Source organism: Coccinella septempunctata, chromosome 1 (genome assembly GCF_907165205.1).
Source record: "Coccinella septempunctata chromosome 1, icCocSept1.1, whole genome shotgun sequence".
NCBI lineage: Eukaryota > Metazoa > Arthropoda > Insecta > Coleoptera > Coccinellidae > Coccinella > Coccinella septempunctata.
Window position 1 is genome coordinate 20,984,599 of NC_058189.1, and position 68,667 is coordinate 21,053,265.

The 68,667-nt window shown below is 35.9% G+C and overlaps 1 protein-coding gene, 1 long non-coding RNA gene and 1 pseudogene across 2 annotated transcripts; 1 reads left to right on the plus strand and 2 right to left on the minus strand.

Annotated features, from left to right (window-relative positions):
- Nucleotides 1–21,713: 21,713 nt before the first annotated feature.
- LOC123315105 lies at nt 21,714–56,067 on the plus strand. Its single transcript, XM_044900681.1, has 10 exons — nt 21,714–22,109; nt 26,010–26,248; nt 29,491–29,680; nt 31,415–31,601; nt 38,460–38,605; nt 42,147–42,350; nt 46,022–46,175; nt 50,676–51,048; nt 52,474–52,722; nt 55,240–56,067. The coding sequence occupies exons 1-10, from the start codon at nt 21,834–21,836 to the stop codon at nt 55,991–55,993; spliced, it is 2,772 nt and encodes a 923-aa protein (XP_044756616.1). The 5' UTR covers nt 21,714–21,833; the 3' UTR covers nt 55,994–56,067.
- A 3,726-nt stretch (nt 56,068–59,793) lies between these two features.
- LOC123319822 lies at nt 59,794–60,710 on the minus strand. Its single transcript, XR_006538654.1, has 3 exons — nt 60,583–60,710; nt 60,229–60,513; nt 59,794–60,179 (listed from the first exon to the last, which is right to left on the minus strand). It is a non-coding gene; the product is annotated as an uncharacterized LOC123319822 (long non-coding RNA).
- A 6,538-nt stretch (nt 60,711–67,248) lies between these two features.
- On the minus strand, nt 67,249–68,157 carry LOC123311528 (annotated as a pseudogene).
- Between the last annotated feature and the right edge of the window lie 510 nt (nt 68,158–68,667).

The following is a 68,667-nucleotide window of genomic DNA, read 5'->3' on the forward strand; positions in this document are numbered from 1 at the left end:
TGCAAGATTTCAAAATATCATAGCACCACTGTGAAACCACTTTGTGTATTTCGCAATAAAACAACAGAAACAATCAATATTTTCACGTGTTGACAACCAAGTTGAACGTGTGTGGGCCGGTTGGTGGTTGATATTCCTTCAACCTCGTATATTCTTTACAACCTCGTTGACAACCTCTTTGGTTAACAACAGAGTTGTCAACTAAGTTGGTCGTCTGTGGGTCGCTTAATGCACAGATTTAACAAAAAACATCACAAGCTGAAAAGACCGAATGGCATCGGGTTCGAGAGACCCATAAATTAGCGTTCGAAGATGTATGCAGTGCACCATTACTGACAATATTGTAAAAAAGAAAAATTCTTACTTTTTAACCCTCTATATGAATACACATCCCATGTAACTTTCAGTTCACATTTTAATCAATCAAGATTTGATTTTACCAAATAATTATAGCTTTTTTCATGAGAATGCGCATAAACCTCAATTCTATAACGTTTTCAACGCAACCAATATAATACATATTTATACCTGTGTTAAGATAGCCGGTAAAGTTGGCCGGTAAAAGTTCACCAGGCTGTGCTCACCAACCTGCAATATCAAAGTAAATTCTGTACAAACTGTCCCGCAGTGAGCAAAATCATTTGATCGAATTGATATTATAGTCTAAGATCCCACTGCAGAATTACTACGTTCATTACGTACAGAGACAAACACACATTTTTACATTCGTTTATGGATAGGAGAATACACTGATAACACCGCAGCCTGTCAAAAGTGGCCGCAAGTAATTTTAATTAAATAAATGTTGATCAATATTCCAAGAGAAATTTCGTTCACTCCGTTTTGAAATAAGATATCATCCACATCATAGCAATGCATGTAAAGAATACTAAAATCCATAGCTGCTGTAGCACACTCGGCCGCAACTACCTGGCAGCCAGGTGTAAACAGGTAACATTTCGATGTATTTCTACGTTCATGACGTACACGGATGTTTTTGATATCAAATTAAAGCTAATTTTTTTTTGAATAGGATGATGTATGTGATGCCTGTGAAAAAATGGCCTCAAATTAGGTCTGCCATCTGTTAAAATAGCGAGATATCCGAAATAAAGTAAGAGAGAGTTAGACTCATTTCGCACCATCGGGTTCTTACCCGATGTTCCGAATTATATCTACTGATATTATGGGATCTTTCACACATGTTCCGGTTTAGTTTCGCACTGGAAAACAACCAGATTGCACTTTCGGTGGCGCTTACCGCCAAGAGATTCGAGAGCTTGATGTGCCCACCGTACGGATAAAACCCGATGAATAATTTTTCATTCGGTTGTTTTCCGGTAAAAACCCGACGGTAAAAACCCGTGGTGTGAAAGGAATCTTAGGGTTCTCAACAGTGCGTCTGAATTATTCGTATATTATAACCACGTGTTGGAGCTCGTTGTACACAACGCTGTTGATATTATATATAATAGATTCTAATAAGAAAAAGGTCCAAATAAATTAATATCGAAACATAAGAAGAATTTTTTAAAAAGATGATAAGTCTCACCAAATTTCATTCCAAAGACACTGGACGATTTATCATCATAGACATAGAGACATGGACTGAGCAATGCCAGCATGAAATTGGCTATTTATTAGAAAGAGAGAAAAGCTCGTCGGGACATTTTTTTTTTTTTGGTGTAGCAGGGGGAAAATCTGCAAACAGACGAACACACCCTCTCCTGAGGGGGAACAGTGTGGGGATTCTCACTCTCTGAGCTCGAGACCCACTAAAAACCCTTATCTGCTTCTTCATAGGTTCCGGGCATTTTGCCTATTAACCAGTTGACTCTTATGGTTTCTGGACTCTCACACGATCATAGTCGTGTTGATATTTGTATGCTGCCTATAGCTTTTATAGGTTAAGCTCTTCTTTGGTTACATTTAAATCCTTAACTGATCTCTGGGTCTTCGGTGGTAGGTTCTTGACCTTCTAGCTTCTTCCGTTGGATCGTAGTCGACTAATCTTCGTAGTTCCTCATTTGTATGTTGTTTGGCTTTGTCGAATATCCTTTCCGCCTTTCTCTTCATAAATTCTGTAACTGGTTCCCATTCCAAATCCTTGTAGATTTGTTTGTTCCTAACAAACCAGGGTACGTCCATCGCCATTCTAAGGAGTTTATTCTCAGTGGCCTGTATTTTCTTGATGTGGGTTGTGGCTGCGAAGCCCCATGCCGCCGATCCATATGTGAGTTGTGGTCGCGCAATTGTTTTGATCATCGTCAACTTGATGTTCTTATTCATATGACTTCTTCTGCCTATGAGTGGATAAAGTTTACTCATTGCGGCTTTTGTTTTATCAACTGCACATTTGATGTGGTTTTTCCATGTAAGTCCTCTGTCAAGCGTCACTCCTAGGTATGTTGCTTCATTTTTCCATTCAACCTCTTCTTCATCAACTTCAAGGTTTTCTTCCATCCTCAATCTTCTCTTTTGCAGTAATATTGCTTGAGTCTTTCTTCCATTGATTTGTATTTTCCATTTGATGCACCATTTGAGTAATTCATCTATGGCTTCCTGCAGTCTCCGGTGTATGATCTCTGGGCGTCGATGTCTGAACGCTATTCCTGTGTCATCTGCGTACAAGGTGAGCATATTTCTAGCATTCTTCGGGATATCATAGACGTATATTACGTAAAGCAGAGGTCCAAGTACCGATCCTTGAGGCACTCCTGCTTCCAATTGTCTGGTTTGAGAGGTTGCTCCATCTATTTTCACATAAAAGTTTCTATTCCTCAGATAGTTCCTTATAATCTTGCATAGCTTGGTCGAATATCCTGCTTTTTTCATCTTGTAGATTAGGCCTTCGTGCCATACTCTATCAAAAGCTCTCTCGATATCCATCAGAACTAATCCTGTGGCCTGTTTGGTCTGCATTCCGTATTCTATGAGCCGTAGTAATTGGAGTTCAGTCGAATGTTCTCGTCGAAATCCAAATTGTTCGGGTGGAATTCTCTTCAACATTTCTGTTTCCTCATTCAGCCTTTTAGCGATAACCCTCTCGACGATTTTTCCTAGTGCTGATAGTAGGCTGATTGGTCTATAATTTTGAGGAAATTTCCGTTCCTTTCCAGGCTTGTTGAAAACTATCATTTCTGCAGTTTTCCATCTTTTTGGGTAGTATTCGGTCCTCATTACTCCGTTTGTTATATTCGTCAAGGCTGCTATTCCTTTTCTAGGCAATTTCTTCAACATATAATTCGTTATCCTATCTTCTCCCGGCGCTTTCCTGTTTTTCAATTTCATTATGATCTCTTCGATTTCTGTTGGTGAAGCCGGTTTTGGAATGATTTCGGTTTCCGGTGGTTCCATCATCAGTTCTTCGTTTGCCTCCACTTCTTCTTCTAGATCTTCATTGTCATCATCATTTCGGTAATTTATTCTGGCTTCTCTCTCAATTGAGTCGGCCAGTGCTTCGGCTTTCTCAAGTCTCGTATATACCATTCCGTTTGCTCCATGCAGTGGAGGTATAACTGTCCGTTATCGTCGTAAGCGTTTTTGCATTTTCCAAGCCGAGTGATCTATTGTATTCAGTTCCCTTAATCTCTGGTGCCATCTGTTATTACGCAGTTCTGTTAAAGCATTTTTCAATATCTGGCTATGCTTATTCAGTTTCTTCTTGTCTTCTTCTCTTTTTGTTGTTCTGTAGATTTTTCTGAGTCTTCTGTTCTTTTTTATAAGTTCCTTTATATCCCTTGGCGTATCTCCGTGTGAATGTTTCGGAATTGGTTTCCTTATTCTCTTGGTGCTTTCTTCATAGGCTTCTTTTATTTGATTTTCCAATTTTTCAACTGCTTCATCTAATTCATCCTGGGTGTTTATTTGGGGAATTTCCGTGATTTTCTCCTGAAGTAAATTCTTATATTTCTCCCAGTCTGTGCGATCCTTGGTTTGTGTCTCTTCCTCGTTTCTTGGGCCATGTCCCACTATGAATTCTATGGGATTGTGGTCTGGAGTTCCGTCTTCTATTGTATCAATGCTGATTTCTTCAGTGATATCTTTCATTACGACAATGTCCAGTACATCGGGTAGTCCATTTACTCTTGGTATGTAGGTCGGTATATCAGGTCCTATTACAACTGCATTGAGTTTTTCAGCATAAATCTTCAGTCTTCTCCCGTTGGTATTTTCCACTCTACTATTCCATTCCTGCGATTTGCAGTTGATCACCAATTATGATTTTAGGGTGTCTTCCTTCTAGTAGCATTTTTAGATCCTCTTCCAGCATGTCCTTATCCGGTGATTTATAAGTTGAAATAATCTTCACTTGTCATCGATTAGTATTCACAATAATCGATATTGCTTCTACTCCTTGTCCATTGAATAATTGGTCGAAATGGTGATCCATATTCCTTCTAGCCAGTATAGCAACGCCACCTGTGCTGTTAGGTCTATCATTTCTGTAGATATCGTAATTGGGAAATGCTATCCGAACGTTGGGGTTAAGTCTCGTTTCTTGGAGAGCTATGACATCCGGTCTCTTCTCTTCAATCAGTTCTTCGAATTCTGATCTGCGGGCTCTCAATCATTCGACGTTCCAAGAGACGATTATGAGATTGTTCTTTATCGTCGTGTCAGCCATTAAATATTCTTAATAATTTGCTGCATCTTCTTCTCAATCTCTTTCTCCAGATTCTGCATCATCGTGCTGAGGAGGTTTTTCGTGAACTTATCCAGTTCCTCAGTGATTCCAGAAATTCCTTTTCTGGTTTCGGCTTTTTTGACGGTTTTTGCCTTTTCCGTCTTTTTCTCTGGTTTCTTCGTCTCTTTGACTGCTTTGGTTGCAGTTTCCTGGGGTTTCTTCACTTCTGAAGAGTTTTGGGATGGCCTCGGTGTTTTTTGTGTTGGCCTCGAGCTGGTCTGGTTCGATCTTGGCGATCTCTTGGTCTTTTTAGTGACCAATTTCCATTCGCTACATACCTTGTAGCTGGCTGGATGTCCTTGCTCTCCACAGAGAACACAAGAAGCATTTCGCTCCTCGTTCTCCCTGGTAAGCGTACACTCCTTGGAGCTGTGATTACCGGAGCATTTCACGCACCTCCATGGAAAAGTGCACTTACTTTGGGCATGTCCATATCGCTGACAGCGATAACATTGTCCAGGCCCGGTCGTCCTTCTCTTAGGTTCAACAACACAGTTCATGTTGTAGAGCCTTCTCACCTCGAAGATACCCTTATGGTTTTAACCAGCAATAAGGGCATCGGCTTTTTTGTTATATTTGAGGTCATCCTTATGACCTCATCATCGACGATCCCTTGATCCTTGAGGTCGTCAAGGATCGTCGGGATATCTGCATCCAGCGGTAGGTATCTCACTACCGCGTAAATTTTCTTTTCCTCCTCCCGTTGGAGAGTGTAAAACTCTCTGTTGATTTTGTGGAGGAATTCAGTCATCCTTCGATGATCATCGGCGGTTTGTGGGACGATTCTTATACCGTCCTTCACTGTCGTCGCTCTTTGGTATTTAATACCGTTCCGCATCAAGGCGTTTGAAATTGACGTCCATTCGGACGTACCTCTCAGGGTAACTGGGGGGATTTTTCTTTTCTCTCCACTGGAGTGGTTTTCTCTTGGGCTGGGGTTTCCAAGACTCTTTTCTTGTTTGAGTCTTCATTGGACGAGGAGCTATCTTTTCTCACTCTTTTGGCGGGTGGGGAAATTTTGGTTTGAGGGGTTTTGACCACCTCCATCTTTTGTTTTTGAACCGGTAAGTTCACTTCTTGGACATTTTTCAAAATAATGTTCTTTTTGAGTGCTTTGGAGTAAGGACTTTCCTTATTTCCCGAGCCTCTCCCTGAGATTTTTAATCTCAGCAACTAAGCTAGATACGCATCTATCTAACTCATTCAGCCTCGCTTTCAAACTTGCGTTCTCCTCTCTCAAAATATCGTGTTCGGACACGACATTACCGATTTCTGGCGCGTCTTCTTCCATTACGGAATCGCATTCCGAATGGTCAGACATTTTAAAATCTAATTAATAATTACTTTGCTACTCAAAGAAATTGGAAATAAAATTTTTCAAGACAAAAAGAAAAATGTATCTCATGCATAAAAACAAAACGACTCATCAAAAATTCTCTACGCTATGAGAAAAATCAGAAATAAAGATACGAAAAATAAGCTCACCTGATGTTTTCTGCAGTACCAACGAGAAAAAAATCCTCTGGACACTTAGGATGAACACCAACTTTGAAAATTTTAACGAATTAAAATTCCGATAGCAAATATAGAACCTACACAAACTTCACAGACGGAATCAAATATTCCGTAGCTTTGTTAGTGGGCACTTTCACCTCCGCTTTCACTTTTACGGCACTGTGACACTTCGACTTTCTCGTCCGCTTTCTCTTTTATAGCACTAGGAGCACTGTAGCACGTCTTCTCTTGTCAGGGGACATTACCTTTCTCTTTTTTGTTCACATAGAGGTGAGTGTAGACCAATCAAAATTCTAGAAAAAGACAACTGCATTCCCGACGTGTTTTTCTCTCTGTCACTTTTTTTGACCGTATTTCATGCATAGATATAAAGGGAAGGCACAGTCCATGTCTCTATGTCTATGTTTATCATGTTCAACAAGATGTATGCGGCAAAAGGAATGATGAAAAATTCATTAAAAAAATCAAAGGGTTTGTTTCAACCCACATTTTATCGTTTTGGAAGTCATTAAAACAAAAGGTGCTACGGACGATTTTCGTCAATTCGATATTGCTCAATGCTACTAAGTACCACTGTTTAAAGTTTAGTGCGGAGAATAAATGGTTGGCTTCTTGTGGATGGTGCACTGAAACCAACATGGTTTCGGGGAAGTTCGACTCCGATACTAGTAGAAAATGTATTATGTAATTGAGCTAACACATTTTCAGATGATGAAAAAAACTCTGATTGCGACGACGATAGTGACAACTGCGATTGTGAAAGCAGCGAGGAATCGGACTTGGACTAGAAAATGTAATACACTGATATAAAATGTAACTTGATTCAAGAGACTGATTTTGAAGAAACACGAAAAAAAATTCTTCAGATTTAATTACATTTGTACTTGATGAATAAATTATTTTTTATTATAAAATAAATCTCTTAATACTTCAAGTTTTTTTCATAATATTCATTACGTAATTATAATTTTGTAAATGTTAAGTCGGCTGGCATCCACCATTCTCATCTAACAAGTGGCGTTGCGCGCCTTCTCTTTCACTTTATTTCAGATATCTCGCTATTTTAACAGATGGCAGACCTAACTTGCGGCCATTTTTTCACAGGCAGCCATACATCATCCTATTCGAAAAAAAATAGCATTAATTTTATATCAAAAACATCCGTGTACGTCATGAACGTAGAAATACATCGAAATGTTACCTGTTTACACCTAGCTGCCAGGTAGTTGCGGCCGAGTGTGCTACAGCAGCTATGGATTTTAGTATTCTTTACATGCATTGCTATGATGTGGATGATATTTTATTTCAAAACGGAGTGAACGAAATTTCTCTTGGAAAATTGATTAATATTAATTTAATTAAAATTACTTGTGGCCAGTTTTGACAGGCTGCGGTGTTATCAGTGTATTCTCCTATCCATAAACGTATGTGAAAATGTGTGTTTGTCTCTGTACGTAATGAACGTAGTAATTCTGCAGCGGGATCTCGTACTATTATTGGCGCTTCTGTCAGTAATTAAGAAACTAAAAAAATGCACATAATAGCTCTGAGTTCGTATATCAAAACAATCTATTTATTTGCATTTCAATTTTCAATCTGGTACTGTTTTATGAGGCGCCGTTTGGGCCAAAAGTGTTTCAACGAATTATTTATTTTTTTAGTCCAAATATACATATATCCTCACCCAGAATAGTAAATATCACCTACATTGACAAATATATCAACTAAAATAATTTATATATTTTAAGGCATACTTTTGACCCAAACGGCGTGAAATCCAAATATATTATAATTTGAACTATTTTATGTCGCCAGGAGATGGCGCAGCCTATGCGAGTTTCAAGAAAATAGATCATTCGGCAACCCTGTCAGACGAGGTCAGTAGTAAGCAAAGTGGCTTATAGATAGCACTAGCAGCGGTACTGTTATCGTTATGCATTGAACTCTATGGGAACATAGAGTTCAATGTCGTTATGCAGATAGCTAATAGCTCTTCTACAACAAAGATTACAGAGTAATCTGTGTTCTACAAAGAGTAACAGTTGGGGTGAACCCCAAACGGTGATGAAAGCACTTATTTAAAAGGCCGAAAGCGTAGCGTACTGGAAACGGGAGGTTTCCCTTTTTAGTAGACTATTTTGGAATTTCGGTACGAGTACTTTGCTATTTCAGTTTCCGTAAAGCAAGCTCAAATACAAAACAAATTCAAAATTCATGTTTTTTGTGATGTTAACAATGATTTTGGCGGGGTAATCATTATTTTTCAGGATGCATCTTATTTTATTCAAGTTAGTTGTTTAAAATTCATCTGATGACAACAACAAACTTGAATGAAATAAGATGCATCTTGAAAAATAGGTCGGCATTGTTTTAAGAAGTGGTTTTTGTTCTATAAACTTGACCTTTTTCCTGTCAAACAACTGAAAAATATCAATTTCCTCATCACTGATTGTTTTTCGAGCTTCAGGAGTGCACATCAATTGTCTATGACGGTATAGTGTTCTCCTAGATACACTAAAAATACTATAAAAGTCCTGAACCTCTCGAAAACATATTTTTTCTTGATTTATATCCTACCTAGGACAAAACCATTTCTTTGCACATAACGTACATATAAATTGTGATCTGATTCATTTAATTTCGATTCTATGTGTTGGTAAAGATTCCATAATTCCTGATAAATAGGGATCGAAATATCTTTCAGGACATTATCTGTAGCTGCCCCGATAAAAATGTTGAAAATTCGACAATAATTTTCAATTTTTTGGTGCTGCAAATTCAATATATCTATTTCTCCGCTATAGATGCGAGATTTGACAAATATTGATAGCAATCAATCACTTCCCTAAGAAAATCATCCATCGATACAATATTAGACATTATTATTATTATTATCTGAAAATGATCTCAGGAACAGAGATAACTTCTTGCCTTGAGTTTGTCTATGCTTTAGAGGGTGCGAAACAGGCGGTGGCAACTCATTCAGATAATTTTGGACCACGAGTTGCAAGCGTACGCTGTTAGAGCGCTAGTGTCGCTTTCCTTGGCAACACAGAAATACCCAATTGGCAACCACGCAACCGGCAAATCCTTAACCATAAAATTCGAAATGTAAACAAACTTCGACGTTTGTCAGTACTCTTTTCGAAATTATACGGCCTTACAGAGTTTTTCTAGTAAATCGGAAGTGAATTGACCGATTTAGTTTCATAAAGAAAGATAAAAATACTTTGGAAATACTTCATTAAAAGGGATGAATTGTGGAGCGATGATATTGGTGATCCATTGTACCTAGACACAAATTCCTATTATTTCACAGATTCTTTCTTGAAGTAAACCTGGGTAATAATGTTGAGGTAGCATATACTAACTTTGTGAAGGAGGTAGAAGCTAAACATCTTGATAAGTAAAGCGTTTAAGTGGAAGTTTTAAAGTTTCTATTTAAAATATTTCAATTCCATGTTATGATATAGGTATTCCTCAAACTGAAATCTCAAGAGACATAAATATGTTTCAGCTTATGGAACAAGTTCTTCAGATGAAAAGAAGCATTCATTTGGAATTATGAAAATTATGAAATTGTATTTCTAAATCGTCAATTGAACTTAGCAGAAAACTTTCGCAAAGAAAAATCGTTTTTTCGGAATCAATATTTCTATTCAGAAACCCAGACAATAATCCCAATATAACTTCTCCAAATAATAATTATAATACTTTGTTGGACAACGTGAGATAAGAGAAAACATAAGAAACAAAACTTGTTTTGACTTGCAATACTAGCATTAGCCATTTTTTCACCCGTGCAAAATAACTCGAGGTGCTGTTTCAAATTGACGGGCACGCATTGAAGGATAGCCGAATTAGAGAAATAATGAAAAATTCTAGAAAATTTTAAGTTGAATAGGGAGAATAAAAGAAGAAAAACATTCCTGTTCATAATTTCATTACTTTTTCCGAGTACCATCAGAAAAAGAAATACAAGAAATCATAAAAGTTTATTTTCATCCTTTATTTTCCTATATAAAACTCAAAATTTTTCTCGAATTTTTCATTATTTCTCTGATTCGGCGCTCTTTCAATGCGTCCTCGTCGATTTGAATCTCCCGCCTGCTGCTAGTAAGGTCCGGACGAGAGGAAGCGGAAGCCGCACGGGCAAAAAGAACGTAGTTCCACAATACGCTGTTTCAGCGCTAGTATCGCAGACAAAAAACACGGTCAAGAAGATTAGCACGGGAGTTACCATTCTCTTGATGTTTATGTTCTGTGGTGCGAAATAAACAACGCGTCTAGAATTTACGCGCGTGAATATGTTTTGTATTCGAGCTATTGAAAGTATAGTTTGCTTTACGGAAATTGAAATAGTAAAGTACTCGTTTCGAAATTCCAAATATAACATAAAATAGTTCAAATTATAATATATTTGGATTTCACGCCGTTTGGGTCAAAAGTATGTCTTAAAATATATAAATTATTCTAGTTGATATATTTGTCGGTGTAGGTGATATTTACTATTCTAGGTGAGGATATATGTATATTTGGATTAAAAAAATGAATAATTCGTTGAAACAGTTTTGGCCCAAACGGCGCCTCATACTGTTTTTTTATGATACAGATTTATAACTTTGAGGTCACGGTGGGCTATTATGACAGATTTCGGTACGTTTTAGAATAAAGCTTCTACAAGACAAGACGCTACTGCCCATAGAGAAAGGGAAAGAGGAGAGCATAGACAAAGGAGGAGAGTAGTCAATTCAGTGTTATTTATGGGCGACACGTTTAGTGGCGCCCCCCTTGGCTACTGGAGAAACTAATCCGAAAAAATTTGCGCGGGAAATTCAAATAACGGCCTCGTTTTTGAAATAATAATTACCAAGTTCGAAAAATACACACCGTTGCCTCTCTCTACTCCTATTGTTCTTTTTATCGAGTTTAGTGGAAAAGATTCGATTAAAAGAACGATAGGAGTAGAGAGAGTCGATGGAGTGTATTTTTCCAACTTGGTAATTATAGATTTTTAGACGAATCATGAAATAGTGTAATAAAATAGAAAATCAACTGAAATGAATATATATTCATGAAAATATTAGAAAATTACATTTGTATAGAAAAAATATACAGAAAATTAACCGAAATGAATATATAATAGAAATACTTGACAATAACAACTATAATTACAATATTGTACAGGATACATTATATAAAGGAACTGATCTTGTAAAGGGTTGAATGGATAAATAATAGGTATGGGCCAAACTAAACACAAAAACTGAACTTTGATATTGATATACATCAAAGATTATAGAGTAGAAAGATAGGAAACGCTCTCATATCGCTAGTACTAAAAACCGACTACATTTTGGCCAGTGAAAACACGCGTGACAATGAGATGGCGCTAAAAACGCACTGTCAATACAGGAAAACTTTTTGATAACAGTTTTCTTTTTTAATTGAGGGGCGCGAAATTCGAATTCTATTTCTCGTATTGCATTCCAATATTGACTTTGTTTCTATCAGAAAACAAACATCCTGAGCGACAAAACAAAAGTATGGTTTTGTTTTGTGATCAGGATGTTAGTTTTCATCTAAACATTGTTTGGAATCAATTGATATCAACGAAAAACGCTGTTGGATGTTTATTTGCAATTCATAAAAAATTTACAAAAATTAAAATAGTGGGCAATAAATGAAGCTTTAACTAGGACACTAAAGTATATGGTGATCTGCTATACGTCGAAGGTGTTGTTTCTGTACAAAAGGTTGTTCTGAATTAATGAAGTTGAATTTGTAAAATATACATATATCAGAAACTAATATGAACCAATATTCAACATACCATCATAGCATACCTATTCCAGTAACTTACATATGTAGGTATTATTTAAAGAATTTTCAGAACCACACTGAAAAAAACCTTACAGACATATGCAAGACCTGTATGTCAGTATAGTTTCTTGGTGCTTTTTTTATGATTTCCTTATGATATGGTCTCTTCATGACACAATATACAAATTGATTAATGAATGAACAAAACACTCACAGCAGGTTTCATAAAACTTTGATTTTCTAAACAATAATTTGACAGTCACTCGGTTCCCAAATGGAAATCAATAAAACCTCTGCATTTCTGAATATATTGAAAGAGTAGCAATTGAGAATCATTGAATGGACCTATAAAGATCATAATTTCCCCTTAATAGGCCGTTCATGCAAGGGATGCTTTCTGCATACAACAATTTACGTCTATGAACAGTTCTCAATTGACCTGCAGTAAAATGTTCATTGCACATGGTGTAGTTAGTAGTGTTTGCTGAAGTAATTGTCTTCAAGACCTGAGAATTTTATCCACTTCGGAGCACTGAAAATTAGAATCAATGAATGACCGATTCACATGTTACGACTTTTAATACTTACACTTCCATTTTCCTTAGTTGAGTGAAAAACTTAATCACGTAAAATACATTTTATTATTTGATCCACCGTTCTTCACCATTCAATACTTTTCGAACAATATTTTGATGTTTTCACCAAGAAATAAGACAAAAAACTCCAAAAATCAGCGACTAGAACGAGCCAGATAAACAAAAAGCGGAATGAGAATCAAAACATTCAAAACCTCTTCGATCAAAATTGACTTCTGAAATCTTAAAAAATGTCATATATTTCTGCAAATGGCACTCAAATTAATATTTTAACCAGTCCTAGCGTCTTAAAAACACGCGTGACACACAGATGTCGCTCAAATCGCTTTAGTCGCCTCGTTTCCCATCTTTCTACTCTATAATCTTTGCTTTGGATATACATGATTAACTGAATTTGATGGATTCAGGCTTTATTTCTATGTGGTCATATCATATTGTATATTATCGTAATACTTTCTTACAATTATTAGAGAAATACATACCATACTCCAATTAATCATGAACAACCAAGTCCACATGTTCTTCACATGTAAACCAGAAAAATGTTACATGCGACTTTAAAAATAATGGCGGTACAATATGCCATTCTCATCATTTTCATAACTCTTGTTAGATTTAGAAATGGTCAAATATCAAATTATTGCAGTTTTATATGATGGAATAATAATAGTTCGAAAAGCAGCAAACATATTTCCCGGAGGATCCCCTAGATTGAGACTTCTAGTTCTCAAAAACTTGAATCCCTGGCCCCTACAACTTTTGTGTGGCATTTATTGTTTGAAGCCATTCAGACTTGAAAGCCATTTGAGTCATTCTTGTTTCTTCTGGGCGTGAGATCTGAAAAAATATTCTATATTTTGGTATCCAAAAAATGAATAACATTTCGCAATTTTGTAAAATCAAGCAATACATAATTTTAATTGATTATAGAAATAGAAATATATACAAAAACTCACCATGTGTTCAAAAGCAAACAATTTCTTTTTCGGGGAATAAGCAAAAATATCGAAATACTCTAACTTTTTGCATTAAACAAAACAAACTAAGACGGAATGACGGAAATCAGCTGACTTGAGTTCTGTCATAGATTACAGATTTCTTTCATCCACATCCACTAGTTCTTGAGCTGGCCACCAAACACTAGCGCCATTTCCGACGGGATTCCAAAAATTCTCAATCTAATTCTAAAAACGTGTCCCCCGTGTTGCCTATCTATTCGGCAGTCTCTCTTTTTCCAGAGACAACCTGTCTCTGCTCTTTTCTCTTGTCTCTGCTACTGCCCTAGTCTTCATCGATACCCTTTTTTACTGATACTCAAGTCTACCCGGGCTCTCTAACTCTAATTCTTTGGAGATTCTGTGAGAGACGTAGGGTTTCACTGATTGTCCCACTGGCGCCCGAGCAAAGGTAAGGAGCGGCCAGAGTACGAAAAGTTTGTCACAATTAGCAAGGATAGTTTGGAAATAGCCAACCATTTCAATGAATTTTTCAGCACTGTTATTTTAAATCTTAATTCTAATGCTGTTTCGCCTAAACCTCATATTGAGATTCTACATGTTCCTTTCATTTCTCAAAACTTTGGAATAATTTAGGGTGCAGAAGTTTCATTAACAAACAAATCGAGATCGGTAATGATTGAAATTCAAAACCATCAATCTACCGCAGTAGAATTTATTGAAACATTTCACATCTGACATTACGAATATTACGTTCAAATTTCAAATTATGGGAACATAATAAATTGTAATTTGTAATTTATACAGGGTGTTCCTGAATTGAACGTACAAACGAAAAGGGGAGATTCCTTAAGTGAGTTTAAGAAAAAAAAGTCCCATAAATATGGGGTCGCAAACGTTTCGTTTTCGAGATACAGAGTGTTGAAGTTTCATTTTTTTTCAAGTTTTTTTCTCATAGTATCTACACAAGATATTCAAGTGAAATTTGGCATAGATATTACATTTTAGAGTTCTCACCACGTGACATGGCAATTTCGGAGGAAGATCTACAGGGTGATATTTTTTCTGGAACACTGCCACCTGTTCTTCTGCAGAACTTTTTTTTGTTGAGCAACTGTTAATTTGAAAAAATGTAAAGAGAAGCTTTGTTCTTATATACTAAACTTTTTGGTCTCTTGTAGTTTTGTCGTATCTACCAACGATTTCGAGAAAAAAAATTTTGAACGATTCTCTCGAAATCCTCGTGAAAATCCAAATTATGATGGAAAGGCCACTTTGTAAGCTGTGGTGAATGAATTCAGTGTCAGATTTTATGTAAATTTTCCTGATCTGTAGCGATGATTCATAAAGAATATCTCGTGAAGTGTAGATATTATGAGAAAAAAACTTGAAAAAAATTCAAACTTCAACACTTTGTATCTCGAAAACGAAACGTTTGCGACCCCATGTTTATGGGACTTTTTTTTCTTAAACTCACTTGAGGAATCTCCCCTTTTAGTTTGTACGTTCAATTCAGGAACAGCCTGTATAAATGATAGATATTGATCTTCTCACATCCTTGGCTTTTTCTTTCTCATCATTCTTGATTATGGAAAATGAGCTCGATATAAACTATATTTACCCCAAAAGGAAATAATCCTTATCGCTCGAGTTCGAGGCTCATTCTGGTCGAAAATTTTCCCCTTTCAGTTCTCAAGTTCTGATTTGAAATAGTGAGATATTTATTCCTCATTTTTTGTGAGGAGACCGGATATCCCTAATACATGTTATACAAAATAATTCGCAATTCGCCGAGTTTCTTATTCATATCATCAATTTTTCCTATTTTTTTCCATGCAAGACGAAAAAAATTGTTGTATAATAAATTTTATCAGAATTCAGAATGAGGAGGGCAAAAGTTCTTCATTTCATTGCAATAAACATCCGCACTCTTATTGTTTAAAACTTTCAGGGTAATGTAAAACACGACACGAGACGGTGGTCTTTGCTATATTTTTTCATAAATATAAAATATTCCGTTCATTTCTGCTTTCACTCTGAAAAACTGAATAGATCGTAAAGTGATGCAGCTGGTGCCCGTTCTGCAGCAAAACCCTCTGTCGGCCCTCAATAAATTGGTATAATATTACGGTATGCAAAGATTATAGTATAATCTTTGACGGTATGGGTTATTTAACTTGATTGTGGAGTTTTGCAGACTTCGATAACTTGAAACTTTGTCAATTTGAACCTTAGACAAAAGAAGATCTAAGATTTGAACACAACTAATGAAAATGTAAGTTTCAAATGACGTATTTTTGTTTTTTTATGTCTTTGAGGCTGCACGTTTTTTCAGCCCTTCTGTTTGATGTATTTGTTCTTTTTATGGTATAATTCAGCGTCCTGATGAAGAAGCCAAAATAGCTTCGAAATATAGACGTATTTTTTAAAATGGTTGTTTGATTCAAATAGCCCCCTTTGCCAAGAACCCAAACAAAGTTTCAAGGTATGGGTTATGGCATGAATGGCTGGGACAATTATCTACTTGTTGACAATTTTCTAAATACAGTTTGTTATTCTCATTATTTTGGACCAAACATTTTTTAGTAAGCATTCAATTATTATATACAGGGGGATTCATAACTATTTATAGGACCAAATGTGCCTTGAACAGCTATTAGGTAATTACGGAATTTTCAAAAGACTCTGTTTCCTTCACGCATTGATGTATTCAAATAGTTGCCTCAAATTTCCCCAATTCGTTCAAATAGTTTATAACCTGACCGATGTGAGTGATACGGTTTATGTAAATAACAAAGAATTTCAAACTAGAATTAATCAAATACAACCGAACCCATGAAAATTCAGTGTCTGAAAAGATATAAAAGATAGTTCGAAATTTGATTTGATATTCTAAAATTCGAATGAGACCGAAAATCTTCTCCGGGAAGCAGTCATTCACCAGATTTAAAAGAATTATAACTAGATATTTGATTTCTGATACTGAGCGATAGACGGAAGTTTTTGCTTCATTTACTTCTAAAGGTCTTGAAACAAGTACAACAATCAATAAATAAATTTCATATAATATTATAATTATACTTCCAAAGGCAAATAATTGAAAAGAATTACTCGGTAGATAAACTAGAATATGCGTTATAATCATTAGATTTAAATATTTCGCTTCTAAAAAATGTTATCAACGACAAGACCACGAAACTTCTACGAGACTCGAGACGAGACTTCGAGTCTTATCGGCTTATGTATATTAGTGTTCTGTGCTTATCGGCGAGGGCGAGACGAGACGAGACTACAGTAAAGTCTCGTCTTGTGGGCATCACTTTAAGATAAGACAAAGATGGCTGTCTATGAAGTCTGCGACCATTGAACTCTCTTTGCATGGAGGGCAAAGATTATAGAGTTAGGAAGATAGGAAACAGCCTCATATCGCTAGTACTAAAAAGCGTATACGTTTTGGCCTGTGTTGCACACAATTGACAATCAGGTGGCGCTGAAATCGTGCTCTCAAACTGTTGAATAACAGTTTTCTATTTCATAATTGAAGGGCGCGAAATTCGAATTCTGTTCCTCAATGAAAGGGCGCGAAATTCGAATTCTATTCCTTTTATTGAATTCGAGTAGACTTGGTCGAAACCAGAAAAAACATCCTGAGCGACAAAACAAAAATAGGCCTTTGTTTTGTGATCAAGATGTTTTTTTCATCTAAACATTGTTGTGAATCAATTAATATCAATGAAATACTGTGTTAGATTTGCTATACTTTTTATTTGAAATATATAGAAAAATTTGACAAAATTCAAGATTGTACATGGTGTATTCAAAGGTCAGGCTTTTTTTTAACGGAAGGTACAACTGGTGAAAATAATTCACCTTTGAAAACATCCTGTACACAAATAATTGAGCTCTGAATATAAGTTTTCACTTGAAGTTTTGGACTTACTCTTTTATACCATCCTCAGCTTGTCTCACCACTTACTCATAGACAACGTGGTGATCGCCAAAGTTCAACTCTTCACATAGACTAATTTCATCGTACATCAGAGAACAAATTTCTTTTTTCTGCTCAGTATTTAGGAGATGCAACCTCAAAGAATCTATAATGACTCTATGTATTCCAGGAGAAACTTTTTTACTGCAGTTCACCAAGTCAATGTCTGGACATACTGAAAATCCTATTCACTTCAGAGTACTGAAAATAAAAATCAATCAATATCAGAGTCACATTGTACGAGTTTCAATACTTACGTTCAGATATTTATGGTAAATTCGAAAAACTTATTTTCGGAGAATCTTTTGTACTACAGTTTCCACAGTTCCTCACCATACAATAGTTTCCATAAGACATTTTGAGCAAAGATATTTTTCTTTGATTTTGAAGTTTTCACTAAGGAAATACACAAAAAACTCTAATAATAAACGACTAAAATGAACTAAATAAACGACGAGCGGAAAGAGAATCAAAACAAAACGTCCATGTTTCTTCAAATCTTACAAAAGTCAAATTATGTTTCTCCAAATGGCCGTCGAATAAATATTTTAACCATTCTTGGCATTTTAGTACAACAATTGAACCACCAGGTGGCGCTACCGCAAGTGTATACGCTTGGTTTCCTATCTTCCTAAGGGTGGGTCTTTGATGGAGGGTACTCTACCCTCCATATCTTTTTGTTACTGTGACCACAGAACAGACCCAGACTTACTTTATGACTGTGACATCAGAGACATTCCCATTCTACTCTGTAATCTGTGGACATTCCTTTCTCTATGAGTGACATCACAGAACACTAATAGAGAGATATGGAAGAAGCGTATAACCCGAACGTACGTTAATAACGTCATGCGGTAATGGAATAACGTCTTGCGCTATCTGGCTCAGATTTTAGTCGTATGGAAGATACGAATTTACGTTATTAGCGTAAGCAACAGATGATCGATAAATGTCAAAGTTTGTTGTCGATAGGTTATTAGGTTATGCATTTTGGGTTGATTTTATGCTGTTTTTGTGAATAACGTGCGTTTATATGGATGTATATCTACAGGAATTTTTGTTTGTGGGGGTGGATTAAACTGTATTGAAAAATAACTGTTCACAGTGATGCTTTCATGATTTTAAAATATGATGAACCTTTAAGTGGCCACTATAGTTACTAAGAAAAAATTGGAATATCATCTGGAGGATATGTAGAGATAACGTAGAATTATTTGTGTACTGCTTTGCTGCCATTAACCTATAAGCCATATATCCAATCTAGATGTTTCTACTTTTATGAGTCTTAATAAAAAAATCTCGAATTGAACCCTTTTATTTCCTATTGAAAACAAGTTACATAGTTCATAATCAACAATATGGGATTGAAATAGGTACTCAGAATTAAACACTAGGATGAAAATTTCTATTTTCATTCGACTCTTCCTTTCATGTGACCCATTAATTGAAGATATACACTTTTACCTTTGGTTATTAGATTATTCTTGAGGAACTCAGTCTCTTCTGTTCTTATAAAAAATTCGATTCAATGTCGATTAAGAGGCCCCTTTTTCATAACATAACCTACTTCTGTCAAAACAAACGGAAAAATAGTAATGCGCAAGGCAAGAAAACAACGTAAATTACGATAACGTTCAACGTTATCCACCCGTAAATAGAGAGTTGAAGTTTGCGCAATACGTTAGCCTGAACGTAAACGTTAACGTGAGAAATAACGTCAGATATAACGTTTACGTGTTGTGATGAAATTTGAGTTGAAGTGCTGCCATCATGAAACGTCAGACGTTAAACATAATCTATCAATTTGATTTTGCTTTCGTTTCGCGTGAACTCTCTTTTATCTAATATTGAGCTTCGACAGCTGGAATAACATTTGGAAAATTGATGTTCTAATGATTTATATGCCATTTCCTTATGTACTGAATGTAATCTGATAACACAGTAATTTAACTTAATCCTTTTGATAACTTTCAAATCACTGCTGATTTCCTATAATTTTCGTTCATTATGAGAAAATACACAGGAAATGTAAACAATGACAGTTTGAGGTTATCGAGAATTGCATTTAACAATCAAAATTCGGCCATTCGCAAGTCATCGGTGCTACTCGTTTAACGTTCGGTTAACGTACGGCGATGTTTAAGGTATACGTGGGAGACCGCTAGTTTACGTAGGCCGTAAAGCTGACGCTAACGTTAACGTTAAAAACGGACGAATGAGCATGCGTAGATGTCAATTATAACGTTAACGTTTACGTTCATGGCTGCACTTCAACTCTCTAATAGAGAGTTGAAGTGCGCACAGAACGTTAGCCTGAACGTAAACGTTAACGTGAGAAATAACGTCAGATATAACGTTTACGTGTTGTAATGAAATTTGAGTTGAAGTGCTGTCATCATGAAACGTCAGACGTTAAACATAACCTATCAATTTGATTTTGCTTTCGTTTCGCGTGAACTCTCTTTTATCTAATATTGAGCTCCGACAGCTGAAATAACATTTGGAATATTGATGTTCTAATGATTTATATGCCTAATAAAGAGAATTTTTAGCTTGAAAGTATTTTATTATCAATGAAATGTTCAAGTGTTAGAGACATCAGAATTGCAGTGTAGTTTCAGCTATTTCCTTATGTACTGAATGTAATCTGATAACACAGTAATTTAACTTAATCCTTTTGATAACTTTCAAATCACTGCTGATTTCCTATAATTTTCGTTCATTATGAGAAAATACACAGGAAATGTAAACAATGACAGTTTGAGGTTATCGAGAATTGCATTTAACAATCAAAATTCGGCCATTCGCAAGTCATCGGTGCTACTCGGTTAACGTACGTCGATGTTTAAGGTATACGTGGGAGACCGCTAGTTTACGTAGGCCGTAAAGCTGACTCTAACGTTAACGTTAAAAACGGACGAATGAGCATGCGTAGATGTCAATTATAACGTTAACGTTTACGTTCATGGCTGCACTTCAAGTCTCTATTAGAGAGTTGAAGTGCGCACAGAACGTTAGCCTGAACGTAAACGTTAACGTGACAAATAACGTCAAATATAACGTTTACGTGTTGTAATGAAATTTGAGTTGAAGTGCTGCCATCATGAAACGTCAGACGTTAAACATAACCTATCAATTTGGATTTTGATTTTATTTTGCTGGAACTCTCTTTTATCTAATATCTATAATATTGAGCCTCGACAGCTGGAATAATATTTGAAATATTGATGTTCTAATGATTATATGCATAATAAAGAGAATTTTCAACTTGAAAGTATTTTATTATCAATGAAATATTCATGTGTTAAGAGACATGAGAATTGCAGTGTAGTTTCAGCCATTTCCTTATGTACTGAATGTAATCTGATAACACAGTAATTTAACTTAATCCTTTTGATAACTTTCAAATCACTGCTGATTTCCTATAATTTTCGTTCATTATGAGAAAATACACAGGAAATGTAAACAATGACAGTTTGAGGTTATCGAGGATTGCATTCAACAATCAAAATTCGGCCATTCGCAAGTCATCGGTGCTACTCGTTTAACGTTCGGTTAACGTACGTCGCTGTTTAAGGTATCGTGGGAGACCGCTAGTTTACGTAGGCCGTAAAGCTGACGCTAACGTTAACGTTAAAAACGGACGAATGAGCATGCGTAGATGTCAGTTATAACGTTAACGTTTACGTTCATGGCTGCACTTCAACTCTCTAATTACGGCATGCGGTAACGTTAATACCGCCCGCTATTCTGAAAATGGAAATACGCATGCGTCGTAACGTTATTAGCGCTTGACGTTATTACCGCATGACGTTAAGGATGCTTCCATATCTCTCTAATAAGTAGTGTTATTCGTCATAGACATAAGCTGTATTCGGGTTCGGCTTTTGGACAGTCCGAGAATGGTTCTAAAACTGCGCAGAGGATTTTATACTAGGGCGCAACAGTTTTGCGCAGTTTTAGAACAATTCTCGGACCGTCCAAAAGTCGAACCCGAATACAGCCATAGAGTCTCGTCTCTATGTCTATGCATAAAGCATTGAACTAAAGAAAAAGTTCAATGACATAAAGTAAGTCAAGGGTGTGTTCTGTGTGTCTATGATATTCGTGTTCTGTGACTAGTGACATAGAGAAAGTATCTCTCTCTTGTCTCTGACTAGTGACTAGTAGTGACCTAACCTAATAAGTGTCAAGTGATCATAATATTTATATATACACACAATAATAATAATAATTTCAATTTGAAAGTTTCTGACAATTACTATGTAATGGCGTCTGAAATACATAGTGATACGCTCACATTCGATAAAGCTCTCCGAATTTTATCCCCTACGTTGAATGCTCAGAATTTATATAAATTGTTAACGTATATTAGGAAGTCTGTGGAATGGCCGAAGCACAAGAGGAATATTTTGAAGATTCATAAGTCAGGATGTATAAAAAAAATTTTAGGTTGTCTGACTTCTTCTCAAAGCAATATTATTGCAGTTTCATTAAGTATTCTAGGAAACTGTTGTTTGGAACCCAATTGTTCAAATGAAGTGGTAAGATATAAACTATTTTTTCCATCTCCTGATTAGTAAACTGTATTTCAAAAAGCGTAACTTGAATTGCAGATTAGTGAATTATTATTGAGAAAACGACAATTGTTATTCAGAAACTATCACTTATAATTCAGAAAACATCATATACTTTTTGAATTACATATGAAAAAGGTGTAGAATTTCTGCTAGTAATTCTTGTTGTGAAGCATGTTAGTTTAATCCCCGGTTTCATAAAGCTCGATTGGGGAATCAACGCTTGATTGGCAAATAAACGTCAATTTGTTTTCAATCAATAATTCAGTGAGGTGAATTTGGAATACCATTCTCCCACCGAATTATGATCTATATACGTCCCTTCAATGATTCTCAAATGCTACTTCTTCAATATATGTAGGAATGAAAAAGTTTTAGTGACTTCGTTTTTGAAATCAAGTAACTGTCAAATCGTTGATCGGGCAATGAAAGTTTTATGAAACCTGCTGTTAATGACATCCATCAGCTCATTAGTTAACAAAGCTTTTAGCTTGTGGCCAATATAACACACTAACACAGTGAGGTTTCGTCAAGCAGAGTCTCTTTTAGCTCATCTGAGGTGGTTTGGATATGTTCCCTGTAGTTTGAAAGAAATTTCACCATTTAACCCCCTAATACCCAAGTCCGCCTTGAGACTGGTTGCATATAAGTGGATACGAAATTATTCCCTGTCCCTGTCCGCTTAATATAGGTTCATTTTGTGAGAACAGGTGTTAATGTAAATCAGTTAACTATTTGCGAAAAAAAAAGATGTAGATTACTTAAGCTAATTTGAAACTATACGGAAATAATTATAAAAAAGGAAAAAAAACTTGGCCATTAGAGGGTTAAAAATGGGCAAGTTTCTCTCTCTCCAAAATCGAATTTAAGATTATTTATGGAAACCATTTCCCATTAGTTATCCAACACGTAATACTCAATATTTGAATATAAGATTGTGTTTATTTTTAATTATTTTATTTGTATATTCTTGATATGTTATTGTTAATTGCATAGTTTCGTTTGAAAAATCGTATATCCTATCAGGAAAGAGCTGTTGACTTGAATTCAACAAGAAAATGTTAAGAGAAGATCAGGCTCCAAACCACTATTGTAAAACATTTAGGTGATTTTAAAGAATCTTCATTACTAGCCATGATGTTGTCTGCAAGTGGCTGCTACAGTTTCTGCAGTTGTTGATAAATCTGCAGTTTATAAAAAATACAATTCCTTGGGGGACTGATTGTTTGAAGGTGGAATATTCACTGTTGATCTGGTTTTAGAGATGCGGTTGCTAAGGTAAAATTTAAGTAATCTGTAGTAGAGTGGGATTTTTTCTCTGATTTTTCAGAAGATGTAGACCTTCATACCATACCCTGTCAAATGCCTGGCTTATGTCCTAAAATATAGTCATGCAGTATTTTTTCTCTTCTAAGCACTTCTTTATCTTAAGAACAGTTCCATGGATTATATGTTATATATTCAAGTGGTGTTAACAGAACCCAAACTGTTTATCTGGTATCTCGTCCATTATTCCAATTCTTTGGGTACAATAGCCTTTTCAAGATTCTGGATGAAATAGACAGGAGATTTATAGGCCTATAGGATGAAATAACTTGAGTGTCTTTGCCTTTCCTACTATTGTGATAGTGAAACACATGTTGTGGTTAAATAACTCATGTTGGTGAAAATCATATATTTGTGTTTGTAGATCAAAAGAAGTTTGTTACCTTTTTAGCAGTTTCTTCAGTATTTCAGCTGTTATTTTGTTTGGGCTTGGGGATTTGTTGTTTCTCCCGTATTTGAATACTGTACCATGATTTATAGACTCGTTAGGATAATAATTCTGCTTCAAGTTGATCCTTTAACCCTCTACAATTCCTCCCAGGTCCCAGGCATCCACGTTGTTTGTAAAGTGTTAATTAAATCAATATGGGTGTGATAGATCGCAGTTTTCAATGTATGATGATTTGTAATGCTTATAGACAAAGCCAAAGTCTGCTTAGTTCATCCTCTCTCTACTATTTCTCTTAGTCATCTGTGTTGTTTTTTAAATCAATATGAGTGTGATAGATCGCAGTTTGCCATGTGTGATTATTTTTAATGCTTCTATACAAAGACATATTCTTTTCGTTGGAAGAGTGTTACCTGCTACATATTAGATCACCTCTTTGAAAGCCATATTGTGCTCATGTTTACTTTTCTTTCTACACATTTCTGGTCTGTATTATGAAATTTTTGTAAAGTGTTCGAATCAGCTACAATTTTCAATATCTACACACGCCCAGTGTGTTCCACGTAAACGGACCACGAGATTTTGTGATAAGTTAAGCAAAATTAAAGGGTAAACCATCAGTATGATAGTATTTTTCAAGGCTATCGGCAAAACTACCGAACATGGACATTGAGAGCTATGGCGGAAAACCCGTTTAAAAAAAATAAATGTTTGAATTCGACTGGTTTTCAGAATCAATTTCTGAATTTGTCAATCAAATTTCGAATATTCAAATATAATGGTAGTTTTATATTTGTTTCAAGTAATTTGTTTTAAAATAACTGGGAGAATTTGAACTCAGCATTAGGAAAAAATATCCATGTAGTTTTTGATTCAAAAAATTATTGATGTCGATATTGTCAACACAGTCAACAGTGAACAACTTAAAAATGTAACATCTAGTACTTATCGAACTATAGACAAAATCGATATTGTATTTTCCGAATTTCGATTTCAAAAAGTTGAAATGGGACAAAAAATGGTCGGAAATTGTTCCTTAAGCCCGTTTGCAACAGCCGAGAATTCTCTAGAAAATTTATTCGATATTTCATGCGCCGTGAATTCTTTACCGTAACATACGCACTTTCGGTAGAATTCTCTGTTCAGTTCCATACAAAATAATCTCTGCCGTTTTCTTACCAAAATTTGGTAGAGAATTCTCGGTTGTTACAAACGGGCTTTACACATTGATTTTGAAAATCAGTTAAATTTTCAAAAATTATTTTTTTGAAAACGGTTTTCTCGTCATAACTTTCCACGTCTATAGTTTGGTCGAGGAAATATTTGAATAGCCCGTGAAAAATACTCTCATATTGACGGTACAATTGTTAATATTTTTCCACTGAATAAGTCACAAAATACAATGACCCGCTTACGTGAAACATACTGTACATGCATACTTTTTATTTTTTAGCTTCTCAATATTTCACACAGCTTTTCTGATTAACTAGATAATCGGCTTTCTAAATTCTGGGGAATTTGAAAGCTCGGAATCTCTAAAATAGTCCAGAAATGATGGTCTAGGTTTAGTAGGTTGGATGACGAAAGTTTAATCGATCAATGTTGATTTTTTATGTAACCCTCAATCCTTTTTGTTTACTGTGTCATCTGGCCAACAATTCATTCACAAAAGTGCGACTTTGCAATTCATATTTCGAAAATCTTACAATGTTTTTATAAATGATCGCAGTTGGCTTTGAATTACTTTGTGCTAGTTACCAATGTTACAATAATTTGTAAAGACCTTGTATCTGATATACGGGTATTAAATAAATTGATTGATATTTGAAGTGAAAGATCATCATGGAATTTGTGTTCTGTCCAGATGATCATTATGGTTATTATTAGGAGTAACAATTGAATATGCAGTTAGAAATTTAATTTGATTATGGCCCAGTTGCAGGAACGTCCTTTAAGATTTGATACCCCATTTAAATTTAAAACCGTTATTTTTAAAAGAATAATAGAGTACTAAAATTTTTTAGGGACATTAAATTTTAACGTACTATCATGCAGCTGCGCGTATGCCTTTGATTGACGAATTATCATATTTTCTCAGTTCTAGTTGGATATTGAATTTTTCCCAATCTCATATTCTGATATTTTATTTACAGGCTTTCATAGGATTGAATGATCTACACAATCTACTGCAGAGGTTTTCAAAAGAAGATGGGGTCAATGGAAGAGTGTTCAGAATAATTGGTAATATATGCCAACATTACATAGCAGACTATATTTTGAAGACAAAGAGTCATATATTAACCTATATTCTGAATTTTATTCAGAACTATGTTGATAACAATTACACTAAATTCAGTGAAGCAACCTTGCTGATGGCTGTGAGAGCAACTAGGTGAGATTTAAATTTATTCATCAATAGGTGGTCACAAAATCGTGATTATACTTGTTTGTGCAACTATGAATTGATTTATTTTGTTTTTTAATTTTTTTGTTCATTTTGGGATTTTAAACGGACGCTGAGTCGCGTATTTTTATTCTCCGTTTATTAAAATCAATGGAATAATATGTAAAGCTCGTTTGCTACAGCCGAGAATTCTCTACAAAATTTTCGCAAGAAAACGGCAGAGATTATTTTGTATGCAAGTGAACAGAGAGTTCTACCGAAAGTGCGTATGCAACGGTGAATAATTCACGGCGCATGAATTTTCGAGTATTTACTCGAAAATTTTCTCCAAAGAATTCTCGGCTGTTGCAAACGGGCTCAACTGGTAAATATGTTGAAGGATTTTTTGGATGTGAAGCGCCGTATGCAATTAATACCATTCGATCTCATCCTTCTGATCAGTAGTTCATTGATCAAAAGTGCGCTATAAAAGTGAAAAGTTTTCTGCTGTGAAACAACTTTCAAGGGAATCTCAAGGCATCGTTCTGGACTTCAGCCACCAAAGGTACACTTGAGTTCTTCCAACACTTTCTCATTTTCATTATTTTTTTCGGAATAATTTTCTTTTTTCAATATAAATACTTTTACAATACTTTTCAACCAAAATATGACCCGAGTTGAAAACTTTAACATTTTCGAGTATTTAGCAAATATGTACATGTACAAATGTATATGTTACGGATTAAGATAGCATAAACTTAAGATAAGCCAGCTTAACATAGGTTTATATTCGAGGGCCGGCTAATATTCAATAAAGTATTCATCTGCGTCAGGGAATTTCATCTTTAGCCGGCTAATGTGCACATTACCTAAAACGAAACGGCCAAAAATGTATGCGATGGACACGCGGGGGGGGGGAGGGGGGGTGATGTCTCTTGAATGGTCGGATGGGAGAGGACGAACGCACGCGGCCACGTTTTTGTTTCAATTTTTAGGATTGAAATATGCAATATAGCATCGAATGCTATTGTATTTAGGTTTTGTGACATAACGCTCATTGGTTTTCAATTGAACATTTAATTAGTCATTTTCATCTGTTTAGGAGATTAATGCTTTTCAAATCGAGCCAAATTTTTTAAAAATCAATTCACATACAGAAGTTGAATATACAGTTTTCCACATGAACAATAGAAACGTGAATAGTCAATTGTATTGTGAAAACCCAGAATATAACCTCACAAGATAATGAAATATTGGACATTAGATATAGATTCTTTTTTCTCTAAACAAGAGTACATTTTCCCTACCATACAGTAACTGAGTTTATGGAAAAATTTTCTACGAAATAGAAATGATAGTTTCTATTATGTTGCATTTTTTTTTCCAACCCCAATACTTTTGCAAAAAAAAAACAAAACAAAATATGAACATGAAAATAGTTGAGAACACTTTTTCTAGCCGATTTTGTTAAATATTTCTTCCCAAGTCATGGAACATACGGATTCCAAAATACGGCCTGTCGCCACCCTTGATGTATCATCACATGGGATCTATAGGTATCTCATCTCATCAAAAATTAGGTCGCGCGCTTCTGTTCTTTGGCGAAAGAAAACATAGTTTCAATTTTTTTTTTACTATGGCGTACCTTTTCAGAATTGTGTCATGGTTGAAAATTTAAATGAAAAATAAAAATTTCATTTTTCACAAATCCTTCGAGCCGATGAATATCATAATTTTTCTTCTACAAGCCACCGTTAGCCTTAAAAACATATCCAAAATTGGGAACAATCGATTCACGTGTTTCGGTAAAAAAAAATTGTCACATAATTTGCTCCACCTCAAAGAACAAGTGAGTTAGGGATCTGAATCTTTCAGGATTTGATAACATCATTGGTACCTACCAATCCTAGCAATATCGTTCAAATATCTTCCAACGGCCAAATCACCATGCTTAAACCTCCATTTACATGATATGTCAAATAAACTTATTTTCACCATGCTTTCTCAGTCTGCAGTGAAATACGGAGTGTTCCTTAATAAAAGACATATATTTGGTTCCTACTACTTTCTGAGACACATTATATTAAAAAAAAATTTAGCAATATAGCACCAATTGACCTTAATGATTCTGAGTTAAATAAAATATTGAAAAATTTCTTAAGCATAATCGAGATCCGCGTCACCAGTGAAACACCCTGTACAGGAAATCAGCAGTCATTCTGAAGTCATCAAAAGGATTTCGTTATAATACTTTGTTATCAGATGGCTGAAATTCGACAGCGAATCTCATGTTTCTAAGTGGTTAGGTTAGGTTTAACGTCTGACGTATAGAATATAAAATACTCAAAGGTCTGACCTATAGCGTATAAATGAGCACTTCAACTTGAATTTCATTATAACTCGAAAACGTTATATTTGACGTTGTTTCTCAAGTTAAAGTTTACGTTCAGGTTAACATACTTTGCGCACTTAAAATCTCTATTATCGTGTGCCAGTTATATCTCAACTCTTAACTGGCTTAAAATGAGAAAACCTGATTGAGTTGCGGAATTTGTTTTCGATTGCACAACAAATGGGTACATAGTTGACATGTTAGCGCCATATTATGCTAACTAATATTGCTGCTATAATGAGAGGTTAGATATAGATGTAATCTATGTCATTTTTTAGAACCTGGTGATGCATTTGCGATCGACGGAGTACTTCGTGTTGTTAAAAAATATTTAAAAAGTAAGGGTTATAAATTCTCAATGCCAACATTTTTGTATAATAAATACAGTTTACGTCTTACTAACGCGTTACCCGGCCATGCGCCTTCGACGCACTCCATTTCAAATCTCCCAAACCCTTCGTCCGAAGGTCAACATCATTTGATACGATTCAGTGATCATTTTTATCAACGTTATTATATTTATTGATTATTGATGATTGATTATTATATTGATTGATGATTGATTAATGATTAACCAATAAAAGGGTTCATTAACGGCTAATTTCGTGTACGTTAAACCGTGCTATTATTAAAAGGTCGGCGGAAAAGTATATTTAACACTTTAACAGTAATTATAGATGAATCTGGCATATTGCATTTTTAAACGAACATTCCAACATTCTTGCAAGTTCAATGCCGCTATATCGATAATTTCAGATTGTAAAAGTGTATTGTTCTGTTTCAAAAGATTGTATATAATATATGTTTTATGAAGTGAATCAAAATTTTAAATAATTTCAAATTTTCCTTTTTTTTTCAGCAAGTTCCTGAACCGCAATTCATTATGCGCTCTAGTTGATAAGTATGACATGTTGAAGCCAATTGGGGCTCTCTTCATCCATTGTTGTATTAGATGGACCGCCGAGAAGAAAGATAAAGCGATACTGGATCAAATAATAAAATTTTTATATATATTATCCAAATACAAATATTCTCCCGGAATAAGTCAGGTAAATGATTTGTTATTAACTAGTGCAAATGTATGTTTCATCCTGCGCAATTGTGTAGTAATTACTTAGTAACAACTAGTATGATTTTACATAGTGTGCTCATTCGGATAAGTATAGTGAAGCAAAGCTGTTTCTAGCCCACTTCAATGGACAAGATTCCTAAAACTCCAAAATCTAATTCAAGATTATGTATGGAAACCCTTTTCCATTAGTTATCCAACACGTAAAAGATTCGCTTCAAAATTCAGAACTTCGAGAAATACACCCTTCGGAACTTAGTAAAAGCTTGTGACGTGTGACACCTTCTCTAAAGTCTAGTAATTTTTGTTTCGACAACAGTAGAACCGATCAAGAAGATTATGGAGAGTAAAGAGAAGGAGAAAGATCGCTGCTTTGAGACCATATATTTTTTGTCCCCTAAAATATGTACCAATAGGGTAGTTCATGTTTTTGCCAATAGGCGGTCACGGGATGACGAAATTTTGATTTAAACTAGTTGGCTGAGTGAATTGTCTTCCTGGTGACGAATGATTAGAATAATATTATTCTCGATTTTTGATAAGAGAATAACATATGACCATGGTGAAATGTTAAAGCATGCGCTAGTGTAAGAGTGTTTTGGCATCGGAAAGAAAAGGAGAAGAGATAAATTTCCGAGTGCATTTTTGGGAGAGAATTGAAAAACCTTACTTAAGAATCGACTCGGAATAAATTCGTGTGTCAAGAGCTCTTTTGCGATGAAGATATCAAAAAAGATGATGGATTCATTATAAACGAAATCGAAATTGTCATCCCTCGTAAGGAGTGGACCTTTCTGAATAAGAATATCTAACCAATAAAACTACATGGTTCAGAAGTGGATATTCTTGAAGAATTTCGTTGGCATAACATAATATGTGGTTCATAACGGTTCACAGCTGAGTATTGGAAACAGAATCTACTCTAATAAGTAATAAATTTGAGATTACTACCTTTTGTTGTCTTGATATGTTCTACTCCTCAGTGCGAATGTATATAATTTTGAAGATTACATTAAACCAAAAAACATGTCCTGTTTTCAATAAACAATGATGAACATATTATGTAGGTATTTATTATGAATTAATAAAGCTGATTACTTAGTCCTCTTTACAATGTGAATTGTATTTCATTGCATATAAATCAGAAAGTTCATATTTATTATAGATTTGAAGAAACGTATTTGAAAAATCATCAGGAAAAGGACGATGACACATAACCTAAAATAAAATGAAGTTTGCTCATTTCTAATTGACGCTTGAATCCCCACCCCTTATCGATAAACGTAGCGATCGCAGCGACTCCTGTCCTACGTTCCCCGTGTTCGGGGACACATTTTTAGTACGGCGATCGTTCTCCTTCTCTCTACTCTCCATAAAGAAGATATTATATTTTATATCTACAGATTACAAAAAACTGTATCTGTGATCTGTGTCATTGTTTTTCTTGCCAAATGTGATCACTAAACTTGATATTAATCTGAGTCTGAGTCAATGGCGATCAGAAAACTTTCATGACCATTATTGACCCGATGAGTGTTACCGGATTGTGAAAATGACATAGAATGTTCATAAGAGAGCACTTCCGAAATAAGAATTTTCTTAGGTGAATACAGGCAAAATGCAATATGTTGAAATTAAAAAGATTTTAATGACATATATTTTGAAATTTAGGAAAATAGCACATTCGAAATTTAATCCATTCATTTTCTTTCAGCTTAGGAATACATCCAAGGGAGATGTCTTTATGTACTTCAGCCATGTTTTACCAGTAGCTCCTCAAATGATAGTCAATATAGTTATGAATTTCATACCTGCCAGTACGCTGAAATCCGAGTTACCTGTACCGGATATCACCGCCGGTTTTGTGAAATTATTGAAGGAAGCTTCATCAAATAAAGATGGTAATTATTAATAAACAGTACCTAATTTTATTCAGGAATACTATTTTTGATCTGGGGTTTTCCATCAAACACCCTTCTTTACTTTTTCGTACTATACTCGTACTCTCATCAATGGTTGTTCGTTGGTTGTGTTTAGTGCGAAGACGAGAAGACTTTCAAAAGCTCGGAGAGTTTGATAGTGTGCTTACGCGAGGCTGCTTTGTCCTTTAGAGAAATAGCTATGAGGATTTACACAGAAGTGTAAATACGATAGTAGATTGTCGTCGGGTATAGAATCAAGAAAGCCGTACACGACGAGCAAAATTGAGAAACGACTGTGTAAAAGATATTCCTGAAAGTGGTAGAGAGCTATTTCCTGGAGACAAAAAAGTGGAAGTTATTCTTGGGTTTGAAGAAAATCCGCACTTTTTTATGATTTCCTTAAATTATTCGTCTCGGCCATTTTCAAAATATGAAAGGGATTCCCGACTTTTCGAATGTAAACTATAAATGTAAGTCCTTTCATCTTGTATCATAATAATGATACTTATTTATTTCAAATCCCATCCATAAAAACTACAATAAGTTATACGGAGTCGAAATGAAATATGTAGATTCAAAACAAAAAATTCATATTTAGAATTAATGCAGTTAACCTAGAAATTCTTCCAAACTGTAAGGCTGCAATTCTAAGAGAAATTTATATAATCTTCTCTTGAAAAGTTTTCCATCTTTTATAGTTTTAATTGTATTTGGTAGGGAGTTATATAATTTAAGGCACCTATATTCAACTTGTTTTTGGGATGTTGTCAAATTCAATTTGGGATCCATAAAATATGATACCAAACCTCAGTTTTGATTCTACAGTTGCATGGTACACTGTTTTCAAGAAAGATTTACCTATGCATTTAGACATAATTCGTAAACCATAAATGGATGTTGCTACTCTTTCGCTGGAATAGATTACATGTTCTTTTCAATTTAGATTTTTTATCTATATAGATTGCCAAGAATTTGGCTGATTGAGCAAGTTCATATCATTCCTGATCCAAGATTATGTGATCAGTATCTTCAATTTTTGAGTTGGTTGGTATAAAAAGTATCAATTGTGTTTTTCCCTCGTTTAGAATTAGATTGTTACTTTCAAACCATTGTTTTGATTTTTCCAATGTACTTTCACACAGATGTTTCAGGTCCTGAAGATTATTAGTATCATCCACATAATTTATAGTGGTTACTGTTCTTTTGTCTATGTCAGAATTTAGTCCATAGTCGTTTAGGTATATCAAAAAGAATAGGGGGACAGCAATGCTACCCTGTGGTACACCTAGTATTATGTCTTGTAGGGTTGATCAGACAGTTTCTTCATTCGTTTCAATTTCTACTAATTGTTTTCTGAAAAAAAAGTATGATTTGACCCATTGCAATGCTGGTCCTCGAATTCCATAGCGTTCTAGCTTCTTCAGTAATTTGTTACTGTTCACACAGTCATATGCTTTGGACAAGTCCAAAAACATTCCCATGGCCAGCTCCTTATCCTCAAAAGCTTCTACAATTTTAGTTATAAAGTGATAGATTGCCGTTTTGATAGATTTCCCCTTCAAGTAACCATGCTGATACTGTCCAAAGATCTCATTTTCCAGAAAATGTTCTATTATTTGTCTCGCAAATGCCATTTCTATGATCTTGGAGAAGCTTGGCAAGATACTTATGGGTTTATAATTATTATAGTCATTTATATCACCTTTTTTATGGATGGGCTTGACAACTGCAGTCTTCAATTTATCCGGAAAAATGCCATATCTGAAAGAGTTATTAATGTTTGCGCAGCACTGATGAAGTAACTGTTCATATCTTTGTTGGCGATTTTTTTAGGGTTCTCATTCATTTCAATTTAGCTTTTCGGTTTATTTTTCATTGAATTAATCAATGTCCAAAAGGTTTTGTTTTTGTTATCAGAATTCTCTATCAAAGTTTCATATCTTTGTGCTTTCTTTCTCGTCCCTAATTTATCATATTCAAACTTTGCATATGTGTAACTATTCACCTAAATATATCATGAGAAAAAAATATGAATATTTTTCTGCTTTTTCAAAATGGTGGATGGAAAACGGTTAGTTTTTAGAGTTGATAACACTGAAGATAAGGAACAGGGCCTGTTCCGATATTGCTGGTTTTACTGGCCCGCAATCGAATAACAATAGAACTCGAACGAATGGGCCAATAGGCATCGTCTCTGAAATACTGACAGTACTGTTCAGGAATATCGGAACAGACGGACAGTCTGGGGAAGAGGATACTGTTACATCAATAACACCGTCTGATATAATGAAAGAAATGAAAAGAAACCAGGATATAACATCCAAGAGTATGAAGCAATTCAAAAGGGAAATTCTAAATTCTTAACTATTCAGTTTATTTCCGATTCTTTCGAAGAGCTCAGAAAAGACAACGCAGGAGAAACAAATAATATGTCACATGCGAATCAGAAAATAGAAATAATTGATCGGAAGCTGGAGAGTTTGGCACATGAAAAGGGAAGGCACAACTTGATTATAATGTATGTACCGAGACTAAACCAACAAGTCGATCCGGGTGTCTCTCTGCAACTAACAGTTCCCCAATGCGGGTAATGTTGAAAATCAATAGTAAAAAATAGTTCTAAATGTAGTATTTGTTATAAACCATTCCATCCTGGATGTGGTTCAAATATAGAAAAGTGTTGTGATGTTGAGATAACCAACATAAATGTAAGTGACAAATCCGGGCCTGATTTATCCCCACTAGTAGAACCATCTACGAAAATTATAACTAGCGAATCATCTAGCAAAGATCTTCTGCTCAAGATTATTTTCGAACTTGAATCAAAAAATAATATCTTGCTGGAAAATAAATCCCTGCTTAAATTTAAAATCTCTTTTCTGGAGAATGAAATTTGTATGAAAGACAAAGAGTTAAACATACTTCGGAAGCAAAAATGCAAACACAACTAATATGTGGGAGTTCCAATGATCATAAGGAGGTGTCATATTCCCGTTGTTTATCGGTGTCATCTGGGTGCACCGCTGCTGAGAGTCATCGGCGTACGGCATCGGATTTGAATAAAGCGCAAATGCGTTCTTCAACTGAAGCTCATGCCAGTTCGAAGTCGCAAATAAATAAACAAAAGGGTTGTGAGCATGTTGAAATGCGAGTGAAGAAATGAATTTAGTTCGTGCTAATGTGTCTGGCTGGTCCGAAGGGTGACATCGCTAACAATCTCTCTGTTCAGGAAAATGAACATGAATGGAATGTTGTGAGCCACAAACCAATTCGCAAACGGCGCAAAGCTCTGGTTGATGGTAGTTCTATTGGTTCTACTACTATTGAAGGATTAGATATACTTCATACTTCATTCACTTTTATTTTAGCACTCGGTTGGCCATGGAAAATCGACACATTTCACTCTGTATAGTACGAAAATGCGGGGTTATGAAGCTTGCCAAAACATTTTTGGGTTTTAAATTAACGCTATGTTGCCCTTTCTACGTAAAAGTTTCTGTTATTACGTATTTTATCACAATGTCGAATCTCTTCGGAAAATATGTGACGAACATAATTGAAGAAGTTTATACAAACTGATTGTGGGCATATAAAATCCAGATATTTGCATGGAAAATTCAAGAGATCAGTATAATATTATATAATATGCAATAGCTTGAAGAGAGTTAATATTCGTTATCTTCTTTGGCTAATGTTTGAATACGTTACATCAGTTGTAGATTTCAAAAATATTAACCCGAAGATGAAATGCATATGATGCATTTCCCTAGTTGGGAATGGGGTACCTGCAGAAATTAACAGATAATTACAAGAATGTTAAATTCTTCAACAAAAATCATCTTGCATCAATAAAAGTAAATGGATTTAAAGAAAGTTTCAAGTCAAGATGTATTTCACCTCTGAACAAAATTTCGCATGAATAAACAATTAACAGGACAACTGGCGCGTATTTGTGGCTGTTCATCTTAATACATTGATATAATAATAATTGGGTATTCATTGAAACCTTAAGACATTTACAATGTATAGGACAAGTCAAATGCAAAATAGAATAATCAATTTTCGGGAACTTATTATACGATGACATTCATCGAAAATCCTGTAGTAACCTTTTCGCATTAATTCACTCAAACATAAAATTCCCAAGTGCCACCACTTTTTCGGGTCTCCCAAATCCTCTTCAATCACAATCTTTCTAATTGTGGAAATATTCAGCTGAAATACAAGTCGTTTGAATTCAGATGAAACATTATATAAATTCTCTTACATTGGATATGTTCGCTGAAGTCTGACGTATTGTGGATTCTGGAATATCAGGGTATAACTATTCGAATGAGCGGACCTGAATTCTAAATAGCACTTCCTGAAACCCTGCTTTTTTTTTCAATCACTTTCGGCATTTAATAAAAATTGATATTAGTTGTGGCAACGGTGTTATGACATTAACGACATTTCATGAGTGCCAACCTTACTCCGTTCTAATTACAAAAACTTGAGAAAATAATTTCATGGCCAACCGACTGCTAAAATAAATGTGAATGGATTATAGATACAAAGATTTTCATGTGTCGAATCTGAAGCCGGATAAAACTGAATACAATCTACAAAAATTTCTGAAACAAAAATTTTCAAACGTCATCAGTGGTAAGTTGGTATCTCGTTATCCGGAGCAATACGCTTCATTTAAGGTTTCATTCCCGAGTTCTGAATATGAGAAAGCTCTTGATAGTGCAAACTGGCCAAACAAAGTTAATGTACATCATTTTTTCCATCGGCGCAAAATCCATCGACCACGAATAGATTGAAGTCTATCGTGGATGATATTTCACAAGCTGTCATATTTGGTTTAATGCAGCTAAATGTACAGTGTATTTCAAATAAAATGAATAGTTTAGAGGTGCTGTTAGAGGAAAAACATCCTAATGTTCTCAGTGTCTCGGAGCATTGGTCTAGGGTGGATAGCGTTACGTCCATGGTGTTACCAGGTTATACACTGTGTGATTATTTCTGTCGCTCTTCGAGGTAAAATGGTGGATCGATGCTGTATGTAAGAGAAGGGCTCGAGGTAAAAAATTTAAAAGTGTCCCAATTCTCAGTGGAGATGCACGTGGAAATCTGCGGTATTGCGGTTACGGTTGGTGATACAAGGTATGGCGTCTTGAGTATTTATAGACCTTGCCCAGGAGACATTGATCTGTTCTTTGAAAACATGTTTTGTTCTTTGCAATCTTGCATATTTAATGTCGATTTCATTTTCTTATGTGGTGATCTAAAAATCAATTCACTTACAACAGATTCCAGCAAAACTAAACTCCTTAACGAGCTGTTAGATTGCTTCAATCTTACTTAAACGTCTGACATTGTAACCAGAGTATACACTAATGTGAATGTTGTCACTTCCACTTCCAAAGTTGATTATATCATCTCCTGTTTTGATCTCTGTAATAACAGTGTACTGTTTTTGAGCCTCACATAAGTGACCATAGGGCAATGTTGTTAAAACTGTATTTGAAGCCTGTATCTGGTCCAAAGACCAGAATGTCCATCAGAAATTTTAATCAGAGCAACCTGAACAGGTTGATTGCATGCTTGTCAGATAGCAATTTTGTAGATCTCTACTCGGAGAGCGATGCTGACCTATGCTTTGAATCATTCAGCAATGAAATCTTGTACTTTATTGATGTGTGTTGTCCTATAAAAGATATTTTTGCAACCAGTTTTCGTAAAAATTGGATAACATTTGAAATAAATCAGAGCAAACAGAACTTGACCAATTTATATTGGCTTCACTCAGTTTTACGTTCACCGTCCAAATTTAAAAATACAAAACTGCAGCACATCTCACTAATAAAGGAGGCTAAAATGAATTATTACAGTTCAAAAATTAATAATTCTGATAAGAACAAAACACTGTGGAATATTGTTAATAAGAGTATACTTATTAACAATATTCCACAGTGTTTTGTAGGAAGATGAGGGCTCATAACCCAGTAGATATCAACTTAGATGCAGTAAAATGCGATAATCCTTCGGTGCTGGTTAACATGTTTGCTGGTCACTTCACCTCAATGGCTAAATCTAAGTTGAAGACTTGTTACGGTGACAACTTGTCCATTTCTTGTACCACATCATCTTTAGTTGATGATACTTTCTATTTCGATCCAGTAACTTATGTTAGAAGTCCTTGATGCAATTAAAAATCTGAAAAACAAGAATTGCATAGGGTTACATTCCATCTCAACTCAAATTTCCCAGTACTCTCAGGGAGTCCATAGTTATCCCGATACACAAGGGCGGCAACTTGGATGAAATCACTAACTATCCTCCCATTTCGGTCTTTAGTGTCTTATCGAAAGTTTTAGAAAGAATCGTGTTTACAAGGCCTGTAGATGAAATGACAACAGGGATGGTCTCGATATCTTTTAGCTTCCACTGTTTCCTGGTTGGTTCCTCGAGATTTCTGTATTTTGGAATTCTCTCGGTGTGTCTATCTAGAAGATTGTTATTATTTGGAATGTCCACGTCGATGAATAGTGCTGTGTCCTCATCCCTATTGAGCAATATGAGGTCTGGTCTATTGTGAGTTATTTTCGGGTCTATGAGAACCGTGCGATCCCAGTAGGCTTTGTGATTTCCCAATACAGAATCGGGATGGTAATTGTAATAAAGAACCTTTTGTGATTTTAGAAGTTGGTATTCTTTCGTCATCTGGCTCTGATTATATTATTATTATTGTTTATTATTACTCTGAAAGAAATTATGATTTCATTACATTAAAATGTAAAGTAAAAATATAACATAGCTTGTATATCATTTGATTGAAATCAAAATTTCCAGCGATCAAGAAGGAACACAAGGATTATATCAAATGCCTCTGCTTCCTATTGGATGCTCCAATCAATAGAGATCCTGAAAGATGTGAGGATGCCATTCCACAACTTATTAGAACATTGGATGATGTACAAGATGAAAATAATGATATGGTAAGTTGAAAATTCCTAACAATCCCTACTAATGTGGGGGTTTTTTCGAAGGAGAGTTTTTTTTGGAGAAGCTAGAACTAATCAAAACGAATAATTTTACCAAAACTCGTATCCATGAAATATTCAAGAGCACGTAACTATTATTATTATCCCCCTAAATCCAATTCGATTTCATGAAGATTCAAGTGCAGATGTGAAAGTCGGTTGTAAAAACAGCTGCAGACGCTTATTTATCTATTATGCAGAGGCGTAGTCAAACCTTTTTCAGATCGTCACTGATACTTCTGTAGCACTGAAGGGTTTTATATTTAAAAAAAAACTGAAAGTAACTATTATATCACTGAAATGGCGGACTGGAAAAAAACTTTGACTATGCCACTGCACCCTACATGGAAAAGTGTCTGTAAAGTGTTACATTTGTATTTCGATATCACTGAAACTTTACGAAATAGAGGAGTTTTCACTTATAACTTGAAAACAAACGAAGAAAGAGGGATGTGGTTTTGGACATTATCCACCTTTTGATAATCGAGGTTGGAAACGTGCCATTCATTTTTCCCTAGCACTTATGTCTTCAGAGCTGCCATTCAATCCCATTAATTTTGCCCACCTTGTAAATTGGACATGAAAGAACGACTTTTCTATAGAATGTTTTTTTATTCTCAAACATTTGTTGAATGGTGTTTGTACACCTCAAATGACAATTTGGAGGGAGTCAAATCAACATCAAGTACAAGAACCACAGAAAGAGTAGTTGAAATGGGATAAGTAAAGTGTGAAGACACCAAGGCAAGAAAAACCCTCTCGGCCATTAAAAAAGGATAATGAACAATACAAGATCATACGTACAAAAGGGATTTTTGTCCGTCGCTCTGATGCTGATGATAAACAAGTAAATATCATAAGACGTTTTCGGAAACTTACTTGGGTTCATTCGATCCCTAACTTTGCGTTCGTTTACCTAACCCGAACATCTAACCCGTGTTCGGAAAGTACGGTGCTGCTACCTCGATCACTGACTCGGGTTTATTTTCCGTAACCTTACACAAAAGCGGGGTCGTTCGAATCGCTAGAGTCACCGCATGCGCACTGCAGTTTAGTTTTGTATCTGAAAAACGCGGGAATAAGCTTCCTACTCTTATTCTCAATAATTATGGAAAGAGAAGAGAATTCGGCTCAATGTGAAATGTTTGGTTTCATAAACTAATTCCACTATAGCTGCAATCCTCCTAGTGATCAATATCAATATCTATTTATCAAAATTAGGAGCACGAGGAGAATTGCAGCTATAGTGGAATCAGCTTATGAAATTTCATATTGAGCCGAATTCTTTTCTCTTTCCATAATTATTGAGAATAAGAGTAGAAAGCTTATTCCCGCATTTTTCAGATACAAAACTAAAGTGCAGTGCGCATACGGTGACTCTAGCGATTCGAACGACCCCGCTTTTGTGTAAGGTTACGGAAAATCAACCCGAGTCAGTGATCGAGGTAGCAGCACCGTACTTTCCGAACACGGGTTAGATGTTCGGGTTAGGTAAACGAACGCAAAGGTTAGGGATCGAATGAACCCAAGTAAGTTTCCGAAAACGTCTAAAGAGAACAAGGCGGGAGAGTAAAAATATAAAAAGTATATTTACTCAAACAGGCAATAAAATGCGCAAAATAATAAATTCCTTTCCAACTTGATTTTATCCTTGTTAATGTTATTTCACTTCGTTTTACTGACCCTGATCATTTTTCATTTTGAGTTATACTAACAAACTAATAGCCTATTCTCACATATTGAAGTAATCTTATCGACTTAGGATAAAATGCACAAGTCTTCGAAAGTCTTGGCCCCCCTATCAACTCCCAACTTGTTGAATGTAACATGACAATTTTTTGTTTGTGGAATCTTTACTATTTTATCACTTGAATGAAAACAATAAACAAGCAAAAAATGTTTCTTGTTTGGGAGAATACAGGTGTATTCGAAGTTAATCTGTTTTCAGCGAATAACAAGGGTTGTAATATTGTGAATATTCCGCGGAAAATGCCAGGAAATACCATTTTTCAGTTTGACCGGGCAAAAATAATAGCTCTATTTCAGGAAGCTTTATCGAACCACCAGATTGCGCAACATTGTAATATTCCACGGTATTCAGTAAGGCGAATAGATTGCGCACCGTAGCAGCTTGTTTTTTGTTGTTTCGATTCTCTTGATATAGCTTTTCGCAGCGAATGCCCAAGTAACTGATCCATAGGTCATCGGAGGCTTGGCGAACGCTTTGATTGTTTTCAATTCTATCTCTTTCGCTATATGACTCCTTCTACCTAATAGTGGGTAAAGCCGGTGCATCGCTGCTTTAGTTTTGTCAATCGCTTGTTTTATGTGGAGCTTCCAAGTCAGTCCTTTGTCTGGTGTTATCCCTAGATACTTTACTTCGTTTTTCCATTCGACTTCTTCTCCATTGATTTCTAACTTTATTATCAACATGCGTCAATCTGTGTCATTAATTTCTAAGTTTATAGTAACTCTCAGCCTTTTCTTTTGTAATATTATTGTTTGACTCTTTTGCCTGTTAAATTTAATTTTCCACTTTATCTTCGTTGTATAACTTCTATATTTCGATGCGAATAATGCAAGCATTCTCTGTCGAATGCTGTGGCAACGTCTAGTTATATTGGATCTGTAGCTCGATTATTTTGAAAACCTTCTGTAATGTATTCTGTTAGCCTCAATAATTATTCTTTATTGTTCTGCCGAGTGTTCTTCCCGGAACAAAATTTTTCTGTGGGTAAGAGATTTACCTATTCAGTTTCTTCTGTAAGCCTCTTGGCTATTATTACTTTTTCAATTATTTTACCAAGAGCCGATAGTAGGCTTATCGGTCTGTAGTTTTGTGAGAATTTTCTCTCATTTCCAGTTCTGTTGAACACAATGACTTGGGCAGTTTTCCACCTTCTGAGGTAGTGTTCTGTTCTCATGATTTTGTTGGCTATGTTTGTTAATGCTGCAATTCCTTTTCCTGACATTTTTTTCAGCACGACGTTCGTTATTTTGCCTCCACCTGTAGTTTTTCTCATTTTCTGAGTTTTACTTATCTCTCTGATTTTCATAGGTGACGCTGTATTTTTTTATTTCTACCACGACAGGTGGTTTATTAATTTCTTCTTCATTTTCTTCTACCTGCTCTTCCAGATCTTCATCTTCATTGTCGTCTTCAACCTCAATTATTTCTCTATTGTAGCCGCCAATGTCTCCGCTTTTCCGTAAAGGTGTTCCTACGTCATTCATCTAGGTGCAAGGCAAGGTTTTGTGTCGTTTCTTTTCTAAGACAATTTTGCATTTTCCATGCAGAATGTTCCATAATATCAAAAATTCCTGACTCTATTAAATGCTGGCAAATATCGAATTGCCCAGAGCCCGTGAGCTGTTTATGTCGGCTAGTGTGATGCGTCTGAATATCATTATCTTATCGTATTTGAATCGACTTAATGATTATTATCGATTAGAACCGTCCTTTCTATAATACACAGTTTTATTTTTTTTTTTTCAGATTGAAATATCATGCGTGATTCTAGAAACTTTCGAAAGGTGTATTTATCATCAAAATATATTGAAGCAGCAGTTGAAACATGATATAATCGAAGTTCTCATCAATAAATTGGAAAAGTTACTTGGAAGCCGAAAGTATTTGAAAATTAAACACAAACTAGAGAGGAAAAAGGATAATAATGATTCCATAGCATCAAACAGGAAGGTAAGGAATTGATGATGTTGCAGGTCGTAATCAATAGTAAAAATCAATTCATTACAAGACTAAATAATATTTTAGTTCTTAAGTACGATATAAAGGGTGTCTACTACACACAAGTGGCCAAACTTCAAGGGGGGATCAGATGAGTGATTTGCAACAAAAAATGTCATATAACACATGGTAGAAATGTTGACGGTTATTCTACAATTTAACATTTGTTGATTTCACGAAATATTTCAAGTTTTTTCATAAACTCAACCATTATTCAGTTTTCCTTGTATCCTCGTCAAATTTGACCACATATTCGGAAAGGGCAATAGATTTCCTACGAGATAAGATCTGTGTGCAGATAAAAGTTTTATTGCGGGCGTGGTAAGGAGATGAAAATCACTAGTCCGAAGTGAACAAAGTTAGTCCTATTTTTCCAATGGTTTTATCGATGAAAAATTAATAATTATACACATGTTTTTTTTTTCAGTAAAAGATACGTCATTCAGTGTACTTTCGAATGGCATATCAACTTTTGTGCTAGCTGCTTATCCAAGGCCATAGTGTCATGGCGAACAAGATAACAACGAAAAAGTCGAAAAATTCCGAACATGAATTTGCTCTATTTTGAAGCTCTTCATGATTGAATCTTGATATAATTCTCATGGAAATTATCAATTTACCTTGAATCAAAATAATGACAAAAAAATCAACTCAATTTTAATAATTTAGATTTTATGGAAAAATAAAAAGAAAACAGAACTCTACTACTTTTTTTCAGAACGCCTCCTCCTTGTTTAATACATTTGACACATCGTTTTCGTACTGAATCTACAACTCTTCGAAGTTCATAGCGTTTCTGACGCATTTCTGCACAACACAATTTTATTCTATCGATGAGCCTCCCTCGAGTCTGAACGCGAATTTGAAAAACTTTCTCTTTCAAAGTATTCTAGACATAAAAATCCAAAAGCGTAAGGAAGGGGCTCCTTGGTGGCCATCTTACCAGACCGTACCTTCTGGTCCATTGCATCCCAAAATATTCATTCAATAGATCTCGAACATGGCTGCTAAGCAGCCATCCATTTGTGACCAGATATTTCGTCTGTTGAACAGGGGCATTTCGTCCAATATGTCTTCAAGTTGCTTTGGATTAATCTAATAATTCTTCAGCATTAAGGCGATCGGGAAGTATAACTGGTCCGAAAAGTTCTCCTCTCATGACTGCCAACCACACATTGACCCTTAACTTGTTGGAAAGGAGAAATAATGGTCGCATGATAGACTTGTACAAATGTCTGCCCATTTGGTTGTCATCTGTTGGGAAAACGTACTTTCCAACCGCTGCGCGAGCATTTCCATCCGCATATCCATAAATGAACAACATATCGCTACATTTGGAATTTTTCGACATTTTCGTTGTTATCTTGTTAGCCATGATATTATGGCAGAGGATAAGCAGCAAGCACAAAAGTTGATATGCCATTCGAAAGTACACTAAATGAGGTGTTTTTTACTGAAAAGAAAACATGTGCATAATTATCAATTTTTCATCGATAAAACCATTGGAAAAATAAGACTAATTTTGTTCACTTCGGACTCGTGATGTTCATCTCCTTACCACGCCCGCAATAAAACTTTTTTCTGCACACAGATCTTATCTCGTAGGAAATCTATTGCCCTTTCCGAATATGTGGTCAAATTTGACGAGGATACAAGGAAAACTGAATAATGATTGAGTTTATGAAAAAACTTGAAATATTTCGTGAAATCAACAAATGTTAAATTGTAGAATAACCGTCAACATTTCTTCCATGTGTTATATGACATTTTTTGTTGCAAATCACTCATCTGATCCCCCCTTGAAGTTTGGCCACTTTAAAAGTAGACACCCTATATACAATAAGGTCCTTCCGTTTGCAAAAAAATTGTAGCACTTTTCTACACTCGATATGATTTACACCAGCGCAGCGTAAATGAAGTGTAGTTTATCTACACATAGCCAAAAAGAGATGTAGATAAACTACACCTCCTCTACACTGGTTTAAATTCAATCAGCAAACGAATACTAAAATGGAGTGTAGAAAAGTGCTACACTTTTTATGCAAACGAAAGGACCTATTTTCTTCACTTCTAACGTATACCAATTGTCTGTTGATTTCTACTTTGTAAGACGGGTATTTTCTAAAAATTTCACTTATATTTAAAGAGTATTGTTAGGTATCAAGGAGGAAAGAAAATGACCGTTCAAATAATCATTTTTTGCTCTCACCAGAATATGATCTGAGTCAGCATCTGCCCCTCGCAAGTTCCTCACTTCCAAACAACTGCTGGCATGTCGGGCGTCTATGACCACATGATCTATTTGGTTCCGGGTCTTCCCATCGTTTGAGATCCATATTTGTTTGTGGATATCCTTATGCTCAAACATTGTTTACTCAATAAACTGTATTGTATGATGTTTCTGGATATACCAGTGGTTTTCTGTTCGATAAGTTGCCCGAGTTGCTCATAGAATATGTCTTTGGTTTCTTAATTTTTTTTCTGTTGGCGCGTGTACAGGCACAAGGCAGTAATTATACCATCGTCCTCGTAAACGCAAGGAGCAGAAGCGATCGTTTACGGTTTAAAGTCTTATCACAGTTGGAAAAAGTCTCTCATTTACTACAAATCCAGATCCAAAATGGTGCATTCCATGTTGGTTTCCGCTATAGAATAACACTTCCGGCTCCTGGTCATATTATTTCTTGGATATATGTCACATCCCTGTTCAGCAATTTGTTGAGTCGTTTCTGTGGACGCTCCTGGTCGGTACCAACTCAATAAATTCCATGTACCAAAACTCATGCCATGTTTCCTCTGCAATTGTCGTTTCCGTGAATCCGTCCTTGTCCGAGGCATGCTGTTTGAGTGTTTTACAAGGTGGAGTTGCTAACACCATGTAAAACCCTCCTCCTTTATCCGGGCTTGGGACGGACAGCATCGCACCTAAGCTATTCAATTCGCCCAGCGACAATGCAGGCGGAGTTGAATTATATTTTTATCTTTATATATTCAATTATACTCCTTTCCGTAACTCACTTCATCGACTTATGATGAATACTACTAAACCTTATTTAATTTTCGAATTCAAGCATGCTTGTTAACGCTTGTGATTATTCATAGTTTAGTTTTGTTGACCTGTTTTCTCTTTGTGGTCCTGCTGATGATAATGGAAAATAAATACATATCATTACCATTAGCATGATTAATCTGAGATTCACGGTTGAGCTTGCATTGCAGTTCAGATAGTTGAAGGTTGCCTTTAAGTTTGACCGTGTGAAAAAAGGTCTTAGACAAAATTTGTTCGAAATTTTATGCTCTACAACATTGATTATTTGATAATAGATTATTGAAGCCATTGAAACCGAGATGATCGCGAAAAACAGATTTTTTTACCTTTGACATTGAATCACTCTCGACGCAGACTGGAGATTTTATGAAACTTTTGAGACAACTTTTAGAGAGCCAAAGTAAAGGTTTATACGAGTGTCGAGCGCACTAACTCTCACTCCCTATTTGACCCCTATTTTGGGCTAACGTGACTGGACTATAATATACATATGTTGAACAACATAAACGAAAAATCTGAAATACCATTGTGAATTATCTTGTTCGACAATCTAAATTTATTTAATCTCTTGTAGCGTTTTTGGGATTCATTACCAGATTCAAGCGATGAAGAAATAGATATCCCAAATATTGCTTTACCCCCTTTCCGACCATCAAGTCCTGGTACCGGTAGTGAGTCTGAAATGATCACATCACCCTGGGCCTCGCCAAGAGCTCCTACACCACCAGGTAATTTTTGTTCTATATTTTTACTATGCTAATAAATTTGGTAGATTATACAAGAAGTTCCACAGCCACCACTCCAGCCATGAGTTCTATTACATACGAACCAAGCGAGTGTTTTGTTTTCTTTGATCGCCGCATATTTTAGGCCCTCTCTTGTTTTTAATCTATATTAATGATCTTCCATTTTACATTGATCAATCACTCAATATAATTATATTTGTAGATGATACTAATATAGTCAAAATTTTGAAAGATTTGAGTAGGGTGGCAATTGAATTGAATGATGTCTTCATTAGCGTGAAGAACTGGTGCCTCAGCAATGATTTAAGCTTGAATGCAAGTAAAACAGAGTGTGTTATTTTTCATACAGATAGAGCTAGCTATGAATTACCTTGTGAAATAAAGCTGGATGGTGTATGTGTTACGGTATGCAACTCCACCAAATTTCTTGGGGTTCACATGGACTGCAATGTGAAGTGGAAGGTTCATGTTGAGTCTCTAGAAAGAAGACTTAACTCTGCTATCTATTCCATTAATGTATTAAAAAGGTCGGTTGATGTATCAACTTTGAGAACTGTATATTTTGCAAATATTCAATCAATATTATCATATGGTATTGTCTGCTGGGGAAATAGTTCATTTTCTGATTCTTTATTCGTTAAACAAAAAATTGCATTGAGAACTATGCTAGGTATGAAGTACAGACAGACTTGTAGAGGTGTTTTCCGAATGAATAATATTCTTACCCTTATGGGTCTTTACATATATAACAGCATTAAATTTCTCATACAGCACCCAGAACTTTTCGAAGAATTTAGAAATGTGAACACTAGGACCAGACAGATTGTGAAATATATATACCCAATACATAGTCTAACACTGACACAAAATAATGCACAGTATATGTGTATCAGGATGCTTAATTCCCTGCCTGTAAAATTTCATACTATCGATGTTGAGAAAATGTTTTTGAAAAAGTTGTTTAAGTTTGTAATTACTTGTGAACCATACAATGTTAATGAATTCTTGGAATATTGTAAGGTAAACAAACACATGGTTGTGTAGGGTTTATATTGTTTGACATTTTTTCTTGTATTCGTGAATACTAAGAGATGAATAAATACTATCTATCTATCTATCTATCTATGAAGGGCACTTAAATAAACCTTTTTCATGAATACACGAGTGTCCGAAAATATCTGGGTGCCAAGGAAAATTAGAGGTCTTTAAAAACAATCTCAGTTTTTACAACAGGAAAGATTTTAGTTAGTTGCTTACTAAATTGAAAAATTTAATCAGAGCAACCTGTCAAAAACAACTATTTTAGTAGTTGTTTGACGCGATTCGAAGAAATATTGTTCTGGCGTATATTGTCGACTATTTCGTAGGAGGTCAACGCACACGGACGACAGTCTAGTGAGAAAATCGGTAATAAACGCAAACGAACGATCATTCAGTCATTGATTGTAACAAGAGATAGATAGGAATACGTTGAGATGTGTTGCGGTTTATTTGAGGTACCGAAGAATGAGAAGCAGAAATAGGATATTTTGGTTGCATCCAGTAATTTCTCAGCGTTTAATGAAAAGCCAATTTTACACCTCTTTTTGAATTTATCCCAGTCATCAATCAACTGAACACACATTTCCTCCCAAAGTTTCTTCTTCAGTATTTTATTCGAGTTCTCTGCTGTTGAGGTATCGTACAAATGTATCCTCTTCTGCACCTCACAGATTAATTTTTCAATGTCGATATCTATTTTTGATCGTGTACCTACTATTCAATACGCACGCGTACAGTAATTCACAACAGAATAGAGATCAAGAACCGACTAAACTGTCGTTCGTGTGCGTTGAAACAAGAGAAATCTATATGCTTCACCGACAATCGTGACGGGTGCAAAAATGGAGCGCGCTCCGACTGTTTTGTAGGCCCGACTATAAGTCGGTCATTCGCGTTGGTGCATTAACATATAGTTCATTCAAGAATGATTGACTTCTCGGGTGGCTATGGAAAATCGAATTTAAGTTCCTAATAGCCCATACTGATTACTGATTACTGATTGCTGGGTGTGTTGGACGGATAAACCCAAACCTGCCACTGCGACCAAGCGGTCTATTGTAGCACACAGGCAAGCTCATAGAGCTAGATCTCTCCCTCCAGTCCCATCCTGTCCAAGAAGGAGATGATGTCGGAGGGGGAGTGATTCTTGAGTTCCTCTAGGATCATCTTCGGAGAACCAAAAACTCCATGTCTAACCCTGTTTGCCGCCGGGCACTCACAGAGGATATGCTCAATTGTTTCGTCCTCCTCTAAGCAGAGTCTGCAGAGCGGGTCATCGACGATGCTAAGCTTTTTAAGGTGGGCTCTGAGTCTGCAGTGTCCTGTGAATTATAGATCTGCCATTATATATCTCAGATTTGTTCTAGAAAATCCTAGCCAACGACTGGTTTATGGGCTGGCAGGCACTGAAATAGCCTTATGCGAGTGACGCAGTCCAGAACGGTTGCGCCAGTGCTCCAGGACCTTTTGCCTTATCTAGCTGTTGTTTCGGTTCCTGATTAAGGAATTTGAAATTCCTTTACCAGGTTCCGGGCCAATAAGCATTGATGTTGCGCCTTCTCTGGCTAGAGCATCCGATGCATCGTTGCCACTGAAGCCAGAGTGTCCAGGTACCCAAATCAGTTGCAGTCTGTTTGAACTTCCCAATTTGTAGAGTTTAGATCTGCATTCAAATACCTGTGCCGAGTTGCATTTGTCTGCCGCGAGAGATTTAATCGCAGCTTGACTATCCGTTAGGATTTTTATTGATCTGCCCGCCCAACCAATGTTAAGCAAATGGCTTGCGCACAGATCAATGGCGAAGATTTCTGCCTGAAAAGCTGTCGTCGACTTTCCCAGACTAGCACTGAGTTTAGTCAGCGGTCTACGGCTGTAGACTCCGGCTCCAGATCCCTGACTGGTTCTGGAGCCATCAGTAAACCAGCAAGGTCCTTGTAGATAGAATTCCTTGTGACGGAGCCATTCGTCTCTGCTTGGAATCAGAGAACTGAAGGTTCCATCCGTGCTGGTTCTGGTGATTATTTGATCAGTTCTCATGCCCATCACCTCGTCTGTCTCCAGTTGGACTGATAGACGACTGGGCACGAAAGTGAGTTTGTCAGGCTCATTTACGGTAAAGTGGTGGAGCCTGTGGGCTGCTAGTCTTGCCTCTCCCTGGACAAAAATGTGAAGGGGAGGGAGGTCTAATAGCATCTCCATGGACGCAGTTGGAGTAGAGCGGAATGCCCCCGAAATCATGAGGCATGCTGTTTTCTGGAGTTTCGAAAGTTTATTTTGGGTTAGAACGCGTTCTGTGCATTTTCGAAAATGTGGGTGCTAACTTCACATTTTGGGGGAGTCATTTTCCCATCATAGGTTAGGTTACAAGCGAAAATTTTTGTGTTACAAATAGTTACTAACGAGTTACAAACGAATGCAAAAATATTATCTTCATTTTCGAAAATGTGGGTGCTAACTTCACGTTTTTGTGTTACAAATAGTTACTAACGAATGCAAAAAAAATTTTCTTCATTTTCGAAAAAGTGGGTGCTAACTTCACGGACACGTTTTGTTGCTCTGACGAGATCAAATGAGATCGAAATCATGGTCGGCATCTACTCTTTGTCGACGAAATGAAAATTTCTGGTAATACTTCAAGCGATGGTAGTTTTTAGTTCGATTGAGATCGTAACATTTAGTGATTTAATTATCTGCGGATGTTATGCATCTGAATTAATTCGTTTATTATTCACCTGCCTTACTATGAAGGCGTGATCCATTTATTATTTTTGATGAGATTTTTATATGCCATGTTTAGTGGACCTATATCAGACCGCGCATTGATTGAATTAGGGTGCCTTTTGAAGAACAGCATCTTCTTGAAATTCCTTCTAAACCAGCCTCCCTATACCCTGTACGAAATCTTTGCGTCCTCAAAATCAAACTTTTGTCCTTCAAGGCATGTTGTACAAGAGCTGTTGAGTCCGACTGTTTCTTACAATCTGATGTTGTTTCAGTCTGGTACCGAAATACTGCTTTGTATGACCGATGTACGAAGCCACACAATCCCTACAATATATTTTATAAACTGAACATGATTGTCTATAGTCTGGATCGCTATCCTTTAACCGCAAAAATAGGGATCTGACTGTCTTTTTATAATAGGGGACAATCATAGAATCAGTTTGATATATTTGTTATTTTTGTCGTCAGAAGCAGGGTAATCCCGTGGTGTTGCAGGATTGGAAGAATGAAAAATTCTATTAACAAGGCTTTTCGACTAACCATTCTGAAAAATAATTGTTGCATGCTCTCTAAAATTCTTTGGTTGGAAGGACTCATGTGACATATTCAGGATTTTATGTTTGTCCATCATCTGTATATTGTTTAACTCAAGTGTTTGAAACAATATTTTCGGTTCCTAAAGCAATTTCAACCACTTATTTTATTTTTTCTTTCCAGGCGAAACCAGTACCTTCTATCTTCAGGAGAGTGATTCTGAAGACTACTCGCCAGTCTGCAGTGAAAATGAAGATAATGATTATGAAGTACCACAAATGATTCAGGGAGAGAATGATGATTTCAATGAAATTGGAAAGAAATCGGATACTTTCGATATTCTAGAGAATATTGAGAAAATTTCCGAGGAAGATTTGAAATTTCGATTGATTTATCATTCTCTATCACTCATAAGGATCTATGGGAATATTTATCCGTTACCCTCTCAGCTTTGCTCAGATTCCCTAATTATGATTCTGGTGAAATGTGCTTGTTATTTCGGCCGAGAAAGCAGAGCAACGACCCTCGCAAAAACTGTAATTATGAAAATTTTATCGTAAGTTTTTTTACCGTACCTTTTTTTATTTATTATTTTTATTATTCACTTACAACTTCTGGGTGAGTCTTCAAGAAGTAACGAGCGTTCAATAACAGTCATCGCTGTGTAGGCAATGGAATTTTTAATATGGATATTTTGTACTTAAACGTAGTTTTTAGCTGCTATACCTTTTTGTAGCTAAACTTAAAAGTGGACACTTTTCATTATGATAGATAGACATCGCCATTGTTCAAATACATAGAAACCAGTAGCGGCTGCTCAATAAATGAACATGTGCGCGTTTACCTCCAAATAATATCTTCATCTAAAGGAATTTACTTTTGGGTTTGACGTGAACGGGACGTTTTCCATTTGGGTATTTAATTTGATTTTTCATTTCCGATGTATTTCAGACTACAGACGGCGGGCTAACTTACTTGACAACTACTTTGAACGCCAATACAAATGTACGCGTAGACTGCTCTCTCGAACTGATCCTGAATTGGTGCAGCAGCTACCCCTCGCGTCCTACACGTCCCGTAACAGTCTATAGTATTTAGCTGACATAGGTACACATCCAGCATGTGTACTTCGTAAAGCTAAGGTCACATGTATCCATTTATCCGACGGCACGATAATACGACGGCTCTCTTATTGGTCCACAGTTAAAATATTGTAACATATATAGGATGGAACATCACCTAACTAACCTAACCTCAATACAATGTTTATTTTTCATACTGTTGGAGGGGGTCCTCTTGAAAATAAAAGGTTTTCCACGGCAAATTCGATTATTTTATCAAATCTAGTCAGCGATACAAGACAGAACGTTTAATGTCGGTTTAAACCAAATTTTGAGGTTTTCTTCGATTTGTAAAACTTTCCGCTGTACTAGGAGGCATGTGACATACCGTTTATAGTCACGGAATTAAATGTCAATTCGTACTAATTTTTTTCGGACAAACGGATACATGTGACCTTAGCTTAAGTCGTGTCGTCGTGCGTGGCCGTGGGTGAGCTACTGTCCACCGTGTTTTTTGTATTCGCGCAATTATTACCGAAAAATTTGGAGAATTCGATTTGCATTAGCGTACAATATTTGAAAACAATTCGTTTTTCTTCGCTGACATCAGAAGAATAATAAAAAATCAAAAGTGCGGGTCGTTCAAAACCGAATTTATCGATCACGCATTCAACAAAATGTGAAACTCACGATTATAAAAGGACCTTTAGAAGAGACACTTATGAAAAAGTGTGCACATTACCCGAAACGAAACGGCTGTGGTTACACTTAAATTTTCTACTAACTGATGAAATATTTCAAAATATCTATTATTCCGAAAATATTTTCCACGGAGTATTGACCTTCCGTGAATATCCCTGTGTAATAATAGTAATTATAATGGGCTTCATCATATGACTTAATAATCTTTTATTTTTCAGAGTTAACGAAAACCTTATACCAATGATGCAGTCCGACGTGATCTATGCAATATTTTCTTTGAATAAAACAGATCATGGCTCTGATTGTGAAATATGCTCTCATTTTCAACTGGTAGGCGAGCAAGTTTTAGGAAAATTCACTGTTTTGATAGAGTCTGGTTGTGGAAAAGGGGACATCGCAAACAGATTGATATGTGGAAATGAAGAACAAAAGAAACAGATTGCTATGGCAATTCCGTATATTGTGGGGTAAGCTGCATATTTAGAAAAATACTAGGCATTTTATTTAAATATTTTTATATAAACTAAGCAGTCAAGAAGTGGAATCACCAAAAAAGTTCATAGTTTTGACTAGCATTAACTCAACAGATTAGAATTTTTTTCAATATATTCTTGTTGTACAGTGTGTGAACGTGGTCGCACCGAACCAGTTCATCAGGGGATTTTGTAACGTGGGTATCATCGTATGAAACAAATATAAGATCTAATAATGCATTTTTTATATTCCTTGTTGTATTTATTACATTTAAATTGAGAACTGCTGCTGTATTACTCAAGATAAACTGCGGCCTAGTCATAACACAAAAACTGTTCTTATCAGATGTGTCCCAACATTCGCCAGACATATTTAAGTCTCCACAGCAGCTCAGATTTACATTATCGTAGATATCAACCATTTTTTCGAATTCATTTAGGTAGGATTCATACTGTGAATCGGTACTGCTCGGTGGAAAATAAACATTAGATAAAATGAAAGCTTCGGAATTTGCTTTCATCAGCACCAAAATTTGTTCGATATTAGAATCGAAATTGAACTGAGACATGAAATTTAACTTAATGGCCACTAGGACACCACCTCCAATTTTTTTAGTACTCGTGTTACTGTCTCTGTGTTTTCTATAGATATTATAGTTATTCAAGCCTAATTCAGCATTATTAAAATCTGGAGAAAGCCACATCATAGTCTATATTGGAGATTGCAAGTGAAGTGAAAACTCATTTAATTTGGTGCGCAGTCCTCTAACATTTTGGTAATAGCAAGTTGAGGCTAGAGGCATATTTTTTATTATTGGTCATTGGAGAGTGGCAGAATCTGTATGATATCGAATTTATTGCGAATTTCGAAATGATCTAATTCTTACTCCATCAGGCCATGCTCCAGGTTGAAGGAGCTCCTCGAGTGACATGTCGCTGCTACCGAATTTGAAGGACCTCTTAGGCGTTTTAGACTTTAAATCAAAACATAAGATGTCCTTATTAGGCCATTGTTCTCTCGCATATGATTGGATATTCTCAGCTGTTGTATCATTTGATTGCAGACCGCCAATCCATATCCAGTTTCTTCCTTTTGCAGCTGGTTTTAGTAAGCTGTTGGCTGTTGGGGGTTGCAGTGCCCTTTACGAAGTTGTTCCTTTTCTTCTTGGCGTTAGTTACTACTGTAAATGGTTCTTCTTCTATCTGTTGGTCATCCACAACTGAATTTACTTCCTTCAACGATGCTTTATTGTTTGTTCTCTCCGCAAAGCTCGTCTTTTTCACTGTTTTTTCTTGAACTTTTTCCGAACTCTCAGAATTCTTTTCCTTCAATTCATTGGACTTCACGTTTTTCTCATTATGAATCCTTATTCTATTGGTTTCATGGGAATCTCGCGAAGATAAATGGCGTACCAGGTCAATGTTGGATTCCTTTAATGTTGTTATCTCAGTTTTTAGGTCATTAAAGGTTTTCTATATTGTTGTCTTCTATAATTGCTTTGTAAAGCGAATCTTTTATTCGTGTACATTGTGTATGATATTCTGACTTACAGAAGTCGCATTTGATCATCTTTGTGTTGACGATAAAATTATTGTGGCAAGTAACGCAGGAACTAGACATCCCGTTGTAGTTGTGTGTGTATGGTGACCTTCTCTTAATTCTAACACTTATCTTCATTAAGTTTTTTCCTATCTAAGAAAAAACCTCAAGAACACGAATCTTTTACCGACTCGACCACCTGCAACTTGCAACTAAAGGACAACTCCAAACGTCCGAAATGTTTCCAAGACCTAGATATCACTTCTTGTAAGAGCCTTCTTGCCTCTGTCATTCTAGTAGGCCATGCATTATGCTTAAAATGTGACTCCCTGCTTCCTAATTGATGGGTATTTTGAAAATTCCTTATAACTCATACCTCACCTAGGTTTTTGATAGTATGTATTTCAAATAGCCTTTCTGATGATATTCTCTAAGAAATGAGTGGGATATAAGAATATTTCTCAATAACATGGAAAAAGTTCGCGATGATGTTGAAACAATATACATAAGTGTGCAATTCATTAAAATGTTTGCAAAGCTTCAAATTTCATCACATCTTTCGAATTTTTGTGATTAGTTGATGATGGCAGGGTTTGATGAAACTGTAAACCCATGGTGATGGCATTTTGCCCACGCGTCGAAATGACATAAAATTTCTCAGGTACAATTATTTTTGAGGGCATCGTTATTATTAGCTTTCTTCGCGGTGCAATTCTGAAGCGGTGTTCTCATAGCAGTGAATAGTTCGAATTTTAATCAATGCAAAAACAAAAAACAACCCGTTGTCACCTGCAAACATGATATATCCGCAGAATCGTGTACCAATCAAATTTAAGAATTCGCATAATATCAGAACCAGTTCAGAATTGTACTGCGAACAAAGGTATTGTTCATCCACTGCAAAATATTCCTTTTTCACAACCAAAGTAGAAACTATTTTTAGCTTCTCTAATCAAACTCTTTTTCAACAGGTGCAAAACTACTTTGCATACTTTGATGATAAAGTATGAGGGTATGAAGATCTTATCGGATTGCTTGAAAGATGAAAAGCTTAGAGAAAAATGTCTCGAAGTATTATGTGTCCTGGAGATAAAACATTTAAATATGCTTAGTCCATGCCAACGGGGATTGTTCAAGGAAAAGATGTTCATCGGAAACTATGAACTTCCAGAGGACTGTAAAAATGTGGTGACCTTTGTGCTAGATGATAACTCATGTTTGAGCGCAGACCGGGATGCCCTATGCGAAAAATCTTATTTTTTCAACACTCTACTGAATGGTTCTTTCAAAGAATCAAATGAAGAATATGTGAAACTAAAGCAAACTAACTACCGTTCATTGAAATGCTTGGTATATCTATTGAATTGTGATCTTGATATGGCCGAACCAAAAGACATTCAGTTAGAAACTCATATTATATTGGATATAATTACACTTTGTCATCGATATTTATTGGATGAATTGTGCCTTTATCTCACTATATGTGTTAAGCAGTTTTGTCTGTCTGCAGAAAACATACCAATTATTTACAAATGGTCTCTAGAGTCTAACACTAATATCTTGCGGTTAGAAACTGTTACTTTTGCTTTGAAAGAAGCAGCAAATCACTGTAATAAAATGAGTGTGTTTATGAAACTTTTTGATTTAGGTTTCACTGAATTACTCGTTGAGGATATAGAGAAACTTATCTCAAGTTACATCTCTTCCTTTCGTCATAAAAAGTAGTGACTGAATAAATGTTTTATAAAATTATTAAAAATATGTGCCTATATATTTAAATACAAATATCTTTCTTTTTATATTGATGTTTCTTGATGTAATCACACCTTCCTTTTTCCCGATTAAAAAACCTGTTCTCTCAAAGTTATTTGTGTTCGAACTACTCGGTCCTACTTGAGACTTCTTTTCTCTTGTTCAAAGCCGAAATATACTAGGATATCGCGCATTTATCAATTTTTTTATAATTCTCTTAGATTAATTCATCAACCTCAAAATAATCTTCCAAAATTGGTCAATCATAACAAAACTGAATCATTCAAGGTGAGTTTGATAAAATGAACAACGTTCTCCCCCGTCGTGATGAAATCACAAACATATCTTGTTTTCAAATTTCAATTAAGTACCTACTGTTAAGTAATTTACAAATTTTGACGACAGGACGTATCTGTCTTTCCCATCTTCACCTTCATATACCCTTTTTACTTGTCCAAGAGGCCATAAATTTTTTCTTGTCCATGAGAAGTACTATACTATTTTTTCTCTCTATTCACAGCATCATTGGTCTCATTACGAATCTTCTTATAATATTCCCTTGAAGGAGTTCTGCTAGTTAACTCTACATTGACTTTATAACTTATTTTTTATGTTCCCTCGGGAAGGTTTTGAACGAAACAAGACACATAAAATGGAAGAAAAATTCAGGATTTCACCGAATCTTATGTGAAAAAAGAAAAATGAACAATTTTCAAAATACTGAAATGCTGATAAGTGATTTAATACTCTAATACTTTGTCCCAAACCTTCTCAATCGGATTGAGATCTGGACTTCTTGCTGGCCATTCCATTCGAGAGACTTCAACCTCTTCAAGGTACTCCTGAACGATGCGAGCACGATGGGGTCTGGCATTATCGTCCATAAAATGAAATTTTCCCCAATGTATGGGGCAAATGGTACTACATGCTCCTCAAGAATGTTCCTTATATACTTATCAGCATTCATAGCTCCATTATCAACGACCACTAGAGGTCTGTGCGAGCGGTCAAAGATATTCCACCCCATACCATAATCGATCCTCCCCCGAAACCAGTAGTATTCAGGAAATTGCACTGAGCATATCTTTCATGTGGACGTCTGTATACAAGGGAACGTCGATCACAATGGTAGAGGCAGAATCTAGACTCATCTGTGAAGAAAACTCTTTCCCAATCGGCCTCTTCCCAATGGATATGCTCTCTCGCAAAATCCAAACGCGCCCTTCGATGAGCTGGGGTAAGAGCTGGGCCTCTTGCCGCAACACGAGGCCTTAAATAATATTCTCTGAGGCGATTTCTTATTGTCTGAATGCTAATTTACACCTCATGAGTTTGCTCAAGCTGAATTTGAAGGAGGCGAGCAAACCGTTGTCTCAACGAAGAAACTCTCAAGTAACATTCTTGAATGGCAGTTGTTACCCGTGGTCTACCCTGTCCTGGTCTTCGGACATTCATACATGTCTCCCTGAATCGCTGCAACATTCTGGACACACTTGTATGGGAAACTCCAAACCTTTCTGCAATTCTTGTCCACCCTTCTTCTCGCAAAACTACCGCTTGGGCACATTCCTCTTGGGTCAAATTGCGTGTTTCGCGTTGCATAGCGATCGAGTGTAGAAAATCAAACGAAAGAAAAACTATTGATCACTAGAATTGATCGAGAACAACTGAGTTTAGAATGGACTATGGAGCCAATACATTCAAAATCTGATAATATCATCTTTTTTTATTCCTGCTGGGAAAAAACATCTGTATTGAAGAAAGCCGTTGAAAGTGGATGACATATGCATGCATAATTCTGATAAAAATAATTATCAAGTGAAGGTGTACTTGTAGAATAAATTTGAGATTTCCATAATGTGCGTTAATTTTTTTGCGCAGTGTGTATTTCAAATAAGTATTCGATTCGTTTTAGCTCAAAGGACCAATGTTCGGAGTAGTCAGTCCTACTGTGAGACTTCTTTTCTCTTGTTCAAAGTCGAAATAAACTAGGAAATCACGCTTTCATCAATTTCTTTCATAATTCACTTCGATTAATACGTCAACATGTTGTTCGGATTACCAAACCCGCCACCGCTACCAGTGCAGTGGCCCGCAACAAATTCGGTAATCTATACATGGTGCCTTTAGACAGTGAATTATTTCAAAAACTATTTACTTTAGGGAGAAATGTTCCAAATGAAAATTGTTATGTATCAATGAGGGGGAAAGAATATGAACTATTTTGTTTCAACAACCTTGTCTTCAGGATTATTTCAAGGTAAACTTTAAATTTTTTTATGGACAGGTATATTTTTGGTGCAGATTCTCATTCTTCATAAAAAAATTGTAAATTTTGTTTGAAACTTTTTTCGTTGGATTTCAAAATAGGGAACTAAATTTTATTTGAAGAGTTGACAAAAAATAAAAACGAATTAAAGGAAAAGTTACCGGGAAAATTATCACCCAGTCAGTAATGAAGAACCCCTATGTGTAGCATTCATTTCGTGCCGGATGATCACTAAAGAGACCTTTGTTTTGAATTATTGTAGTGAGCGCTAAAGGAAGGAAATCTCCGCAATCTTCTGTTGTTTCAAAGTGAATGTAAATATCTGAGAGTATGACCCTTTTTGCTCGAAAGAAGGGTTTCAAAAAATTATGAATCAAATCTCTTGAATTTCGTGATAGTTGGTTAATTGGATAACTGGATAAACGGATTGCCAAAAGTCTATGGACGCTTCTTTTTTATATGTAGATTAGGTATATCTTCTTGCAGGGCACCTGTGGAAATATTTTATTTGGCGATTGCCTTTGTGTTGGCAACATTGTTACTTATCTGTCACCCTCTGTAACATGTCTATGATTGAAGTCAGATCAAAGAGGAAGAAGAGTCATAGCCTACTAGAGTTAGGAACTTCTAGTAGGCTATGGAAGAGTTCCTCTCAGAGATATAGAAGGGGGGAGATTGAGCTTCAAGCTGCGCGAACTGGCTAAAATTGAAGGCCGCCATTTGTCAGGAAATATATACAGCACCGCCTAAAAGTGATAGCATGTGCACAGATTACAGAGTAGTGAGCATGTGGCAAGAGTTATATACAGGGGCACGTAAAATTCAGAATTTGAATGTTATGATTTCGTTGATAACAGTACTTGAAATTATGATTTTTCGGTCAATTCGTTTCTTATTTCTTCAGTACAATACAAAATGAATACCAAAAATGTCAACGAAGGAAAAAATTTTTTGTTTTATGTATTCTGGTGAATATAATGAGATGTCCAAATATTGAACATATCATCTAAACCAATGAATCCTTTTGAATTATATTCAAGCGTTTGTAAACAACGATGAATTTTAATTTAATTGTCTTTTCTTCTTTTCGTCTTTTCTAATTAGGTAACGTTTTCAAAATAAAATCCATGATTTCGAAGATTCTAGCAATTTGGTCTTATGGGGTAGTTTGATATATATAGACTTCGAAGCGTCACCAATATTTGGTTTGTTCCAGAATCGCTTCTTTTCACTACTAATTACGATCAGAGGAAAGTAACCTGAAAAATTGCTCGTCCACTTTCCTTCGAGATGCAATTCTGGAACTCTGCTTTCAAGTTTTAATTTTTACTTTCTGTTTCTAAGGAAACACGATTTTTTCTATCTGAAGGACACTAAATTTTTTGCACAAAGTGGATAAATTGATCTGATATTTTTTATTGGAAGTAAGACATGATATGATGAAAGCTAACAAGTCGATAAATTTTTCAGTAGCTACTGGTATTAAATATATAAAAGAAAAAAACATTTTTCTATTCATTTTATTTATACAATATTGTATATCCAGTATCGATTGCTGCATAAAATCAACTGATGAAGTCTTCTAATTGCAGAACCTTGAATTTTTCAGTATAAACTTTTTACAGATTGAATATTCTAATTTTAAAATGAGATCTGGCAATATTTTTCACTAAAAGAAAGCCATAATGTCCTCCAATCACTGAAGAATATAAAAAATGTTCTTTCAAGGAAGGGAACAAATCATCAACTTGATCATAAAATTTTTGGGATTGAATTGTTGCAAATGCTTCGAGAAAATTTTCATCTCTTGAAACTCTATTTTCAGTTGAAATCATCAAATTCCTGATTGATATATCGTTATAATTCCATATGATGGTACATGAAGTCCCTCTGAAACAAACAAAAAATAAAATCATCTCAGTTTCATATCTCATCTTACCTTGATTTTTGAAGAATATTACAATTCCCTCAAGACTGGAACTTTTAGGGTCACAGTATCATTCTCTACATTTTTTAAATGTCTCTTCATCAATGTGGCACTGAATCGAAAGATTTCTCCCAATGATGGGCAGCATTTTCAGAAATACGTTGATCTTGTCTCAAAAAGTCCATCACTTCTTTCATGTGTTGTATTTTATTTTTAAGAGACTTAATTGTATAATTTCCTTCTATATGGAGTTTTTTCAATTCGATGAGTCTTTTCATCAATTTTGAAGGAGAAATACTGAAACAAGTTTAAAAAATTTGTAAATCTATCAAAGATATTCAAAAATTGATATAATTGGGAACTTACCTATAATTGTGAAGTAAGCCATCGTAAATATCCTGCTATTCAGCGAAAAAAAGCTAATAAAACCACACGAATCCGCTGAATATCACCAAAAATACGTTCATATTTGTTATTATTGTTTACATTCTTTTTACTTGACAGCAGGCAATGGCAGCTAAATGACAAGAATATTCACTAAATTGTTAGACCGTGATCATAATACCGTGCTATGACCTGACAAATGGCGGACCCACTTTTGTCCCATGAAAATAGGATGCGCAGTGGTCGAAGCTCAATCTCCCCCCTTCTATATCTCTGGTTCCTCTTTGGTCAGATGTTCCGCTCTTCAAGCGTCCATGTAGTTAGCAGTTGGTTATGTCTACTCTGTAATCTGTGGTTATGTCATTAGTCATCGCCACTATTGTTGTACAATAAATTGTGTTCAATAAACTCCTAGCTGATTAAAACTCTCGTTGAATCATTTAATCCATCAGGTCTTTGGCTCAGTACTATCGCCTAAGGAGTTTAAGCGAGTTTATATGTGAAAATCCGGAATCGTGTTCACGTATTCGCAAAGATAACCAAACCCGTCCGCCATGTCCTTTCAGAACCCGCCGGTGGAACGGTTGAAAGGCCGGGAAAATTTCGACTCATGGCAGTTTGGTATGAAGGCTTTTTCAGAAGATCTCGAGTTGTGGGATTGTGTACTGGGAACCGAAGAGGACGCCAAGAAGGACCTAAAGTGCAAATCGAAAATAACATTGTCGATTGAACCGCTCTTCAAGCGTACATGTAGTTTGCAGTTAGTTAATGTCGTTCCCACCATTGTTGTATTATTGTACACAATTTATTAATTGTGTTCAATAAACTCCTAGCTGATTAAAACTCGCGTTGAATCATTTAATCCATCAGGTTATGTGCCCAGCACGCTTCCACTGCGCATCAGCACCCCCTAATCCTCTTTGATAGCTACACCACTGCGCGCTAGTGTGGCGCAGGTTGGTGAGGTGACGCAGCTTTTTCCTGCACTGTACGTAGTATCTGCATCAAGATCAAGTCACCATCACGCTCTATTTGCGCGGTCTTGTTCTGTTCTATGTTTTACAAAAACTCACGCTGTGTCGCGTCATTTCACCAACCTGCGTTTATATTTGGGCCTGGTCTGAAGGGATTAACACTGCAGGCCTAAGTAAGAAGCAAGGTTGTACGGGAAAATTTGATGTTTTGTGGTAAGAACTGGAAGTGCAGGATATTGTTCGGTTTGTACGGCCAAGACGCCAAAACTGAAGATATCATGTGGAAAGAATGGGCAATGATCGATGAGCAAAGAACTAAGAGCCAAGTTCGCCGCCCTCCAAAGAGATGGTGTTATTATTATTATTTGAACCGATGTCGTAGTGGCTATATATTAGCCTTTCGGAACTGCGACCATGTAGATCTTTTGTTCTCTACCCTACTCATTTATAGGAACTCAAAGAGGTCGTCAATGGTGTAAAACCGACAACATCTTTAGGGGCCTTAGTCGTTACCTCGTGAGTATCCAGGACTGGTTTGCCCACATGAGTGGTTCTTAAGTCCGCCAACTCTGGACACTTGCATACCATGTGTTCAGCTGTTTCTGCTTCTGATACACAGAGCCTACAAATCTCATCTGCTGACTTACCAATATGGTGCAAATGATATTTGTACCACCATCACCCGAAGCTCAGCTCGTGACAGCTTTAGCAGTTTTCTGGTGTAGGTCGGTGAAATCACTAATTTCTTTGACTGAATAAGTCCAGGAGTGTTTCTCCAGAGGGTTAATCTGTTGTTCAACTCCCATTGTTGGAACTCTGCCTTGTGTTGGTATTTTCCAAGCCCACAGAAAGGCTCAGGTCCAGCAGGTATTAACCTTGATGCTCTTTTTGCAAGTTCAACGGCTTTCTCGTTTACTTCAACACCACAGTGCCCTGGTACCCATAGTAGAGTCACTTTGTTGTCTCTGGCCAATTGCTTTATGGTAATACTCCCATCTCAGCAGAGAGCTCTGGCAGTGTGATTCAAGGAACCTCAGCTGACCTGGCTGTCCGTGGTGATATAGATATGTGCACCTCTGAGGTTCATTTGAAGACACTCCTGAGCACATACGTAAACAGCCAGTGTCTCAGTCTGTGAAATAGATTTTGATCCATCAATAAACCACGTAGATGACTCTGTGTCTAAACGATTTACGAAACTTATTGCACTAGGACGGTCAGCTATGAGCGTTTCAAAGGGTGTTTCGAAATCGAAAATAATTGGCATAACATCCGATGGTTTTTTGCCAAAAAGTTTGAGTCCAGTTGATTCAATATCCTCATATGTCCAACCCAGTTTCCGGGTAGGAGATTCCCGTTAAGGGATATTCTTATTGCTTCTAGCAGGCTACATTTCCTTACATGTAAGTGTAGGGGAGGCAGATCAAGTATGGCCACAAGCGCTGCTGTAGGAGCTGTGTGCATAGCTCCCGTAACACCAACACAGGCCAGCCTTTGCAAAAGAGATGGTGTTGAAACCGTATTCATTTCATTTGTTTTTTTTTTTCTAGTTTAGAATATGCCTATTTTTTTCACTCGATCCGTATTTATTCCAAAATCTTTTATTTCACCCATGATTGATCAGATAATTATTGTGTCCCCCTGTACCTTTTAATCTACTTTTATGTCTTCGACGCACATATGAACTAGTCGAGATTCAGATTTACCGACTTTCACGCACACGTTAGACGAACCCAAATTTCGCCGAAATATTCATCGAAAAATACGAAATTCACGAACTGCTTCTGCAAAGCTGAATACCAAAGCAAAGTGCCTTTGTGAGCTTCAGACTTCTGCATAAATCCAATAATCTATTGAAGAATCTCCAAGAGAGATCAGGCCAGCTTTACACAAAAAGTAGGATTTGAAGGCTTTAACATCTTTGCATTTTTAAAAACAGTCCACTTAAACTCAATCCTACATCCGATGGTATGAAAGTTGGACATCCACTTCACAAGAGGCTGGACGAACACAAGATAAACAAGACATGGTCTTAGAAATAAGGTGGAAGAAGAAGAAAAATGCTGCGAAGCACGAACATGCGTATGGTCCGTATATACACATTTGGTAACCGAAAGTTACCAGAGCGGTTACTCTGGTGACTGATATTGAACCAAATTGTCAGGAATTCGACATATACGGACCGCCCACTTACTAACCAGAAGTAACCGAAGTGTATATACGGACCACAGCCCTCGTATGCAAAGATTTTAGCAAAGTTCCACTTTGAATATAGAGTTAACTCTATAGTGTATGGTCCGTATATACACAATTGGTAACCGAAAGTTACCAGAGCGGTTACTCTGGTGACAGATATTGAACCGAATTGTTAGGAATTCAACATATAAGGATCGCGTACTTACTAACCAGAGGAAACCAGAGTGTATATACGGGACCACAGCCATAATCTTTGCATGTATGGTTAAACGAATATTCCGTGAAAGAATTGCGGACTTCGAATGGGACAACGGGGTTGAATTTTCGGAATTCTTTTTTAAATCAGAAAAAAGCGCCTGAACACAAACGGATTCTATACGATGATTGAGTATGGTGAAGGAAATATTCTGTGAAAAAATTGCGCTCTTTGGATCAGAAGATGGGGTTGAAACTTCAACCCAAGGAGATATATCTATATCTCCTTGACCAAAGATTATAGATTATTTACTCTATAATCTTTGTCCTTGACTTCAACTTTAATTTTGAACACAGATCACAGAAACTTGTTTCTGTGAACTGTGATTTCAAATTTAGTAGTGACCTGCAGAAAACGTGCCATCATCAATCATAAGAGTAGGAGGTAGACCGATTACTGGCTTATTTGCCGTAATCACTACTGCATAACTCAGTCGATGATGACAACCAAAACGAAATTAAGAACTTACATTCCTAGTAAAGGTGCCTATGAGATTACTCTGACTTGACGTGGGAGCACGTCATGATGCGGATGATTCAGAAATCTAACAACTAATCGTATGTTAAATTTTTCAATCATGCGCATTATGACGTGGTCCAACGTCACGTCAGGGTCAGAGTTATCTAGAGTCACCTTAAAGAAAGAGTTAAAAAAAAAACAGATGTGATATCTGGTGGAGAAATGTTTACCCTTCTTTCCAACAGTTCTTTCAAAAAAATAGATCTCCACACATACATTCCTTTTCCAATGGGTATTTCACCACAACTCAGTTTTAAGTCTTAAGGATCCTGTTACATTTGCATGGATCGGTCCACCAGAAATATATGTCCCAACAGTCTGCTTGTTAAAAATTGAGCGAAGCCCCCTTCCGATCTCCCTCTAGTCGACTCTCCTGACCAGCTCCGGTGGCCACGTATGGTACCCCGATTCTGCGGTGCTCTGGTTGAACGACGCAGCGGCCCCTTTCAGTGTTTTTCAGAAGTGAAAAACTACACATTTACACATTTTTAATTGATTCTCTTTGTTACCACCGTAGAATTAACTTCTCGCTGTTATCATTTTTTGATTTGTATCACCTCTTTTAGTTATTCTCATTTTTCAAGTCTTCTCGCACAATCCTGGTGCTAAATTGTTCTTCTCATAAGGTAAAGTACACTCAGACTACTCAAAATTATTAATTTCACCATTTTCATGATAATTTCATTCTGATGAAATGAGTCCACGTGCAAGATATTTCAGAATCTTGAAATAGATTCATAATCCTTGCTAGCACTGCTCAATTGAAATGTCCACTCAAGACAAATCGAACAATTGCCTTCTCAGAAATATATATTTCATTATATTTTATAATTTATATAGATTTTCAGACTTCTCTAGATCTTCTCACATGAAAATGGGTATGTAGCACCAGGATTGAAACTTCTCAAGTCCATCTCCATAATATTGATTACTGATTTATTGTCTACTCATGATATTCCTTTTTATTAGAATCAGTTCAATCATTTTTCAAGGCAACACTTATGATCACCTCTATGTACATATGACTAATTACTGTTGTTGAGTTTCAGATGAATGAATCATCATATTCTCCAGGGTGGACCCTGGATGTAGCTGTTTTCCTCAGAACAGGATGTGAACACCTTAACTTTGGTTAAACGATCATTGATATTGCTCGATACACCTCGACCTAGGCTCCACCCTGGAAAGTCTGCTCAAGTACTCGTGTACACTCATTTGGTATGATCTACTCTTTATAATTTGTACTCTCATTGATTCTTTTCCATATTCATTCATCAGACTCAACATACATGTTAGTTTTCTCAGCCTTCAGCATATCTCAAAAATCAACGGTTAGTGATTTGACTCAGTACTCTCTTGACTTTTCTCAGTTTATCAATTGTTTCTTCTGTTTTTCTGATGAACGTTCTAATCGTGATTACTTGTGAGCAGTTCGTCTCTGTAAATGTTGAATTCAGTGATAAATTTTAGCACTCTTCAAGACCATCTCAATGTATATGAATTATACTATGTTCTTCTCAGATTAATTATGATTGTCCTTTTCATTTAATTAATTATTATTGAGCTTCTCATTTAATTAGAATTTATTGCCCTTCTCATATTATTTTTAATATTCTAGTGCTTCTCAAATTCATTAATTCTGTGCTTCTCATTCAACTTGTGCGACTCTTGTTCTGCTCATACTTACATTATACTTATTGATCAACTCGAACTTAATGTATCGATTTCTCGTTGATGATCAGACTTAGACATTGTAGTTTCACCTCTGGCCTATTTCTCTGTACTCTCGCGTCTCTCTTTAAAATTCAGTATTCTAACAATCGAGTTTTCTGATGGAATAAAGATCAATTTTCAATTGATTCCTCTATCACTGTGTAACCGTTGTGTTGATATTGAATTTACTGAACTCCTCAACGTTTAAGTCTGACATCAAGTGACTTCTCATTTGAACTGTTCTGGACCATCTCTTGTTTTTAGTTGCATAATGTCTCTCTGAGTTTATAGATGTGGTTAATATTAGTTGCTTTTACTGTATTAGCTTCATGCAGGTGACATATTCATTTTATGATTGTTAACGATACTCAATAAATGTTTTTATACCATCTCCAACTCAATTATCTTTTCATACAGTCCACTACTCTTTAATTAAAATCATAACACCCTTGATTTAGAACACTGCTAAAAATAGTCAACCCACTTTACACTGGTTGCATAACCTTAACAAGTAGAGATAATAGACTTACTAATAGTATAAACTGGCCTTTAGAGAGAGAGAGAGAGAGAGATGATTCAAAAGAGGGAGATAGACATTATATTTGTAGAAAATGTTAACACCAACACAGTTTCCTAACCCCACAACGTTTGAGGTTATGTCTCTCTCAGGGTGTGTTCATAAACTTACTCCGAGAGTAGAGTATGAGTATGGTCATGCTCAGAGAGCATACTCTGAGGAACTAAAAGTACGTTTGTGAACGCTTCGGGTAATCAGAGCTTACTCAGAGCTTGCTCTGAGTAAGTTTGTGAACGCAACCTCAGAAGAATAAATCCAAGCTTGGAATGTGAAAGCCATGCAAGGGCCAGTCCATCTATCAGTAGGTCTATGTTAATTCCTATCTAACTCTGCATCAAGCAATTATTATTAGTATTATATACTACTATTATGTCCAATTCCTAATTATGAACAGAAAAATAAAATTATTTATTTTATACAAACTGTATATTCTCATCAAAGTTTTGTATATAACACCAGAATTCATTACCCAAATTATTTTTATGCTTCTTGGTTCAAAATCAATTCTTTTCAAATTCAGATATTTCTCTGCTAATGATGCCATCACAGCTCCTAGAATAAAATGAACATTATTCCTTTCAACAAGGCTTATATATTTATATTCATATTTTTACCTGTACATACTATTATTTTTTTCCTTCATCAGATGTTTTAATGGTTTTAGATGTTTTAGATAAGCATTCCTCTGACAGAAAGGGGGGATCTGCTACTATCAAATCATAATATGAAGCTTTGTTTTCAGGGACCTTCTAAAGGAGAATTATAGTCATGAAATATAAAATCGTCACCAATACATTGAAAACCTCTTGTCAAATTCATAAAGCTGTACTAAAATTGTTTTGATTGGTTACAAATACAAATTATTTATAAAAATTAATACACCTTCTCCTCCTTCAATTTCAGATCTGATCATTGGGTAAATTGAAGGACATGATATCAACGCAATTTTTCCATTTTTTCCTACTGTTCGCAAGATAATACTAGTAAGCTTCTGAATAGTTTCATCATCATACAAAAATGACTTAATTGCTGGAATTATCGTAGAAAGTGAACTGAAGACTCATTAACTGATTTTTATAATACCCAATTTTCTTGTATATCTGCCACTTGTCTTCTTTTCCTTATCAATTATTTCCCTTTCCTCTTGTTCCTTATAAAACTCTTGCAAAGCTGCAAATGCCTCCGCAGAAAGATGTATATCTTCGTCAGGATTGAGATCCATTTTTGTTTGACTTTACTTTAAGATACTTTTTGATTTTAAAAACTTGAACTGTGGACTAGGATGTAGTACCCTTTGGTCAAAGACACTCTGCTTTGGTAATATGTGGGATGGTGGATGTAAATTCACTAAATTCAGTTATGATTCAGATTCAGGCAATCAGAGATGTTAGGTTAGGCAGAGACTGTTTGTCTCTGGGTTAGGTTAGGTCATAGAATATTCTGAATCTTTGACCTTTATTTGAATGATCAAATTCTTGAACCCCACCCAAATGTCAGCTGTTATTTGGGGGTGTTTTGAATTAGGTTATTTTATGAATAATGTTTGTTTACACAATCATATAATGTATGAAAAATTTATTGACCTGAATATAAGTTGATCTTCGTGAACCATGGGTGTTGGATTTTCTGCAAATAAGATAGTCTCAAGTGTTACCGAGTACGTATCTGGCGTAAAAAGAAAACGTGAACATAATGAAGACGAAGAAATTCAAAAAGTTATTGTCATAGCTTTACAACATCACCTAAAAGGTATGTTCACAAATTTTTGTCCCTTGCCAGATATATATAGATTTGCTTTGATTTCATATGAGTCAACTGAATATTTTTGTAGG

Bases quoted from the DNA above. Each gene is read 5' to 3' on its own strand.
- LOC123315105 (XM_044900681.1), top strand. From the start codon at position 21,834: ATGGCGTCTGAAATACATAGTGATACGCTCACATTCGATAAAGCTCTC. The intron at 26,249-29,490 runs GTGAGATTTAAA...TTTTTTTTTCAG, and splicing joins ATGGCTGTGAGAGCAACTAG to CAAGTTCCTGAACCGCAATT. The intron at 29,681-31,414 runs GTAAATGATTTG...ATTTTCTTTCAG, and splicing joins ATTCTCCCGGAATAAGTCAG to CTTAGGAATACATCCAAGGG.